This window comes from Miscanthus floridulus, chromosome 5 (assembly GCF_019320115.1).
Source record: "Miscanthus floridulus cultivar M001 chromosome 5, ASM1932011v1, whole genome shotgun sequence".
NCBI lineage: Eukaryota > Viridiplantae > Streptophyta > Magnoliopsida > Poales > Poaceae > Miscanthus > Miscanthus floridulus.
This window is the reverse complement of record NC_089584.1, coordinates 130615131-130676078: the sequence shown is the minus strand read 5'-3', so window position 1 is coordinate 130676078 and position 60948 is coordinate 130615131. Positions and strand designations below refer to the sequence as shown.

Sequence of the window (60948 nt, the reverse complement as noted above, 5' to 3'; positions counted from 1 at the left end):
GTCCAAGTGTCCAGTACGTTGCCCTCGCGCGTCTGTGAATTCTGCTAAGAGGCAAGCGTGCAAATTTCTAAGAGTCGGGGAGAAATGGTCGTCGCACTTTGACGCACGATCAGTAAGGCCTGTTCGCTGGTTCGTTTCTGGGCTGGTTTGAGCTGGCTGGTGCTGGTTTATTGTGAGAGAGAAACACTGTTGGCTGGTTGGTTTGGGCTGCCTGAAACCAACAAGCGAACAGGCCAAGATGCAAGACAGCAAGAGTATAATATTTGACAATGCCCAGCTCTAGATGATAAATCCCAAATCTCGACCACAAATTGCGCCATCTCGCCCAGTCAACTTGTGGCGTCTACCACACCTAACAAATACTGAATGTGAAGGATTTCGTAGTTAGAACAGAACTGCGCCGCTGCTAGTTGCGCACCACATTGCTCAACGGATTCATCATCAGCTATATAAAGACCAGGGATCGACTTTCAAGCACAATTCATACTCACAGTCCATATACCAAGAACTGAAGAACCCGAGAAAAAACAAGATGGCTAGAAGCAACCCCTCTCTGCCAATGCTGCTGGCCACGGCGTTTGCATTGGCCGGGGTAGCCGCGGGAGCGCGCGCCGGCGGCATCGCCATCTACTGGGGCCAGAACGGCAACGAGGGGACGCTGGCGCAGACCTGCGCCACGGGCAACTACAAGTTCGTCAACGTGGCGTTCCTCCCCACGTTCGGCAAGGGCCAGACGCCGGTGCTGAACCTGGCGGGACACTGCGACCCCGCGAGCAACGGGTGCACGGGCGTGGGCGCCGACATCAAGGCGTGCCAGCGCATGGGCATCAAGGTCCTGCTCTCCATCGGCGGCGGTAGCGGCAGCTACGGGCTCTCGTCGCCGGACGATGCGAGGAGCGTCGCGGCGTACCTCTGGAACAACTACCTCGGCGGCAGGTCGTCCAAGGCCAGGCCTCTCGGCGACGCGGTCCTCGACGGCATCGACTTCGACATCGAGAGCGGCGGGAGCCTTTACTGGGACGACCTGGCGAAAGCCCTCAAGTCCTACTCCCGGCGGGTGTACCTGTCGGCGGCGCCGCAGTGCCCGTTCCCGGACGCGTCGCTGGGCACGGCGCTCGGCACGGGGCTGTTCGACTACGTGTGGGTGCAGTTCTACAACAACCCGCCGTGCCAGTACAGCGCGAGCGCCGGCGTGGGCAGCCTGGCGAGCGCGTGGGCGCAGTGGACGTCCATCAGGGCCGGGCGGGTGTTCCTCGGCCTCCCGGCCGCGCCCCAGGCCGCGGGCAGCGGGTTCGTGCCGGCGAGTGACCTTGTGTCGCAGGTGCTGCCGGTGGTGAAGAACTCCACCAAGTACGGGGGCATCATGCTCTGGTCCAGGTACTACGACGGGCTCACGGGGTACAGCGACGCGGTCAAGTCCCAAGTGTGAGCTACGCAGCCTCGTGTCATGTCGGTGGCGTGTCTGTGGGGGTGGGGTGCACATGCGTCCATGTGCCTATAGTGTGCGTGCGGGGCGTTGTACTGACGTCGCTTAAAGAAGCCACGGGGAAAAATGCAAGTTGCAAATAGTGCTTCTTACTTGTTATTAAACCATTTTTCACTTACTCTTTTCGGGTGAACACCCTTTTCATGTTTCAAGCAAAATAAAAAATAGAATATATTCAGAGAAGAGATCGATCACACATGGCTCCTGCGCGTCACATACGCGACATGCAATGCAACATTTCAGGTGCGTGCGTCGTGTAAGATCGAACGCTCTGCAGAGAAACTTTGACACAGCTTGATGGGCGTGCAACGAGCATGCGTCCAGTCCAGAATCCTCTGCATTGTGTTTTGGCTGTATCTCTGGAACCAAGGTCCAAGGGACCAATATTTCTGGTGCGTGCGTCGTGTAAGATCGAACGCTGTGCAGAGAACGTGGACTCAGGCACACAGCTTGATGGGTGTGCAAGGAGCATGTGTCCAGTTCAGAACTCTCTCTATTGTGTTTTGGCTGTATCTCCGGAACCAGCCCGCTGATCATATGATACGAGTATGTGACTACGTGAACGAACTGAAATTTGAAACACCGCAAAGAGGCGGGAAACTTCATCCCTCCCGCCAGTGCGGCGAACGGGGCGAGGTGGAGTCGAAGCGGCGCAGGTATGGCACGGTGGTCGTCATGGCCGGGCCGGCACTCCGGGAGGCCATGGCGGCATGCGGTACGGGGATAGCGCCGTGTGGGAGGACGGCTGCGGTGGACACCCGGGCCCTGCCTCCGCTTCCCCAGATCCGCGCGCAAGTGGCTGCAGAGGAAGGGGAGGAGGAAGAAGGGAAGACGAAGACGTGCGGAGGGAGGAGCCGGCGGAATGGGAGGATCGCGACCGCAACGCCAAGGGCGCCGGGCACGACATGGCAGGGGCGCAGGCGGAGACAGCAGGGCAGAGGACCGGCCTGGGGCGACGGTTGCGGCGACCGCGGGACGGGAGAAGGGAGCGAGGCAAGGCGGGGCTCACGCAGGGTCGCTAGCCGGCACGGGTCGCGCGTGGGTGCCCGGGCCACGGGGCTAGCCTTCGCTAAAGACCATCATCCCTTGACCTTCGCTAAAGTCCAGCATCCCTTGACCATTGATGCCCGATCCGATGGCCTAGCTTTTACTGTAGACGTGGCCCGATGGGAAGCCCGGGAATGGTGCGTGAATCGTTTTAGAGATTTGTTGATCACAAAGCAATATATATTCATGTAATTTTATAGTGAGCCATTGCATAGATGTATATTAGATGTTTCATCTTTTATAAACTTTGCCACACCTTAAGGCCATGTTCATTTCTCTTATAATCCGTCTTTTTCAGCTTCTTTTTTTTCGGTCGAACAATATTTTTTTCTCACAACAAATCAACCGGAACAATGTTTTGGCTTGTTTTTTCAGTGAAGCGGCCAAAATTATTCCAGTCTCCACCACTGGCGGCGGCAGCAGCAGCAGCGGAAGGCCAATATCATACTATCAATCAACCATCGTTTGGTAGGCTAAATTAGCTATGCTGGCACGCTATACACCAGATGATAGCCTGCTGTATGATAACGACATCCACATGATTGACTCCGAAATCAGTACATCTGCTTTTCCCTGGCCCGATCGGTGATCAGACCTGCTGTTCCCGATAAGATGCTGATTGTTTTCCAAGTTCAAACACCAGGGGATGGGAGACAGCCGACTTCTCGCATCGAAACGAGTCAACAAAACCAAGCCATGTGAGATAACCTCGCCATCCACGCTGGTGAAAGCTCTGCCGTCTGAATCCGCCATGTGCATGCATCCCTCTGAAATCCTCACGCGCGGCGGCGGAACAGCGATGGTTCGATCAGGCCGTCAGATTTTACCCGTCGCGCGACTGAGGGTCACATGTTTTCCATTAAGTAGATTTGCTTAATTGCTTTGACCGGCTGACGTGGGGACATCCACCGTTTGGTCAGCCTCTAGTCGTGTGCAGCGTGCGCCCGGGTCCCTTTTCCGACGTGGCGACGATAGGCGTCCTCCTCTCCCGCACGTGTGGATCTGACCGATAGCGGCCACGATCGTTCCACTTTTTTCCACCCATCAATCAAAACTGACGCCGCAGGTGGCGTCGATTGGGGTGATCGAACGCTTGGTTCGCGTCTCGGCAAAATTGCTACATGTTTTTCATCAAGTTCATCTCTTTGGTTGAATATGGGTGTTTATAATCACTATTGTTTTATTTCTGCTCTACTCTAAAAGATTCACGTAGATCTGCTACGGACGGAGATAGGAACGGATCGGGTCGGTAGATAGTAAACCCGATCCACAAAATAACAAAAGTAAGACCAAAATTATAGGGTCGATTTTTAAAATCTAAATGGGTTGATAGTGTGAGAACATATTGACCTAATACAATAGACAACATAAGCTGACCCACTCATCACATAAATTTTTTTATTTAATTTGTTGATCTTCTTTATTTTTTCAAGTAAATATGATTGGTCATAGCTTGTAAGCACGTTTATGCTTAAAAATACATCGATGAATATCATATTTTAGTGAAATTAGATAAAATTAAATTCATAGTTCACTTACATACTTATTTAATTTGACATACTGCTAATAACCTTAATGTGTTATAATGATACTTTTTAATCTTGTATCTCATATTTTCTAGAACTTTATAATTTCCTATATCAAAGGTAACCACATCGCCCCGAGAATACAACTACGACACCCGAGTCCCGTGGCTCAAACCCTGACCCATATGGGGACCCAGACGTAGTGGCCTCCATGGCGAACCCACAACGAAGTGACCTAGGCCGTTGGGCCCATCCGCTGGTTGGGAATGCCCCCGACTGGGCTCCCAAAAGTCAGGAAGGCCCGACGAGGAGAAGGAGCATGTGCCACTTGAGGACTTCCCCAAGGGACCCACCCCGAGGGGGACACGAACAAACTTGGCGAGTTTCCTTTCGTTAGAAGGGTCAAAGCTTGTCGTACGACATAGTAACCCAAACGTGAGGCACTCAGTAACTCGAACGTGACGCTCACGCCGAAGGCTTGGGCATACCACCCGGATGTGGCACAAGGCGCAACATGCCCCGACCTGAGCAAATTAAGCCCGGCCCGAGCCTGATGGGTTTTAGCTCGCCCATTAACCTTATTGGACAGGTCCTGGGCACAGATTCTGCTGTTCAAAAATAATTTTCTTGGCCTGAGCCTAGCCCAAAATACTATTTTTTACTATTTTATACTATAAAATGCGCAGGCAGGGCCCGCCCAGGCCTGGGCTCGGTCCGAACCTGGCTCGAAAAATAGGCCCGACCTGTCCGGTGGGACGGTTATGGACGAGACTTTTTTTGGACCGAAATAACCATGTTTTTTTCGGCCCAGCCCAGCCCGCAAAATGCTCAGGTCTACCCCGCACAACACAGTAAAAAGTGGACAAACCTTACCTATGACTGGGAACATTATTCCCACGATGACGAACGCAACGCACGGGAAGTGAACTGCCAGTCTGCCACACATTCTCCATCCAAGCACAAATGTGACAGCAGACGGGAGGTTGGGGTGGCAGGGTCTCTCTCTCATTTTGTGTGTGGACACAACGCTAGAACAATCAGATCCTCTCGTTTGTAATCACTACCACAAGCTTCGAGGCACTTAAGCTCAGGAACACAAACGCCCTTTCCGAACTAGACGGAGAGCATTTGCCCAAACCAGTATAAATCATGAATCCTAGCGTGCTAAGCCATCTGAACAATATGCACGGTGATACAATTTACTAGGTGACGCCACGAATTGTCAATAAAAACATTAATAGTATTTATGTTCGTAATAAAAAAATATTAAGGCCGATCCATATTATCGGTTGGCCCAATAAATTATACTCGACCATTCGTAGATAGTCACATAAAGACATGCTACTTTTTACCTAGGTGTTCCTATACAGAGATTTGGACTTCCATCATGATCAAAAAGTGGTATAGCTTTTCCAGTGGTTGTCAACATGACGCACCATGCATTGACATCGTGGGGGTAGCAGAAGAAACATCCGTGAACAACAAGGAAAGCAAGATTAAGGTGTGAGCACTTTTGCTTTCTGAACTCTGTATTTTAGGCCTATAGCATGGATGACAGAGATGTGAACAGACTGGGAAATCAAATGAAATGATCCATACCTTATACTAATTGGTAATCAAACGCAGTTTTATCACGGCAGGAGAAGGATTATGTCTGGACGCATATGAATGATGCGCCGTGTGCTGTGTAACGCAGTAGCCAGCCGCAACACGCACCTTCGAAAAATTATGTTATCGTTGTGCTACGGTTGCGTGGTTAGTTGTTCCATATATGCAGGTGGAGCCTGAAGTCTAATGCAGTTTATGAGGATGTGGACCCATCATCCACTGATTGGACAAGTCGGCAACGTTTGGTGATGATTCGCACGGGAAGGGAAGCAGGAGTAATAACACACCATCCCGTGTGGTCCGTTTCCATGCTACCAGACCAGACCTGCTAAATTCGGTAGCCCTGCTACTGCTAGTGGCATCGTTTGGTTATTGGTAATAAGACGCACAGTGCCCCAGTTTTCCTGGCTTCAAGAACATCCAGAACTACTTGCATGTTGTTTTCAGTTCAGTTCAATCATCTGTAGCGACAGCAGCTACTAGTACCATGGCACGCCATCCACGGCATGGCTGGCACGTCTAGCTCCACACGATCTGTCCTATTTGTTTGCTTATTATTAATTGGAAGAGAGACGTAGGATCCGTTGCATTTGAGAAGTGGGGACATGATTGCTGGATACGATGCAGCGCGTTCTTCAGGTTGCTTACAAAGACACGCTTCAGGTTAAAATAAGCAAAGCTGCAAAGGGACGGCCGTTCACCACGCCCGGTTCTCTTCAGAGTTCAGACTGCTCGGGAGAACAGCAGTCGTTCATTCTGTGTCCCCATGCATAACTGACTGGAACAGGAAGAAGGTTTACTTCCTAGGATTCCTCTTCTCGTGTCCCGCCAAGGGATAGGGAGCCAGGGGGCCTCAACAGCACAACTCAATTCAGTCACTTCATCGCCTCGTCAGATCAGACAAGGTGCGGTGACGTGCGACCCCCGAACTGAAGAACAGCCCTCCACCGTGCACGGCAAAAAATAAATAAAAAATCTTATCCATACCCTCAGGAAACAAAAAGAGGGGAAAACATATTCTTCACCAGAGAGAAAAAACAGAGCGTCACACCCTCGTCGCTCGCTTGCTGGAGGCGTGGCCTTCCTACAGCCTACTCATTTATCTTTTCGTTGCATCTCCTACACTAGTATGTTTTGAAGGAGTCTCCTATGCTAGTATATCCTTATGTATGAGCGAAAGCCTAGCACCAATTTATTGTGGCCTACTCATCTTGGAACTCGTTGCGTCTCCTACACTAGTGTCCATATGTGTGGGTGAAAACCTAGCACCAATTCATTTGGTCATGCGACGACGCCATCTATCCCATTCGTTGATTGGTTTTAGCCAGACTTATTCAATCAGCCAATAATGTTTTTCTCTCACAACAAACTAGCACCAGCCAGCTCAAACCAGCTTAGAAACCAACCAACCAACAGTGTTTTTCTCTCACAACAAACCACCATCATTGGATGTGGCAAACCTTTTAAGAGGAGTCATGTTAGGATAAGACTGTTGGTGTTTTGCGCGGTAGTGGTTTGCTGTCTCAGGGTGACCTCTAGCTGCGCCGTCGACTTGACCTGGTGTCATCTCTTATTTCTATCGTCCTGTTCGTTTGGGCTTGTTTGGCTGATAAGCCACGGTTGAAAGTATTGTTGACTGATTTAGTGTGAGAGAAAAATAATGTTCGTTGGCTGAAAAAATACAGTTTATAAGCCAAACAAGCACAAGCGAACATGGTGTACTCGCTAGTTGGGCAGAAGGTCTGAGTGGTCTTGGACACTGGCAGCCTGTTCGGTTGGCTGGTTCGTATCGTTGCTGGTTTGTGAAGAAGTACTGCTGGCTGGTTTGTGCGAGGGAAAAATACTATTCCGATTGAAAATTTACGATCATGGATGGACGGGACATCTCTGGTTAAAAGAGTCTTGGACACTAGATGGTCTTGGACAGCAGAGTTTCTCAAACCGTCGTCGCCAAATCTCACTCAGACTCACACGAAGCTGCACAGGAAACATATTATCGAGAGGCGTGACCAGCCTTGGTGGACACCGAACACGTACGCGGCGACTGTGACTAGTGGAAGCACGGAACGGCCAATTCTGAGTGTGCAGCAGGCGGGCGAAATCACACACGCTCTCGGCGGCGAACGGAAGCAGGGCAGAAGCCAGAATCAGAGGTGGTGGGCAGGCGCAGGAAGCGTAAAGGGAGCTGCCGCGACCGACGCGCGCACGTGCCGGTGAGAGGGTGTTGTGAGTTGTGACGCCGACGCCCCCGGGCCGGCCGACCTGAGATGAACAGACGAGGGAGGGAGAGAGAGATTTTTTTCCTCTTCCCGATCCCTGCATGTAAACGCAACGCATTTATTTTCTGAAAATTTGCTAACGGGCATGGCGCCGTCGCTGGGATGGAGTAGCCGAGTAGGGTATAAAACCGAGGGGGGCGTCACGGCCACTGGTACCGAGGGGAGGAGGCTCTATCGAACGCAACTACCATCTCTGTATCGGCGAGCAACACAACAGACAAGGGAAGGAGGAGGAGGGGAGCCTGGGCGGAAATGGGGCTCCGCGTCCGCGCCTCCTCGCTTCTGCTCTCCCTGGCTCTCGAGCTCGCGGTCGCGCTCGTCTCAGGTAATTCAGTCGCCGGCTTTGGTCGCTCCCTGCTTGCTTCTATTGTATCGCTATGGATTCTCCGTCTTCTTGCTCGTGCTCTGCCTCTTCCCGCCATGGCTCGCATCAGTGTCGCGTCCGTCTGTCCTCGTGTGACGTGAGTTGCTATATCGGTTCTTTTGGGTTCTGGCACGATGCTACGTTCCAGTTTCTTCTCCGTATGGAAAAGGATACAGAGCTCTTTTTCGTCGCCGGTTCTTTCTCCGTATGGACAAGGATACAGGGCAACACTGGAAGCAGTTGCGAACCAAGAACATGGAGACCTGTGGATGAGATCCGGCAAAGCCAGCAAAGCGGACCAGAATTGAGCGAGCCCGGTTGCTAACTCAGCTCTGACGAGCATCCACAGTTCCACTTCCACCAGCAGCTGCAGCTGGTCCATTACACGATTTCTTTCTGAAACCGTACACTTCTAAGTGACCCATGTTCTCTGAATCATGATAATTCTACCGTGCAGTTTGCTGAAAATTCTGGTTTTACATCTCTAGTTGTTTAAATCATAGCATTTTGCCTCTCTCACTCATAGATGATTTCTCGCTCTGCCCCTACTATGAATGATCATTCCGTCTGCTTCCGTATACATTATTGATTGTAGGTGTATAGGTGCTCTCTTCTCTTGCCACCGAACAATTTTTTTATGCTGTTTAATCACGAAAGCGACTTTGCACCTAAAGCATTTCATGGGTCTGTCTGAAAAGGAAATTCAATTCCGTTGAGAGAAAAATACTACTACAAAATAGCGTCAGCACTTTAAGTGCGCCATTACCCAGTGCTAATAATGAGCGTCCCCGCGCGTGTTAATCTGGCAGTGTCGGCGCAGCAGAAGTTCGGGATCAACTATGGGCAGATCGCGAACAACCTGCCGGAGCCGACGCAGGTGGCGGGTCTCCTCCAGTCGATGAACGTGAACAAGGTGAAGCTCTACGACGCGGACCCCCGGGTGCTGACGGCGTTCGCCAACACCGGCGTGGAGTTCATCATCGCCGTGGGCAACGAGAACTTGCAGACGATGGCGGCCAGCCCCGCCGCGGCGCGCCAGTGGGTGGCGACGAACGTGCAGCCCTACATCCCGGCCACGCGCATCACCTGCATCACCGTCGGCAACGAGGTCTTCTCCAGCACCGACACGGCCATGATGGCCAGCCTCCTCCCCGCCATGAAGGCCGTGTACGCCGCGCTCGGCGCGCTGGGCCTCGGCAGCCAGGTCACGGTGTCGTCGGCGCACTCCGTGAACGTGCTCGCCACCAGCTTCCCGCCGTCGTCGGGCGCGTTCCGGGAGGACCTCGCCGAGTACATCCAGCCCATCCTCGACTTCCACGGCCAGACGGGGTCGCCGTTCCTCATCAACGCGTACCCGTTCTTCGCGTACAAGGCGAGCCCGGGCAGCGTGTCGCTGCCGTACGTGCTGTTCGAGCCCAACCCGGGCGTCCGGGACCCCAACACCGGCCTCAACTACGACAACATGCTCTACGCCCAGATCGACGCCGTGTACGCCGCCATGAAGGCCATGGGGCACACGGACGTGGGCGTGAGGATCTCGGAGACCGGGTGGCCGTCCAAGGGCGACGAGGACGAGACCGGCGCCACGGTGCAGAACGCGGCGGCGTACAACGGCAACCTGATGCAGAGGATCGCCATGAACCAGGGGACGCCGCTCAAGCCCAACGTGCCCGTCGACGTGTACGTGTTCGCGCTCTTCAACGAGGACATGAAGCCAGGGCCCACGTCGGAGCGTAACTACGGGCTGTTCTACCCCAACGGCTCGCCGGTGTACACGCTCAACGCCGGCTCCGGCGGCGGTTCGAGTCCGGGCGGGTCGCTCAACCCGTACTACACGTCCATGTTCTCCTCCTCGTCCAGATCGGCGGTGAGCGCAACCTTTTTGACAGAGAGAGTGATACTATTACTGCTTCTGCAAGCAATTGTAATACTCCGACAATCATATTCCTACTGTTAGTCAGTGATACTGATACCTTGTAATCTTGTATACGAAAATATGCATTTCAATTCAACCATAGGGTAGGCCTAGATTCGGAAATTTGGCACGACAGTGTGGCTGCTCCAAAAGCTCTTATCTTTTCTCTTATTCCCCCCCAGCAATGATCTTGAAAAGGTGACCTTTTCTTCTCTGTGCACAAACCTTTCGAGATGTGGAAACACCTAAAGGTGAGGTTGATCGCATCGTCGAAAGCGCGGGCATTCCTGAGCTTTTGACCCAACGGACGAACCAAACATTTAGCCGCGTTTTTCCAAGTTGGCCTGATACCAGTTAACCAGTAGTTAACCTTTGGCGGCGGCAGCCTGAAACTGAAACTGAAACTGAAACGGGGAATGTCAAAACCCAGCAGCAAGAGCAAACACAATCATCTCTGTGTTCTGTTGTCCCTGGTGGCTTGCAATCGCTTGCAGATAACGTATCGGATGGGGTTGGTTGTCCTGCTCGCCGCATTATTCCTCTGATGAGGCTTCCTCCACACGTACCGCCCAGAGAGAAAGGCTCGCAAATCATTGGCAGCTTCCCTTCCGACTGACGCAATCCGGTCTGAGTTGTCGTCGCCACTCATCAGTGCCGGCCGGGGCCGGTGCGCTGCATTGCCCTCACTGACAGCGAGTTAACGTCGGACACAGTGACACTGAAATCATCTCAATTTTCTTTCCCATCTCCTGTTCCTGATGCAGTTTAGTCTAAAAAATGGCTTAGGAAAAAAAACAAATCCCGCATGACAATGAGAATTCAAATTTCCAACCCAACGGTGCGTGAGCGTGAGAGACCAAGGCCTCCTTCAGAACGCGGGAGATTTTTCTGCTGCGTTTTTCCTTTAAAAGCAAACTGATTCCGACGAAATCCATGTAGGATTCCTATAAAATTCTAACGTTCCAAATGACCCTAAGCGTTGCTCTCGGCTGAGCTCGTGTGGTTAGGTAACAGGTCCTGTCGTCCAAGCGGCGACACTTTGGCAATTAGTTTCTGGTGAGCCATGTGATATGATGCATGCGGCAGACGAGTGGCGCCCCGTTTGTTGAGGACTTGAGGCCCGTTCCTGCACTGCAGTGCAGCTGGTCCCTCCGTTCGTCCGGTGAGGGCGCCGCCCGAACGGCCCAGCAGATCACCGAGAGCCGTCGAAACATTTTCGCGTCATCCGCAAGGACCCATCAAAATTCTCGCAGATATGATGCATGCGGCAGACGAGTGGCGCCCCGTTTGTTGAGGACTTGAGGCCCGTTCCTGCAGTGCAGTGCAGCTGGTCCCTCCGTTCGTCCGGTGAGGGCGCCGCCCGAACGGACCAGCAGATCACCGAGAGCCGTCGAAACATTTTCGCGTCATCCGCAAGGACCCATCAAAATTCTCGCATGCGGACGTTTCAGATAGGGCTCAGTCTCGTCGCTGTCCGCACACAGGACGTTCGGTCAGCACGCTGCAGGCTGCTGCTAGCTGTTGACCACTCCTCGTCGCTGTGTTGTTTGGCAGGTTGAATCGAAGCATTGGCCTGTTGTAGCAGTGCAGTGCAGGTATTAGCGGAGTGTTGTGGAGGATGTCCTCTTGAGAGCTCAAACCTAACAAAACAACTCCTCCAAACCGGATGTTTCGTCGCCTTGATCGATCACGAAGGGGCGTGGCGCCGTTTGCACGAAAGAGGACGCACGAGTGGATCGACGAATATCTCAGCGCCTTTTGTCTGGTACACCCTTATTGGAAAGTTATTCCCCATGTAGCATTGTGTGTGATTGAGATTTCAAGGCTAGAGGACCGGGCTTTATTCCTTGGATCACAATGCTTGACCTACTAGCCTAACACTCTCTATTCCTGTCCCACAGTCCCAGTGTCCCTGTAGCGGAACTAGTTATATAGTACGTATCTATTTGCCTATTTGGTCACTCGTCTAGATGCATTATGATGCAAGTGACAGTTCACAGACTCATGCAGGGTTCACTACTTCACAAGATATGAAGATCAGTTGAATTAGCCACCCAGTGCTTATGAATCATTTGCTTATGTTGTGTGTGTCCAAAGAACAGGCTCTTGCTCATTGTGCTTCTCTTTTGTGATGCAAGGATAGACAGTTTGGTGTTTTGTTATGTGCCTGCACTACCGTGGAGGAAGGGTACTAGATAGACGAGTAATAGCTAGCTTGCTCATGTAGGAGTACTTGTTTTTGCTAACGATCAGCTAGTTGAGTCACTTTGAAGCCTGAAAGAACGAGATGAATTGTGAGAAGTGGCTGCGATTGGTGGTTTAGAAGTGTCAATCACACGAGTAATTGTATTTATTCATTTTTATTCTTCCTGTTAATGTTATTGTTTTTTTTTTTGTCTAAGTGCCTCCGCTCTCTATCGTACTCCATTCATCCACAAAAAAAATACAATAATAACACAAAATCAAATTAAAATATCTTGAATTTGGCTGACTATAAACAAATAAGAATTATCAATATCTATAATATCGAATAAGTCGCATTAGATTTGTTATGAGATATATTTTCATACTGTACTTATTTAGTGTCATAAATATTAATATTTTAACCAATGTATTTGGTCAAACTTTAGACACATTAATAATAGCACATTATCAAGTTCAAGAATCTTGAATTTGACTGACTACAAAAAAAAATTATCATTCTTTTGTAAGATTTGATAACTATAGATTTGTCATGAGATATATTTTCGTACTATACTTATTTAGTATCATAAACATTAATTTTCTTACCTATGTATTTCAAATTTTAGACTCGTTACAGTAGGATGTCTTGTTGAATTAGGCCCGCTACCTATGCTGGTTTTTGCGTTTTATTGTTGAAAGCTCGTCTGCAACGCTCTTTTTATAGGTTCCAGATGGCTTAGATGACAACTTGGGCAGTTGGGCACGCGTTCTGTCAGTCACCGAGTTGTCCAAGGCCCAATCATGGCAAACCACCAGAGCTTGATTTTTGTGCTCGTTGTGTTTTCAGTGTGATCATAGATTGAACTTTTGAGCTAATAATGACCAGACCATATGTGCGAAAGAGCAGTTAGCCACCAGGTGCTTTGGTGATTCCATTTGCGTTCTGCATGGCTGCCAGACAGGGTTTTGCCTGGCCTCCTTGCCGAATGAATTTATCTGAAGTCAATATCTTTCGTTGGATCAGCAACCAAGGGAAAAACAACCTGTACTTTGGTTCAACCTTGACCTTCCATACTTTCTCCCAAGGATGATCAGGGAAGGAACCAATGAATTGAACATTATAGGTTGATGTTACAGTGTAGTTTCCATCCACTGTGAAGCACCTAGTGATCTGATGAGGTTGATCATGTAGTTGGATTGGCAGCAATACTTCCCAAAGAGACACGTATTATCTTAATTCTTGATCATTGGACATACATCGTAGGCCGCACATCCATAGATTTTCCGTCAAGGAACTTAAAACACATAGGTGCAATTTGCTTAGGGCGATCTTCCTTCCAGCCATCTGTCGTGCTAGAAATTTGCCTGTAGTCCATCACCTAGTAGTAGAGAGATAGAAGTACATGCCCTGAATAGTTGTGTTTCTGCAGTGGCGCGTTGGCTTTCTTGGAGATGACAGATGAGAAAGCAGCAAGCTCGGCTGGATCCCTAGCCGGCTGCTACTGGTCCATTCAATTATCAGTTTTCATCTTTGTGTTTTCGTGAATTCTCAGAAATGTTTTCCTCATTAGCCTTATCACTCTTTTCTGTACCATGTTTCAGGTCTTGGGAAAACATGTTCCATAAAAAATGGGGAAAAAGGATGGAGGGTCTGTATTTTACTCTCACAACAAAAACAGCTTCAGCCGGCTTATCAGCCGACTTTAATACCAGCCGAACGGGCCCACTTGTATGTAAGCAAGCAACTAGCGCCACACCTGTGCCTACGTACGGGTCGGGTTTCAAGTCTGACAACGAAGCATCCATTCACACGAACCGTGCAAACATGTCATGGTTTCAGACTTCAGAAAGTCTACTATAGGAGGCCGGCCTAGATACCGTAGCAGGCGAAGCCCAAGCGTGGCGCGGCAGCGTCCGTGCGGCGGCTACAACTACACGTACACGTACACGTACAAGGCATCAAGCGGTCAAGCCGTTGCCGTGCCGTACGTCGCCGGCAAGGCAAGGACGCGGACGCTGCTTGCCAAGACTGTATGGGTTTGGGATGACTCTGTCAGCTGGCCTCTGATACAGCCACGATTTCGTGGGGTACGAGACGAGCAGACGATTGAGTCACACGATGACGGAAAAGAACATGGACAGAACCGCATGCAAAGTCTGAAGAACAGTTGCGATGACGATGATGATTGATGAAGAGGAAGACACGCGAATGGCGGAGCCCATTGTGCGCCTGTGTTATTGCTGACTGCTGAGGTATAGTACTACCAGGGGGTGTTTGGTTTACCTTCTAAATTTAGTAGCTTTAGTCTCTTTTAGTAACTTTTTTACTAAACACTTTGACTAAGGGGGTGTTGGTTGTCCCTCCTAAATTTTAGTCGTTGTCCCATCGGATGTTTGGACACATGCATAGAGTATTAAATATAGACTAATTACGAAACTAATTACATAGTTTGCGACTAATTTGCAAGACGAATCTTTTGAGCCAAATTAATCCATGATTTGACAATGTTTGCTGCAGTAAACATGTGCTAATGATGGATTAATTAGGCCTAAAAATTCATCTCGTGAAGTACTGACGGATTATGTAATTTGTTTTTTTATTAGTATCCGAACACCCCATGCAACATCCTTCCGACACACCTCTTCAATTTTAGTAGTCGGATCCAAACACCCAGCTAGACATTTAGCCAACTAGTAACCCAAGGCTTACTAAAAGGAACTAAAAGCCCAGCTGAACAGGTGGTGCCTCTCGTAATTGCCCTGTCCCGTAGGCGTCGCAGACGAAGGCCGAGTCCTGCCCGGCGGCGTAGTCGAGGAGCCGACGGAGCTGGCCGGTCTCGTTGAGCTGTCGTACCTCGTCCGCGCCGCCGACGAGGCGGCCGCTGATGAACAGCTGCGGGAGCGCGAAGGCGCGTCCCCGCGCGGCCAGCAGCGCCTGGAGCTCCCGGCGGATCGCGGCGTCCATGGACACGTCCCGCTTGTCCACGGCGACGCGGAACCCGCGCAGGATGGCGCGCACCGCGGTGCAGTCAGTGAACGTGCGGCGCACCCCGCGCAGCGACGTCGTGTACAACACCACCGCCTGCGGCTGCTGTGCGCGTGGCTCGTCCACGAGCTGCTGCCTCCGCCACCTGGCCGCCGACGCCGCCGGCCAGTGCCCCTGGAGGTGGTGGTACGTCAGCGACCGTGTCAGCTGGAACGGCTTCTTGCCGCCGCCTCCGGCCGCGACGCCGCCGCAATCCTCCATCTCACGCGCCACCAGCACCACCCGCTGGCGCAGCAGCACCGCCCGCCGGCACCGTAGCTAGGTTCTTTGGCTATGGCGGTTACCGGGAGGCGAGGAAAGGGGGAGGAAGACGAAGAGGATCTCGCTGGAGCTCATCTTAACCGGATCTCGCTGGAGCTCACCGGCAGACAGGCACTTCTTCCTCCCCTTCTTCGTCGGTCAGTTCTCCTTCCTCCCCTTCTCCGCCGGCCGATGCTCCTTCCTCCCCTTCCCCGTCGGCCAAATGCCAGGGGCAGGAGCTTAGGGGCGTTTTGATTATCCTAAACATGCACATGTTAAGTTTAGTCATAATTAGTCCACCAAACCAAACGTTGCCCGACTAAAATTTAGAAGATAGTTTAGCTGACTAAATTTAGGAGCCGGAAACCAAAACAGGCCCCTAGTGTGTACACAGCCTACGCCGATGATTGGTTCGAGGTTCAACAAACAAGCTCTTCCAAAGGTGTTGCGAAATTCCATGCAGAAACAATCCACCGAAATCCAAAACTCGCAGTTCTATAGGCCAGTCTACGATCGCTATCGAGCACGGACCAATCAGAGCCGTGCGCGCGACCATCCCTGGCTGACCGACGGACGATACGATCAGCTTGAGACGCCTCGGGCTCACCACCGATCGGCGACCACGGCAGTCACTTACAGCGGGCCCCGGCGGACGCCACCTCCGCGATCCAATCGTTTCCCGCCCTCGCCACAACCTAAATTACCGGCCGCCGGGACCACTGCTCAGCGTCCTGGCTGTCGGGCCTCTCCTTCCCGTCGTCCTCGTCGCCCGCCAGCGCCTCGTCGGCCCACGAAGCGGCTCTTCTCCCGGACTTGAACCTCCTCATTCCCGCGATGCCCGGCTCCTGCTGTCGCTGCTGCTCTCCGTCATCGTCCTCCAGCGCCATCTTCCTGGACGCGTCGCCGGGTACAGGGGCGCAGCCGTCGCACCGGAACATGGCCGCCACGCCGTGCCACCACCCGCGGCGCCCGCGCCGGCGCCGCCCGTGCCGCTCCCGGTCGGACAGGACCTTGCCAATGCAGGACACCTTGGGCGATCGAGGCTCTACCTCGCCGTCGCCCCTGCTGCCGCTGCCGCTACCACCGCCGCCGCCCGCGCGCTTGTCGTGCAAGATCCGGCCCTGCGACGGCCGGTGCCGGGAGAAGGTGGGGCGGATCTTGGCCGGGAGGCCGAAGAAAGTGGTGCCGGCCGCGGGGGGCGGGGCGCCCGCGACGCGCGTGGAGTTGGACCGCGTCTTGGCCGCGATGGGGTTGGCCACGACGGCCGCCGCGAACTTGGGGTTGGTGCTGCCCTTGGTGGAGTCGTCCCGTTCGTATATCGGGTTCAGCTCCGAGAACGCCACGTCGTCGCCGATGGGGATGGTTATCGACTCGGGCGGGAAGTCCGGGTCCGGCGGCGGAGGCGGTGGCATCCGCGGTGGCGAGGCGTCCTCGCTGCCCCCCGCGATGACCGTCTCGCACGACACCTTCCTGTCCCCGGCGCCGGCGCCTGACACGCCGCACACCAGGCTCTCCAGGTCCACCTGGGGCATTGCGCGCGCAGCTCGCTGCCTTGCTACTGCTAGTGCAGGGGGGAGTGCAAGAGTGAAGAAAGAAGCGGAGGCAGGGAGAAGTGGCTGCTAGCAGGCGCTTCCCTTTAAAATTCACATGAGGAAGATGGGGGGAGGCAAAGCACAGCGATGCTGCATCAGCAGTGCTCAGAGGCTGTCCTATACAAATAATAAGTGAGGCAGAAAATGCCACCTCTGAAACGAAACGAACTCCAAAAACGGATCTCGCCTATTTGTCTCCCCAAAAAACCAGTCTCAGTGAGCTGAATGGAGTCTTCACCTACTGCCAATTCGTTAGCTGAGGTTAAAGGAAAAATGGCATTGGCAGCCTAAGAGAGCAGCAATCAAGTGAAATCTCCCTATTAGAGAGCAACTGATCAAGGATATACAGTTCAGTTGGGGTAATTTACCTGGTCAGTCCACGATAACGGTGAAGCCGACAGGAGTGGCCTAGGCGATTTTATGCCGATCTGGAGACCTCCGACAGAACCCATTTTCTGCTTTGGCACTCCCAATTAATAAGCTTAGTCTTTTCATTTCAGATTTCAGCGTGGAACGCCCAGTGATCCCCTGAGACCGATCTGTCTTTACGCAGCAGTGGGCAGTGGCCACAAAAATGTGAAGAATCTGTCGCTGTGCTTTATGATTTTCGCAAATACAGTAATATTAAATAACAGTTGGGCCTGTAGGATCATCAGCCTGTCGACACCTGTCTTCAGTTAAAAACAATTTCACCCTCTAACATAAGGTCAGAGAACACCGTAGGGTAAACATCACTCAGGAGCACCAGCACCTAATTTTACAGAGGTCAGAACCAAGATTTGAAGGGTAAATCAAGAAATCTACTCTGCAGAACTGTTCATGATCACTTGATCAGGACGCAGGGCAAGGCTTGGTAAAAGGAATCAAGGGCAGTTCTGGGCACGAGTGCTGTTTGGCTATCACATGACGATGTCGGACTGGGTAGTGAGCACCAGAAGGCATCAGCGGGGCACCAGGCCCATTTGTACTATTTTGTTGGCTTCCCTGCACAAATATAGCTGCAGTCTTTCATTGGCTGAGATATTGTGAGAGGAGTAATGGCCGTGGCTTAGCTTGCAAACGTGCCGTTTTGCTCAGTGTTCAAGTTCCCTGCTCGCTAAACATACCAACCTGATCTTGTGAAGTGACTGAAGCCTAACGATACTATGAAATAGACAGCTGAATGACCCCTACAAAGCACACTGATGGCTCAGCCTGCAGTGTTCAAAGTTCAAACACAGGAAAACCTCACACATGTCATACGTCCTTTTATCTTAGGGCGTGTTTAGTTTCCAAATTTTTTTTTTCCTCCTACAATAAAAGAGCATGTTTGGACACATGCATGGAGTACTAAATATAGATAAAAAAAAAAACTAATTGTACAGTTCTCGGCAAAATCGCGAGACGAATCTTTTAAGCCTAATTAGTCCATGAAAAGCCTTAAGTGCTACAGTACCCCATATGTGCTAATGCCCGATTAATTAGTATCATTAGATTCGTCTCGCGGTTTTCTGATGGGTTCTGTAATTTGTTTTTTTATTAGTATCCAAAAACCCCTCCCGACATCCTTCCGACATATGCGATGTGACACTAAAAAATTTTCACCTCCCCAACTAGGCCCCTTAGATGCGAAATTTTTTGGTTTTTGGCTACTGTAGCACTTTCGTTTGTATTTGGTAAAAATTGTCCAATTATGGACTATTTAGGCTTAAAAGATTCGTCTCGTCAATTACGGGCAAACTGTGCAATTAGTTATTCTTTTTACCTACATTTAACACTCCATGCATGTGCCGCAAGATTTGATGTGACGAGGAATCTTGGAAATTTTTTGATTTTGGGTGGCATCTAAACGGGGCCTAAACACACCCTTAGTAGTGGTACAAAGAAATGAAAGCTGAGAGTGGGCAGCTCTTTTAAATATGAAAACTCTAGATTTCTGACATGGGAGTGCAAGGCTATATCTAGAGTGTATATCGCTGCATCAGTGTGGAAACCTATGAAGCTATGTAGGCCTTGGACCTTGGTCAACACTCAACAACCCCACAAGCTCCCATGGGGTCGGAATTATTGTACTCTGCGACAGATTCACATTACAGGACAGTGAAGAATGGGACGAGGAACCATATTAAGATCAAGTGTCAGGTATAATAAATTGAAAACAATATCCTCTTAAAGTGGAGATCCAAATGGAATAATTCCTGCAGCCAAGAATGCTTCTTGAACCATAGTAGGTTAATGATATGGGCACAGCATAACAGGCATCTATAAAGGCAGGATTTCTGAATTGAAGAACCTAAGTACTAGGAGTTATTGAGGAGTATCGTTGACGAAGCATGTTAGAGGAAATTGGAATTAGTATAATCTCAACTATACAATAATCACATTGCACAGTTGAATGCAAGTATTTTAGGACTGAGACCAAATGCACAAGCTAAATGGGACTTTTTTTTTTCTGAAAGCTTCTAAATCGAGACTTAGCAATCTTTTTGTTTGAGCTATTTAGCACATGGTAGTGCATGAAAAACACCAAGATGGTTTCTTATAACTTGATCCTGAAATTTGTTTAAGAATGAACTTTGGATGCTAACTATAGGGAAGCTATGGTTTCTTAATGTCTGAGGAATTTGATTTCTGCAACTGAACTTTGTACCAACCTACTTGATAGTTCACAATAGACAAAGTTAGGTTGCAGACTATGGAAATTAGCAGGAACGTTAGGTGTGTTGGTTGAGCTCTCTGTCAATTTAACCAGAGGACTCTGCAACCAAAAGCAACGTCCAACCGCCAAAATTAGACTGCCAGAATGTTGGTTAAGCTTTCTCTATCCATAATCCTTTTATCCATTGTACATAACACCGCATAATATACTCCAATGAAGATAATTCAAGAAGATAAGACGAGATCAGTATAAGGCGCAATACATTACTACAATAAGTGAAGTGGATGGAGAAAACTGCAAACCAGCATCATGGAGTCAAAAGTTACGATGTCACTAAGAAGGGTTTTGGTGACATTAACAGTAAATCCAAATCCTTCGTGGGAATGACCACACGTGATCTACAAAATTTTAAGCTTCCCCCAAATGATTTGATCACGTCTCAGCACTTTGTATTATAGTCCTCCACCACTACTTCTGAACTAGGATCACCAACTAAATAAGTAACAAGGACAGCAGCAAGCTCAAACGATGCCGAAATCGCTCTGTAACTTCACGGGCTTGAGGCGGGCTTTGCGGGCCCAGAAGCCGACTGCTGCGGCGGGGGAGGGGTCGAGGCAGTGGAAGCGGAGCCGGATTCGGGGATGATTCCTCGGCCGCGGAGAGCTTGCGGAGGCGTTCCTGGAGAACGCGGACGCGGTCCTCGGTGCGGCGGAGCTTACGCCAGCGCCAGGCGAGGTAAGCGCCGAGGCCGCCGCAGACGAGGATGTAGGAGCCCCAAACGTACGGGTAGGTCTGCGCGTGCTCATTCGCCTTCCGCCACTCCTCCTCCAGCTTCGCGATCACGCCGCCTCCAGTCGCCGACCCCGCCACTGGTTCCGGCTCCTGGCGCGGCTGCGGCTGTGTCTGCCCGTCCCCGGCGGCCGCCATCGCTGCGCTTGTTGGTGTGCGCGGCGCCTGTGCGGCCGTGCGAGTGGGGGCTCGTGTCGGTTTCTTTAGGGCAAGCGCGAAATGGGCCTGGCCGAGCGACTTGTGATGAACGATGGCCCAAACTACCCTTAGTTGGGCCTTCCTTCTGAATCTTCTTCACGCGGATAGGAAGGAACCTCCGTAATTTTTGGGCCACACTTAGCACTTGAATGAAGCCCAAAATTTTGATACAGTAGAACTGCAAGTATAATATTTGAAGATAAGCTATACTCAGCCATGACAGATAGTACTAGCCCATCCATAAGCTCCAGCATTTAGTGTAGTCTAGCAAAATTTTTTTGACAGAAGTAAATCCGACTTTTATAGAAAGCAATGTTTAATACAGACACGCACAAAACAAAACAAAAAATGGCGTGTGTGCAGGCGCTTACCACAGTTCTAATAGCCCAACAGGAAACTACATCCTAAATGGCAACTGAACCGCTGGAGATAACAACCACGCCAACCAGTAGCAAGCCGTCAAGACAACAAAAGACAGAGCAGGAGCATAGCAACAATACATTAAAGCGCTCCTTCGATATCAAGATCTTCAGTTCGCCTCCAGAAGCCCATCAACCATTTCTTCATTCTTCGTATCTTGTCGTCCAAAAACTTTTCATCTTGTTCCTTCAGAAATATGTGCCAACTCTGAGCAAAACTGAGGATTTTACGGAAAAACTACTCCTCCGTCTAGTTTTTCACCTCATGTGTGGCCATCACGTTAATGCAATCGATTCAGGTCTGGACGTTAGGTTCGTCAGGATCCCAGTGAGAGCGCACGTCGAAGCCCGTGCCTCGACGACGACGCAACGCAACAGCCAGCGTCCAGCGGGAGGGAGCCGTGTGCCCGTGTCCCATGTGAGATGAGACGAGAGATGAGTGGGTGAACGGCGCAGACCGGGGCGGCCGGCCGGGGGAATTCATGACCAGCCGTGTACCGTGCCGCCGGGGCTGCTCGACACGCGGATTGGCTACGACCGGCGGCCACGGCCCACGGGACGGCTAGTCCCCACTCCCTACCCACTGTTGCATCGTCGTCAGAGTGACACTTGACCATGTTTGGGCAGGTCCGAGTCTGACGTCTGGGCCGAGCCTGGCCTGTCAGTGCCAAAACGGTTGCTGAATCAGTCTTGGGGGCTACTCGACCACTAGGACTGCTATAGCTAGGCAGCTAGCAGCTTGCTTTCGCTTGTGTTCCATTTGGCTTTGTCCGCAAGGTAATCGGTAAGCATCGATGGCACCACCTTTTGTTCACTTCCGGCCGAAGGGCTTGTTGTTTAAGTCCAGTAATCGCTCGACGCAGCACTACAAAGTGGTTGGCAAATCTGATCCTGCAGCCCCAGGTCCGGACATCTGATTACAATCGAGTATATGCCGATTCAGTAACCATCCAGCTACAAGTCCTGCCAACGATACTCGCTGCAATAATCAGGTCCCGTTTGTGTACCACTTTGATGTCTTGATTGTGATTATTATGCGATAAGAGCCTGTCAACGAACATAAACGTTCCATCTCCAAAATACTCTTATGTATCATTATTGCAGCGTTGGAAGGTAGTACTGGATGCCTTTTGAATAAGAAGCTAGTGATCACCACCAGCAGCACGGTTCTCGCTTTTAACTCTTCTCGTTGATTTCTGGCCGCTAAAGCCTAAGACCTGCACTCACTTGCCACCGTCTTATAGGGGACTGTAGATTGTTTATCTGAGCTTTGTCTTTGGCCTTTGGGGGATTTGGACTATGGCATTGGAAGTGTTGACTGTATATTGCATTCCTGTCAGTGACCGAAGTGTACAAACATGTAACACCCTCTCCAGTAGCGCTCTTGGAACATTATGATCTCCTAGAATCTACAAAGATACAAGTATAGTAGTGAAGGCATTTTATGATCCCGAGTCCATCATCACAAACTAGGATATTCAGCGGCTGTTTGAGGTTTTTGACCTTTTCAGAACTAGAGTGGTGGAGCGGGAGTGAATGATTTAAAGAGAAAACCGTTGTATCAACTGTCGGCAATTAGATGCAAGCTGTCAAACAAGATTAGCTTTCCAGCGCAGCATGGCAATTATCTATAGACTGTGTATTAAAATAATCTCCAAACTAGCAGCACAATTATTATGCATGCGTGCACATCGCAATCAAATATATCCAAGCTAGATGCCACATCCAAAATTATGAACTACTCCTGCTAGACTGAAGTTGTCTCCAACAAAGAGTTGGTCCTGGAAAACCAACACTTCAAGTGTTCAACTGTACGTCTGTACCTGACAATATAATTTCCATCTTTCGGTGTTAAGTTAGCCAAATTATAGGTTATAGTTTTATCAAGAGGCTACAATAGCTAGTCCCTCTGGTCCAAAACATTATAAGCCGTCTTGATATTTTTAGACACATAAACATAATATATATCTAGATATAGAGCAAAATTTATGTATCTATAAAAATCAGAACGACCTACAATTTTAAATAAAAGGAGCACTACAAGACAGCAAATCAAGTTTTCAGTAAATACAAAAAACCATCAACACTTCATCCGCACATTATCCGATATCACAAATATAGGTTTGTCAACATCTAGGTCTATTATTATGAGTCATTTCTCTAAATGCTTGGGCCATAAATACTTCAAAGTTTATATAGATTGACAACACAAGGTTACAGTAATAAAACATTTCTATAATAATATATAACTTGTTCTAGATAGAATTATATATTTTTGTAATATTTTTAGTGATAGAGTTACATACTTACGTTAAAATCCGTATTGGTATCTCATAGGCTTATCTACTGGAGCATGCTTTGATTCGATAAAGCATGTTACTTCCTTGGTCCTAAAATAATGCAATTATCACCTTTCTACGTTCGAGAAGTCAAATAAATTCAAGTTGACATAACTATCAATACTATTTTCTATAAATTTGATCAAACTTGATAACGTTTGACTCATTCCAAACCTAAAACTCTATTTTTTTAGGATTTATTTTATTTGAGGCATAAATGAGAACATTTGCATTGATCGATGCGTTTCAAAGTATTGGTAGCCATGTTTTTGTTGATACCCTTTCTCTTTGGCCTTTGCGGATTCATTTTTATGCTTATTCCAAGACTATGGAGTATTTGGCAGGCATGTTTGTTGACACCCTTTCTTAAGAGATGATGATACATTTAAAAATTTGGGCTATTTGAATCCGCGAAAGTTGATCTCACATATTTTCCTGTCGTAGTTACAATTTGTGCGTATCTGAAAAAGTTATTTAATGTGATCCAAAGCGTTAGCACGGGTAATATACTAGTATATATAACTCGTTCTAGATAGAATTATATATTTTTTGTAATATTTTTAGTGATAGAGTTACATACCTTACGTTAAAAACCCTATTGATATCGCATAGGCTTATCTACTGGAGCATGCTTTGATTCGATAAAGCATGTTACCTCATTGGTCCCAAAATAATGCAATTCTCACCTTTCTACTTTTGAGAAGTCAAATAAAATAAAGTTGATATAAATATCAATACTATTTTCTATAAATTTGATCGAACTTGATAAAATTGGACTCATTCTAAACCTAAAACTCTATTCTTTTTTAGGGCGGAGGAACTACTCTCTCCATCTATGCAATTCTCGTTTTTTCAAAAATTATGATATAAAATAAGTACCATTAAATTGATCATGAAATATATTTTCACAATAAATCTAGTTGGTGACATAAATGTTAATATTACTCACTATAAATTTGGTCAAAGTTAAACTAATTTAACTTACACACAGAGGTAACATTTTTCTAAAAAAGACATGTTTGGCTGGACTTCTCCCCGGCTCCGGCTCCTCCGGAGTTAAAAAAAATAGAGAAGCCGGAGCCGTGTTCCAGGAACCACCAAAACTGTTCTCCTCTGAATGAACCTCCAGGAGGAGCAGTGCCAAACAACCCAAAATCTGCTGGTCTCCATGGTCAGACGTCAACACGATAGTAATAAATACTACTATAGTTAAATAAATATTCCGGATAAGCTTGTTTGGCTGGTATTAAAGTCGACTGAAACTGTTTTATTATAAAAGAAAAATACTGTAGCTCGAGCTGATAAGCCGGCTTATACGAAGCCGACAGACAATGAACATCCTTAACAAAATCCACGCATAAAAGAGCATAAAGGCCAGCCGGCCCGGCCCCACCATCTCTTCCGCCAACCTCGCCCGCACCCCAACGCCCGCCCCTCTCACACTTCCACCTCCTCTGCCTCCCACGCAAGCTCCACCGCGCTCCCACTCGTTCGTCGCACCGCACCGCACCGCACGCCGCGCCTCCCCACCTCGCACGTATAGGCTCCCAAGTCCCACCCACAAACACTCCCCCCAAACCCTTCTCCCCGCGCGCTCCCACTCACTCCGCATGGGCAATTGCTCTCCGTCCCCGCGCCGCCGCCGCCCGACGGAGCCGGGCTCGCCGCCGCTCGGCAGCAACGTGTCCGCGCCCACCGTGACGGTCAACTCCGTCTCCGTCTCCCCCTACGCGCTCGCCAGATCCCCCTCCGTCTCCGCCGCCGCGGTGGACGCCGAGGACGCCGGCGTCGTGCGCGTCTACGGCTCCGACGGGTGCCCCGTCGCGTGGCGCCTCCGCGTCTCGCTCCTCTACAAGGCGGCGGCGCCCCTCCACTTCACGCCCTCCGAGGCGGCCCCGCTCGGCCGCCCCGTGCTCCGCCTCTCCGCCGCCGACCCGGAGGTCTGCGGCACCGCCGACGAGCTGCTGCGCCTGGTGGACGCGCGGTTCGAGGGCAAGCCGCGCGTCGCGCCGCCGGAGAGGCCCCGCGCGGCGTCGCCGTCGGCCGCGGCCGCCGCGGAGGTCGCCGAGCTGGTGCGGCTGCAGCACTGCAGCGCCGAGCGGCACCTCGAGGGCGTGGCGGCGAAGGTGGCGGAGATGGTTAAGAAGGGGAAGAAGTCGGGCAAGGGGAGGAGCGTTGTGGAGGCTGCTGAGGTCAGGAGGCTCGGCAAGTGGTACGGGGACGCAATGGAGGTGATGCTGGAACACGCAAGGATGGAGGAGACCCTCATCTTCCCTGACATACAGAGGGCATCGTTTCCAGGTCGATTTGAGTTTGATCTATTTTATTTGTGCCGCATTGCATTATGCTCTTAATTTCCCTTGATGCTCATAGAGGTTTAGGGCATTTGTCTCTCGTTTTTTTTTTTTGAAGTAGGGCATTTGTCTCTCGTTTCTAATGTGCATTGGCGTTTTTGAGGATTTATATTATAGGCCTGCTTTCCTTTCTGCACTGACTGTTTCCTGTCGCAAAAAAAGCAGTGCGTCTGCGTCTAGACAATTGGAGCTCTGCTTCAATTCGTAGTTCTCATTCTATTTTGGGTGCGTTGGTTAAGGAGTCGTTCACTAAATATAGACTAATTAGAGGGTGTTTGGTTGCCCCCTCCTAAATTTTAGTCGCTGTCACATCGGATGTTTGGACATATACATAGGGTATTAAATATAGACTAATTACGAAACTAATTGCATAGTTTGGGACTAATTTGCAAGATGAATATTTTGAATCTAATTAGTCTATGATTTGACAATGTGGCGCTACAGTAAATATGTGTTAATGATAAATTAATTAGGCTTAATAAATTCATCTCGTGGAGTACTGACGGATTATGTAATTTGTTTTTTTATTAGTATCTGAATACGCCATACAACACCCTCCCGACATACCTCTTAATTTTTAGTCAATGGATCAAAACACCTCCTTATTCTAATTAGTAAAAGCAGCTAACATCTATTCTAACAAAATATTGCAATGTACTCAAGCATCTACATTGCTAGTACATTAAGAAAATATACATTGTGGAGTAATGTACTAGAGCAAAGCCAAATATTTGGCTGTTTCCAAGTGAAAGACAAGCGGGCTTTGCGAGAAGTGGGAACCAACCGTCACACTCACACCAACTTGACGTCTTCGATCCAAGTTATTAATTGAACATTTATTTAAGCACCAACTGCTTGCATACTGATATGATTAGGATCTAATCTAATCTGACACCAATATTTTGTGTGACAAGGGGTCTGCGATAAGGTTAACGAGCAGCATGGGAGGCACCTGCCAATGATGAATGGAATCAAGGAGGATATAAAAACACTGCTGACGTTGGAATTAGGGAGCCCCCTATTCCATGAAGTGGTGGTCAACCTCTCGGTTCGCCTCAAAGCGTTGCAGGTACAGTCCCTGTGGTATCCAATAAATGCATTGGTTGTTCTTTATCTGCCAACTGTTCATTGCTTGCGAAACCTTTCTACTTCAGAATATACACTAGTTTAGGCTTTCTGGTGGTAGAAGCTTGTATTTAGTTATGAACGCCATGCTTGAAAGAATAGGCAAAGCACTATCTTAGGTGTCTTCAGAAGACATTCAACTGCTTAGGAGGTTTTGCAAACTTCACCTTTTGTAACTTTCAAGGGTTCTATACTACCTTCATGCAAAAGCGATAATTTGTTGGTGTGGATGTTACCCTGTCCTAATCTGTATCCCCTTTAGCAAATAACCTACTATGAGATATTCTCTTGGAAAGGAGTAACCGAAAGTGATATAGAACAGAGAATGATTAGGGGACCATTCACCATGTTACCAAAGGATAAAATTGATTCCTTTCGTCCTCAAGTGGAAAAGTTTGTTATATTGCACTATTTTATACTTGCACTTTTCATTGAATTGGATTGGAAGATCATGTAGGTCCTGGATAAGGACCACTTCCAACCTATTGTCTCTAAAACTTGCGTGGCTTGTCAATTTGGATCTGGATTCACCACCATATGCTTAGCGCATAATGCTATCTTCACGGTTCTACTGCATTGGTATTGTGCATGCTGCCATACTGGGAAAAGTTGCAAAGGAAAAAGTAAAGTAGGCTGCAGTCTGTTTATTCTCAGCCTGTTTGATCTGTAAAACTGGTATTGTTTGAGCAAAAGATAGCACGGGAAGTTGTTTTGAGATTGATAGGAATCCACCACCATGGCGTTAGCATACAACTCTCCTTTTTATTGGAAACTTGGAAGGTGTGTATTGTGTAATGTAAGTTGAGGGAAGAAAGTAGGGTGCAGCCTGGCCCAAGCAATTAAGAAATGATTGCTTTGCATGACAATAAAGGTTTCAACATTTTATGCTCATTACAGCTGGCCCTATTCCACATGTTCCTACCAAGCTTTTGAAAAGAATTTGACATAGGTCTGGAGGCCATTTGACAATGGTGCAATCATCATGGGCACTCCCATTCCATGGATGCTTCATCTCTGTGGACATTGGGCAGTCATTGTTGCAAACTGGAAATTTGGTGATTGCATTCAGTGTGTGGCTTATCTTGCTTTGAGCTAGTTACTGATAGCATGGGTTGACAAATTGTCAGGCAAAATTAGCCAGCAATTTGTCTCTGAACCAGCTAAGAAACTTTAGGCTCTTAGCGGCCTTTGAAGTTTGTTTTGATATTTTTTTCATAATATAATATTGTGGACTGATGCATACTTGCATGGATAATGAGAAACTTGTCTATAGAATATCCTATGAACTATTTAGAAACGAGCTCATTGCAGTATGATTAGTTACAGGTCTGACTTTTATAAATCACAATTGATTATGGTACTTGGCTCATTACCAAAAGTTTGCTGATAATACCAAACATTCCGTATCTGGACTCATCCTATAATAAACTCAATGAGACATTACAACTCCTAGGCAGTAAGCTTGTAAATTCATCTCTCTCTCTCTCTTCGTGTTTGGTGTATTTCTGATGTCTATCAAACATTGGCAGGACCACACCAAAGAGCACTTCAAGGAAGAAGAGAATGACCTTCTCCCACGGCTAGAACAAGTACGACGGATGCAGCGGGAGGAGGGGAAGGTTTCTGACAAGTCCAGTTCCGCATGGGCTTCTGAGGCGGTAGCTACAATGGAGATGACACACTCGAAGCTCTTCCCCTTCTTCATGACTGGTCTCCTTCCTCAGGAGGCCATGCAATACTTGGACCTAGTGTGCCGATGCACGAAGAACACGCGCCATCTGGTCTCCATGCTCAAATCTCTTGCAGAACGCCTTGAAGACGCGAACCCGTCAATTATACACAACAACCCTACCAAATTGTATGAGCACCTACTTGTAAAGTCCCCATAAGCCTGAAACCCCTCCGTGCAGCCATGCGGTATGTGTTAAATTGTGAATGCTAACTTTTTTTTCTTTTCTGTAGTGCAGCTAATGTATTTCGGGTTATTTGAACGATTGTGAAAGCGTGGCGTGTATAGCTTATTGTGTTATCTCAGCGTGAGTAACTACACAGAAAAAATGGAAGTGATTGAAATGGGCATGGATTGTTTCTGAACTACAGTCTAAGATCATTTCTGGCTGTTCTGAGTGCTAATCTGATTCACAATGAAGCATGTTGCTATATTCACTTTGTGATGTACTTCTTTAGATCTGTTTTCGGCTTCACGTGCACAGATGTGATCTGGTTTGCCATATATGTATCCTGTAGATCTGTAGAGATTCTTCATTTTGTCCTTGCTTACGGAGAGCACCCAGATTGTAATCACGGTAAGCACTCTAATACCTCTGCAGTACTCTGCAGAGAAGACTCATCCGTAACAGGGACCCATCGTGATTCTTCATCAGTATCGTGACTATTTCATTTCATTGTTATATGCGGACGTTGTAACAAGTACGTAATTCAAAGCTGCTGAATCAACAAAACCATGAGGACATTGTAACAAGCAATTCAAAACTGAGGACATTGCAACAAGCAATTCAAAACTGCCGAATCAATGAAACTACGAAAAACAATGCCCTTCACGGTCCCTTGATACAAAAACTAATTCAGAAACCAGGCTAATCATTTGACCAATAACCTCAGCGCAGCATCATGGCCACCAAGCCAGCGGCGGACAAGAAGGTGGCGCCGCACGCGGAAGACACGGCCGGCGCGGCGCCGCTGCTATGCGCTATATCGGGAACGACCACCGGGAGAGTCGACGACGCCGTGCTAGGCGGGGTGGCATCGGACGACGGCGGGATCGAAGCTTCATCGCTAGGTGATGATGGCGCCAAGGTGGCCGGCCCCTCCGATGGGACCGGGACCGGGGACCGAGCCGTAGAGACCGGGGCATGCGCGGCGGGCGTCTTGGGCCGTTGCACGGGTGGCGGCGTGGCGGACGAGCGCCCCGCAGGCGCTGGTGCCGGAGCAAGGTGGTGGCGCCTGGTGCCAGTCCACGTCGCGTCTGCCATCGACGCAGTAGGCGCCACAAGGACGGCACCCACGAGAGCCATGAGAATACAGAGCCTTCGTCCTCGCGAAGCCATGGGAGCACGTACCCTGCACGGCGATCGCCTACGAAATCGAAGCGTGATGCTAAGAAAGGGGTGATGATCGAGGAGAAGACGACAATCGAGAATTCGAGATATGGACGTTTGATCATATGGGCATGGGGCGTATATAGAGGCGTTCAATGTGCATTGCATGGAATGCCAAGATTCTATATGTTGTATGCAATGTAAAAATGGTAGCAGTGAAAAATGACCGCGTTCTTGGTGCCGCGTTCTTGGTGCGCGTACATGGCAATGCCATTGGGTGAGTTGGCGAGGCGAGGGATTTCGGAGTCATGCTGGGCATGGCCAAAAAGATATCACAGGTTCAGGGCGTACGAAGGTTCGTATTGCCCTCCACAGATGATTTTAGGGTGTTTGTTATATGGCGATCGATATCGTTATCGTATTTGTTTCTTTACCTTAAACTCGACGTAAGAGCATCTCCAACAGTGTCCTATATTTTTCTCCCAAAAATTCCATGTTTGTCAACTCAAAAAGGTATTAGAAGAAGAAAAGAATGCCATCTCCAAAAGTACCCTATATTTGACTTCCAAAAAAAAAAAAAATCAAATTTTGGTCCCACAATGATTTTTTTGGCAGCTTCTTTTTTTTTTTTGCGTGACCTCTTCCACCGCACCGTGAAACCCTTTGCGCCGCCGCCGATTTGCACGTATAGTGCCAGCCTTTGGCTTGAGATTGGCTGTAGATGTGTATAGAGCATCTCCAAGAGTATCCAATATTTTCTTCCTAAAAACATGAAGTTTATAACTCCTAAGAAAATATTGGAAGAAATAAAAAATAACATCTCCAAGAGTTTCTAATAATCCACTTCTAAAATATAAAAGACAATTTTACATCAGGAATCATATACTATCTCTAAATTATCCTAACCACCTTTATATATTCTTTCTCTCTTGTACATTTGTATTAGGAACCATTTTCTCTTCTTTATTCTTCCCACGCCCTTCCACCTTTAAATTGCCTGACAACGCACGGGAGAGAGAAGATACGCGCGACTCGGAAGCGCGTAACTTTACGTGGAACATAGTGACTTTTCCTAAGTTCTAAAAGATTAGGATGATAGATTAGGAGTTGTTGAAGAGTGGGTTTTTCTCATCTTACTAGAAACCAAGGATTAGGAAGGGATTTAGGGAACTCTCGGAGATGCTCTTATGCCTTGATGATCAATTGTGAACTACGGTGTGTGAACTACGCTAGCTAGCTAGCTTCGGCCAAGCCAGCAGCGGTGGCGGCGGCAACCATCGAGACCGAGAGCAGCATGAGCCACGCATGTTAGAGAATTTAGAATCAACTAGGAGTAGATCTAGTGGGTTGACTTCATTAGTTTAGCATAAACATCATATAGTTCATCGATATGAAACCTAGAGAGAGAGAGAGGCCCATACCTTCGGCTTGGCAGAGGAGGTAGAGGAGGAGGAAGTCGCCATGGCAGTTGCGACGCAATGTGGAGCGGTGGAATCCAAAGGACGGCGACACGGCCGGCGGTGCTTCCCATCACTGTAGCGTGCCCGCGATCGGATATGGCCTTCTAGGGTTTGTCAGTGGGTTAGTGGCATCAGCCAACCTCGTTCCCCACCTTTCTATTTTATAGCTGAAAGCTCTAGTTTGGTTTTGGTAAATTGATGAAATCCTAAGTGCTAACCTAATTTATTAAAGTGATTATAAGATAGGTAGCACTACTCCAAGTGGTGAAGCAAATGAAGATTATGACTTGATGATGGTGATACCATCATGATGATTAAGTGCTTGGACTTGGAAAAGAAGTAAGAGAAAAACAAAAAGCTCAAGGCAAAGGTGAAATTATTAGGAGTGATGAGGACATAACACCCACACATATGACCATGTTTGGCACATGGTATGAAGGGGTAGGAGGCCAGCAAGGGTGTCCAAGTCAAGAAGGAGGTCCGAGGCTAATTCGGTTCGCATCCCCGAGGTGGAGGCTCGAATCAATTCAAGTTCGAGTCTGTCTCAGGTTCTAGGACCAGTCTATCTTAAACTGGTCACCCAGGACGCATCCGGACTCCGTTTTCGATGATCCACATATGGATGGAAAGCTAATTGGATAAGAAAGCCAACCCAATTGGTTTCACGTCAAAAGACCTTCGAAATCAACAGGAATCGTCGAAACAAGTCAGCGTCCAAAATCTATCAGGGTGCTGCGACACCGTCTTTGGTCCGTTGGACCGTGTATCGTATTTGGGCCCATTAGGGGGCGCGTCTAGGGGGAGGTGACGCCCAAGACTCTATAAATAGCAGCTGACGCTCTCCTTAGGGTTTAAGTTTTGTTTAGTTCTTGATTTCCTCGTAAAACAGACGTCGTTTTGCTGCAACTGTCGCCGCCAAGGCCGCTTGCTGTGAACCAGGGCCCCAGTTCTTGATCTTGTTCACCTGTGGCGATTAGTCCTTTCGAATAAAGACTTGAACTCTTTCTTATTATCATAAGCCTCATATTTATTTGTAATTTCAGATTGCATTTATCTTGTTCTTGCTTGTGTTCTCGATTCGCTTGCAGGAAAGCCTTCTCGGCGAGGTCAATCGCGTTCGCGTGGTTGATAACCAACGAAGCAGTGGTGTAACGGTTGCGGGGGTCCGAATCAGTCTTGGTTCGAAGCCTAGATCATAAACGTCGAGTCTCCACCAATCAACGCTATCATACCTTTTGGAAGATCGGGCCTAGTCTACATCAAGTGGTATCAGAGACCTTGTTGCCCGTTAGGTATAACTTTATTTTCCCCTTTAGATTGCTACTATTTTTGTTTTACCTATAGTCCATAAAAAGCCCAAAAAATATACACTATCACATATCTCTAGTCCAATAGCCCCGCTGTGCCTTTGCAATTTTTTTAATTTCAGTTTGCTTTATTGAACTATCGTCCCTCGCCACGTCTTAGTGTTCGTTGTGTTCTGATCTTGTTCTTGGTCTAGTGTCAAGTCTTGTTTCCTAGTGTGGCTTGCATCAGATTGATCTCTAGTTTTTCTTTGGATCTAAAATAGTCACGAAGTGGGTTGCGTGATTGAGTTTGGTTTGTCTAGCAACTCCTTCTACGGCTTCCTCGGTTAAGTATTTTTCTTCCACGGTGGAAATATCTAAAGTCTAATCTCTTATGTGCGACACTTTTGTGAGATAAAAAACATAAAACAAAGAAAAAGGCAAAGAGGTGCAAAAACCAAAAGAAGGAAAAAAGCCGCACCTAAAAAAAGAGAGAAAAAATAAAAAGAAAAAAAAGTTCAGAAGTGCTTGCATCCTTTTGAGTCCTTGTGTTGAGTTGTATTATATTACTTGCTTAACTAGGTTCAGGATGAGTTTAGGCTAGCGACATAGACTAGCTTGGGACTACTTTTTAATCTTGTTAATTCTGAATTCAATTATTGCTATTCCTTGCTACTATATTATGCCTGTCCAAGCTCCACTTTCTTCTAATCAAGTACAGGTTCGCTTTGCAACTGTTACACTCAAGCTACAACGGTATCACAGTCACCGACCGATTGCACCGCCTGTTGCTTTGGTAAGAATACTTGTAAGACCGTGGTAAGACGCTTGAGAGTTGAGTGCCTTGTTTTTCCTTGTCCACATCCTATAGTAGTTCATAGGAAAATACATACGTGTGTATTTTCTTGTTTGATTCTAACAATGACAGGTTGTTCATATCCACCGACTTATGATGATATATGTGCTGATAAATACATGGAGTGGGAAATTGCCATAGATAACATATTTGCTACTCGCTTTATGTGTCCAAGGAGGAAGGTAAAAATGCATCTAGTATTTTGCAACATTCTGCTTTATCTTGGTGGGAGTCTTTAGATCCTTCTGATAAACCTCAAACTTAGAATGATATGAAAGATCTTATGAGAGAAAATTTTGTTAATCCATCTCTTGTAATTAATTCAAATGATGAGGTGCATCAACTAGATCAATCTCTTGTTATTCCTCCTACTATGCCTAACCTTTTGCAGGACAATGTACAAAAGAGCGAGGATGACGTGACAGAAAATGAGATGCTCACAGTCTTATGTGACAATTCAGAACCATCAACTATTACTCCTGCTGAACATGAGAGCAAAGGTAAAACCCACAATGCTAAACTCACGAAAGGTGAGAGTTCTCTTGATGTTCTGAATTTTTCCACCAATCATGCTATGATAGAGCAAATTTTAGTGGAGCCTTCGCTTGATTTATCTTTGTCCCATAATAATTTGCTTGATGTTTCTTGTGATAAAGATAAATTGGTTGATGATGCTTCAGTTTTACATGTTTTGGAACCAACCACTTGCGCTAAAAATAAACATGTTATTCATATTGCTACTAAAACTGATGAGTTCAAACTATTATCTTCTTTACATACTTTGGGTTACATTAAATTTGATGTTTTGTGTAACCTAGATTGTTTGGAGGAGAGCCTATTTAAATATGTTGATTTGCCTTGGTTTTCTAAACATACATATCATGTTATTGGCAAATATAACAACAAGGGACAATATATGATACATCGAGTATACATTCGCAGCAATATGAATTCTTCTTTTGTTGTACAAGATTATGATCGTTTAGAGGTCAGCCATAATAATACAAACATTTTCTCATGTTCCTCAAAGAAACAAGTTCACTTCCAAGAAGGGGAGCATTGTTGGTTGCTACCTATGTCTGCTAGATCATCTATTCCTACATTATCTTTGGTTAGTTCTAATCTTTTGTAGGATAGTGTTGACATACATCATATGCATTCGGATCATGGAGTCTACATGCTTGCTGAAATTTTTATGCGAGATGACATGCTACAAACTTAGAAATATGGTCACGTTCCTTCTCACAATTATTTTAGTTCTCTTTGTTTTCGCAACCACGTTCTCCTTTATGTTGTGCAGGATCAGTTTCAAGCACAATCGATGCCGAGGACGGCTTTTCGTCAAGAAGGGGAGGATGATGAGGACATGACACCCACATATATGACCATGTTTGACACATGGTATGGAGGGGTAGGAGGCCAGCAAGGGTGTCCAAGTCAAGAAGTAGGTCCGAGGCTAATTCGGTTCGAGTCCCCGAGGTGGAGGCCCAAAGCAATTCAAGTTCGAATCTGTCTCGGGTTTCAGGATCAGTCTGCCTTAAACTGGTCACTCAGGACGCATCCGGACTCCATTTTCAATGATCCATATATGGATAGAAAGCTAATTGGATAAGGAAGCCAACCCAATTGGTTTCACGTCAAAAGACCTTCGAAATCAATGGAAATTGTCAAAACAAGTCAGCATCCAAAATCTGCCAGGGTGCTACGACACCGTCTTTGGTCCGTTGGACCGTGTATCGTATTTGGGCCCATTAGGGGGCGCGTCTAGGGGGGGTGACGCCCAAGACTCTATAAATAGCAGCCGACACTCTCCTTAGGGTTTGGGTTTTGTTTAGTTCTTGATTTTCTCGTGAAACAGACGTCGTTTTGCTGCAACTGTCGCCGCCAAGGCTGCTTGCTGTGAACCAGGGCCCCAGTTCTTGATCTTGTTCGCCTGTGGTGATTAGTCCTTTCGAATAAAGACTTAAACTCTTTCTCATTATCATAAGCCTCATATTTATTTACAATTTTAGATTGCATTTATCTCATTCTTGCTTGTGTTCTCGATTCGCTTGCAGGAAAGCCTTCTCGACGAGGTCAATCGTGTTCGCGTGGTTAATAACCAACAGAGCAGTGGTGTAATGGTTGCGGGGGTCCAAATTAGTCTTGGTTCGAAGCCTAGATCATGAACATCGAGTCTCTACCAATCGACGCTATCATACCTTTTGGAAGATTGGGCTAGTCTACATCAAGGAGCTTTTTGGTTTAGTGATCGAGACACTTAGAGAGTGTGATTACATTTAGGATCGATAGCCATACTATTAAGAGGGGTGAAACTCGTATCGAAATGCGGTTATCAAAGTGCCATTAGATGCTCTAACTCATTGCATATGCATTTAGGATCTAGTGGAAAGCTAACACCCTTGAAAATATTTGTGAAAATATGCTAACACACATGCACAAAGGTGATACACATTGTGTTTAACACTTGGGAGCAAGGGTTCAAAACTTTACCGGTGGATAGTCCAACGATGCCACCAGCGCCCTGTACAAAAAAGACAGGGTTTCTGAAAGCTCTAGTTTGGTTTTGGTGAATTGATGAAACCCTAAGTGCTAACCTAGTTTATCAAAGTGATTGTGAGATAGGTAACACTACTCTAAGTGATTAAGCATATGAAGATCATGACATGATGATGGTGATGACATAATGATGATTAAATGCCTAGACTTGGAAAAGAAGAAAGAAAAAACTCAAGGCAAAAGTGAAATTGTTAGGAGCTTTTTGGTTTAGTGATCAAGACACTTAGAGAGTGTGATCACATTTAGGATCGATAGCCATACTATTAAGAGGGGTGAAACTCGTATCGAAATGCGGTTATCAAAGTGCCACTAGATGCTCTAACTCATTGCATATGCATTTAGGATCTAGTGGAGTGCTAACACCCTTAAAAATATTTGTGAAAATATGCTAACACACATACACAAAGGTGATGCACATTGTGTTTAGCACTTGGGAGCAAGGGTTCAAAACTTCACCGATAGAGTGTCCACCCGTAGAGTACGGACAGTCCGATGGTGCCACCGGCGCCCTGTACAGAAAAGATAGGGTTTCATAGAGTGCACCGGACGCTGGAGTCCTGCGTCCAGTCAGTGGCACGCAGTGAAGGCTACCCTCAGTCGCTTGATCAAATGTAGGCGACCGAACTCTGGCTAAACACTATTTAGTGTCCGGTCATGCTGATGTGGCAGTGCACAGAGGAGACAGTGAGTGACCGGACACTGGGTGAGTCCGGTCAGGCGTGACCGGACGCATTCGGTCATGAGTGGAACCTTATTGGAAATGACCGGACGTTGGGGTCCTGCGTCTAGTCACTTTGAGCAGTACGTCGGGTCATGACTTAAATGTACTAATGACCATTGAGATCAGACGATTAGCATTTGAAGCAGAGGCCACGTGGCATGCATCGCGTGGCCGGATGCTGGGGTCCTACGTCTGATCACCCTAAATTTTCAAAAAATAGAGAGCCAATGACTCTATTCATGGGGGCTTTCTATTTAAGCCCCATGGCCATTTCAAGCTTACTCTCTTGGCCATTTGCATTGACATAGCAACCATGTGAGCTTAGCCAAAGCCCTCTACTCATCTCCATCATTGATTCTTCATCTTTGTGAGATTGGAAGAGAATCTAAGTACATTGCTTGAGTGATTGCTAAAGAGGATCGTGACGCCTAAGAGGGGGGGGGTGAATTAGGCAACTTAAAATTCTAACTCTAAACTATGGCCTCTTTTTCTAACCTTAGCAAAACCTATGCAAAAGACAATCTATCTAAATATGCAACTATGGTTTTGCTAATGTGTTGCTATCTCTACCGCAAAAGGAGTAATGCAATCTATGTAAATATGGAAGCTAAAGAGCAAGGTAGAGATATGCAAACTCTCATCGATGACTCTGGTATTTTTACCGAGGTATCGAGAAGCGCGCAAGCTTCTCCCTAGTCATCGTTGGAGCCCCTCGCAAGGAATCCCTCGCAAGGGCCAAGCTCCCGGTCGGGTAACTCCGTGGATAGCCTCGGGCCTTCCCCATGCACAAGTGGGTCTCCGACGTGCCTTTCGACAAGCCTCTCCTGGATGCTCTCGGCCGTCTTCACTATCAAGCTTTCGGCCAAAACACCGTGGGCCTTGTTCCCTCCGATACACGGTGGCGGCCACACCACAAACACGATTGGTGTGATGTCGCAAGACTACAAGCCCCTCCGATGTACAACAATGGTGCACACAAGCACCGAGTGGTAAGAGGTATGCAAACATCACTAAACACTAGGCCTAAACCTAGAGCAAGTGCATAAGCAGTGGTCTAATCAATCTAAGCACTTCGCAAAGCACCTACGCTAATCACCTAATAAAACACTAAGCACTATGCAAGTAAAGATCACTAAAATGGTGTATCAACACCCTTGGTATGTTTTCTTAGCTCCACCCATCTCAAATGGTCGGTTGGAGATTGTATTTATAAGCTCCACTAAGAAAGTAGCTATTGGGGACGAAGTCCCATTTTTCTGCTACTAACCGGACGCTGGAGTCATCCTGATCGGACACGTCCGGTCGTCCAGACCGTTGGAGCCGTGATCCACTGATTGGACGCTGTCAGCGTCCGGTCACATGCCACCGAACGCGTCTGGTTGCATTTTTGCCGCTCTGGAACTTATCTATACTCGACCAAACTCTGTTGTCCTGTGTTTGGTCACGCCTGTTGCCAAGCCTCTTGATCGGAGCATCCAATCACTTTCCTCCAGCGTCCGATCACCTCTGTGAGCTCGTTTCTTCACGATCTTGCGTACGGCTTGGTTCCTATCTTCGTGCTTGGACTTTGCTTGATATTTTGAGTCTTCTCTTGTGCTTCTAAGGTCTTGCTTATGGTGTTGATCATTGAATCATCACGTTGCCTTCGTCCAAGTCATGTCTTGCATCCTATTGAACTATAAAACAATCACTTGCAAATTCATTAGTCCAATTTGATTGTGTTGGTCATCAAACACCAAAATCCAAAGTAAATGGGCCAAGTGTCCATTTTCCTTATAATTGCATCTAGAGGCACTTAGTGTTCGTGTTTCGCTGCTGGATTCGCTTATTGCTCTTGGTGGTTACCACCACCTAGATGCTTGGTGCAGCAGAGGATTGGCATGAGTTGGTGATTGTTCATGGCCATCTCCCGGTGATTATGAGGGAACTTGTACCTTCTCCGGCGGAGCGCCAAAAGGTAACTCTAGTGGATTGCTCGTGTCATTGAGTTACCTCACTTGTGGCTAGGTTCTTGTGGTGTCCAATTATGCGGATGAGGTTCGTGCAACACCTCTTAGCCGCCGAACCACCAAGTGTTGGTCGACACAACGGGGACGTAGCGTATTGGCAAGTATGTGAACCTCAGGAGAAAATTGGTTGTCTCTTGCCCTTTGGTATTCTCCTGGTTTTTGAGTTAGTAGTCATCTTGTGATTGGTTCACTCCTCTACGTGGAGGTATAATCACCTTACTTACTCATTTACATACCCGCAAACTAGTTGTAGTAAGCTAGAATTAAGAGCTTGCTTTGCAGCTTAAGTTCACTTAGCGGAGCTCTTTAGTGTAACAAGTGTGAGAGCTCTTAGTGAGTAGTGACTTAGTAAGTTGTGTGTCTAGTGATCATAGTAACTAGAATTGTTGGATAGGTGGCTTGCAACCCTTGTAGAGCTAGAGCAAGTTTGTCTTTCTCTATTTGTTATACAAATCAAATTGCTCTAGTTGGTTTATAGATTTTTAAATAGGCTATTGACCCCCCTCTAGCCATATTAGGATCTTTCAGTTTCACAAAGTGCACCGGACGCTGTCCTCATGGGATCGGACATGTCCGGTGGCTAAACCTAGGCGTCGGTTAGTCAGCAGGGACTGACCGGACTCATAACTAGACTCTAGAGAGCAGCACCTGGTCAATTATAAAAGAAAGTGGTACTCTCGGCCTATAACCAGACGTAGGCGATTGGACTCTGGCTAAACACTGTTTAGCGTTTGGTCCTTCTGATGTTGCGATGCATAGAGAAGAGGGTAAGTGATCGGACACTGGGTGAGTCTAGTCAAGCATGACCAGACGCGTCCGGTCTCTACTGGAACCTTACTAGAAGTGACCAGACGCTGGGGTCCTATGTCCGGTCCTACATTGTAGAGCGTCCAATCACAACTTAAGTGCAATGATGACCGTTGAGATTGCGCGATCAACATTTGAAGTAGGGGCCACGTGGCGTGCATCGTGCGACCGAACGTTGGGGTCCTACGTCTGGTCGATCTAACTGGCATGTCCGATCGCCTCGATATTTCAGTGAACAGAGAGCCAACGGCTCTATTCGTGGGGGCTCTGTATTTAAGCCCCATGGCCGGCTCAAGCCCCATGGTCGATTGTTGGATCAAGTCGGATGAGATCAATTCTAACATTCTCTCCCTTGATCTCATATTATACTTTAAGCTTAGTCTTAAACTTAAAATACTTAACTTGGCACCCATTTCATTATAGATTAGTGTATAGAGCATGCCTCGTCATAATAGTCAGCACTATTAGATTAACATGCTACAATACACCTTTCTATTTTGAAACATATCTTTAACTTATTTTAGGCCCTAAGTATCTAGAAATCATAGGCTTTTCCATAAACGCATATCGACTATGTGTTCTCTGAATGCACTAGGTGGTAAGCATTTGATAAGCGGATCTGCAAGTACTTTCTCGGTACTTATATGCTCAATGCTTTTAAAATGACTCTGGATTTTCTCCTTTACAACATATAACTTAATGTCAATATGTTTAGCAGCACACTTGACCAGTTGTCATTGGAGTGAACTACTTTAAATGGTTATTGTTGTTGTCTACCATTGTTAATTCTGGGTACAAATTCCCTTAACCACTTTTGCCTATCCCTGAAGCCTCAAAACAAGCTATACTATGGGTATGCATCATTGATGATACCACAATGGTTTCTTTAGAGCTTTTCCACAATAAAACTGTAACTGCGAGTGTTAGCAACTACTATGTATTTCACTACACATCTCGTCGAAGTTTAACATTTATACCCACAACTATTTGAAATTACTTATTCTGTCTTACTCAACATGGGGCCTATAATACTTCACAAAGTTGCAAGACATTCTTAACTCTATTCCATTGATCTATATCTGGACTGGACTTCTGCCAAAACATCCCGAATACATGAGCTACATCAGAGTAAGTTCTTACTTGTACACTCATTAAGCTTCCAATAGCTGAAGCATATGGAACCATGTTCATTTGATCGATCTCATATTGGTTCCTAGAACACTGAAGGTTCACAAATCTATTACCCTTGACTATAGGAGCAGACATAGGTTTACTCGCATGCATACTTTATTTCTTTAGAATCTTTTCTAAGTATGTCTTTGTGATAGTCCTAATACCCCTTTTCTTCTATCTTGATGAATTTCAATTCCCAAAACCAATGATGCTTCACCAAGATCATCTATATTGAAACTTGAGGACAAGAACTTCTTCTCCAATGGCAGATTAACATCATTACTAGTGAGTAGGATGTCATCTATACACAGGATGTGGAAAATGAATTTTTCATTCTTGAACTTTGCATAAATGTTATTGTCTTTCTCATTCTCTTAAAACCTAAACTTTCTTATTGTTTCATCAACTTCAAATACTACTGTCTAGAGGCTTGTTTTAACCCATAAATAGATTTCTGCAGGTGGCATCCCATACGTTCTTTTACTTCCACGACAAAACCTTTAGGTTGTGCCATGTAAATATTTTCATACAAATCCCCATTGAGGAATGCCGTCTTTATATCCATCTGATGTAACTCTAAATCGTAATGTGCCACTAACACTATTATGATTCTAAAACAATTCTTCCATGAGACTGGAGAAAAAACTCTCATTGTAATCTATTCATTCTCTTTGCGTAAAGCCTTTTGCTATAAGTCATGCTTTATATCTTTCCACATTCCCTTTGTAGTCACATTTTATCTTGTAGACCCATTTACAGCCTACTGTTTTGGCTTCATTAGAATTTTTTTCTAAGTCCCAAACATCGTTGGTATTCATCGAATTCATTTTAGCTTCCATAGCTTCTTGCCATTTAGACGAGTGAGCGCTTCTCATAGCTTCTTCAAATGAGGTGGGATCTCCCTCTATTTGAATTTTTTCACTAACATATACTTCATAGTCATTAGAAAAAGCTAATTTTCTAATTCTTTTAGACATTCTAGGGCCTCAGCTACTGGCACTTTTGTATGGGCTGTTGTTGCTCTTCATTGCCAAGAGACAATTAATTCTATAGGCTCCTGTATTACAAGATCCTTATTTACATTATTCATCTTCTTCGAAGAGCTTAAGTCATACAACATCAATATGTATTGTGAAATTTGTTATTTTTGAATCACTGGAGTGGGCACGTAGTCCCGCTTCTCTTTAAGTCTTAGGTCTCTACATACCATGCTCCCCCAGATTATCCAATCTTTCGTAAAGATAGTGTATCTTTAAATTTTTTATTTGGGTTTAATCTGTTAAAATCTCATATGGCGCTTTAAGCACTGCCTTAATATCTCTGAGGCTCTTCTAGTATGAATTTTGGCTGACTACGCTATCTTCCTATCTGAACTGTAAAATGTTTAGAAATTTAGCTATTTCTCTACTTAGGGGTATCGTTATTATGACCGTTGTACTCCTCTAACGATCACATTCATCTTAATTGATCTTTATCTCACTCTTAATGAAGAGTATTTTCTTAATTGATCTTTATCTTATCTTTCTTAATTGATCTTACAATTCTCCCCCTCGAAATATGACATAAACTTTACTGTCATAATTTTGAGAACTATTCAGAACTCCTGTGAACGAGGAGACACTTATGACTTACTTCATCTAAATAATTATGTCATGCAAACAAAGTTATTTCTTAATTCATATAGGAGTACATTTTCCTTATTCCACTTCAAGAACTAAATAATGTATTTTATTAGCAGTACTTCTACAAGTCACGCTGGCATGTTTTTCTTATCTTTTGGTTAGTGTTGACCATGACGGTGCATTTCTATTGTGCCATGGTCAATACTAGGATAGCATAAGAGCTACCCAAACTTCTCTCGCTATACGTGATACATAAAAACACATGAGTCGTCACAAAACTTCTCCCACCATGCAGGATTAACTAGCATAGGTACTATGCCAAACTTCTCCCCATATGGGATAATTCCCTAAATGGGACGTAAATGCCAGAATTAGCTCTCAAGACATAAGAAGTGTTTGAACATTCAAGACATTAAATTCATAAATAAATCAGAATACTCTATAACACACATGTTTAATCTTACAACTCTTATCATAATGATGAAATAAAATATACTATTTACTATAATAAAAACTTAGTCATGATGACTAAAACATTCACTTATACTTTATTTTCCAACTAAATCTTCCCCCGGGTTCTAATTTAATCAAAAAATTAATAAACTAAGCAACAAGAGAAAACTTAAGTGAGAGAATTGCTAAAGTCATTTTGACCCCCAACAACCCTAAATTGGCTCAACTCATTTTGGGCCAGCTGAGTTATCTTTTCACATTTGTCATACCTCCCAAAAAGCAGAACGGTGCAAAAACTTTTCCTTCACATAGCCTAGCAGAGTAGTCCATTCGCTTGCAGCTGAGTGATCTCGTCGGTTAAAATAAAAACTTACAAGGTGCTTCTGCATTAATTTTACATCACCATTGGGTTGAAAATAGAATTAATGCATAAAACTCATAAATAAAAAATTATAATATTGCTATCATCAACTTTGCTATCATCAACTTTGGTCAGAAAAAGAGCAATATCATAAATACAATATTCTTCTACATTAATTCCACATCATCGTTGGGCGAAAATAGAATTAATGCAAGGAAAAAACCCATGAATAAACTTATAATATTGTTCTTAATTTGAAAAATGTATAACTACTCTTTAAAATTAAATTCTCCCGTTGGTTCGAATTTAATTAGAAGATAATCAACATCATTGCAGCAAAAACATAAAAAATAACCTTAAAATTAATATTATCAAAAGCATTTCTATGTACTTAACTACTCTATGTGAAAGCATCTAGGCCCCTAGTTGGGTTTCGGTGATTAATGACAATACATGATTACTGTGACTAACGTGTGTTTTGCAGAAACAATTGAGTTAGGTCACGGTAATGGAGATCGATTAGGCAATCAAGGTTCTCATGCCCCTACGATGGAAATAGTTTCAGTTTTCAAAGAATGGACGACAAGGTTAAGGATGGACTAGTTCTAAGTGTTGATCGGAGTTGGAGAGACACTTAGAGTAGTTTAGGACTTTGTTTTTCCTTTGGCCGTACTATTAAGGGGGGTATGAATGGGTTGCTTGACCTATGTGAGTCTAGTGAGTTAGGTATGGTGCACACTTGTTAAAACTAGCACTAGGTAGCTCCATAACAGCCCTTTGATCTAATGGAGCAAACTTCATTCACATATGTTCGAGAGTTGGAAGTGAATGGAGGGTCAAATACTAACCGGACACTAGCTTCGGTGTGACCGAACGCTAGCTCAGGGTCCGGTCAGTTCATTTGACCAAGGTGAAAGCATCTGGAAGTGACCGGATGCTATGAGGTCATGTCACCGGACACTGAGGACCAGCGTCCGGTCAACTCCAGTAAGGTCCCAGAGAGAGAGAATCCTGATCGGATGTGTCTGATCAATACTGATCGGACGCTGATCAGGTTTTGGCTACTGACTGGACGCTGCTCAGCAAGTGACCGGACGCTGGTGGTCCAGAGTCCGATCGACATCAGTAAGGTTCCAGTGAGGGGAAAACATGACCGGACATGTCCGATCAGTGTTGATCGGACACTACCAGCGTCCGGTCAACTCTTAACCACTAGAGTTTAGGGTGTACTGACCGGTGCATCCGGTCAACATGACCAGAACGTTCGGTCACCCCGTAGTGGCATATAACGATTCATTTTTCAGCCGGTGTTATAAATACAACCTCCGCTCATGTGTGGGGGTACTTTTGCTCATTCCAACAGTTGAGAAATACCTTAGAGAGTGCCAAGAAGAGCAAGGTCCTAGTGAGGTTATTGAGATTTGTGAATCCCAAAGAGAGCCCTCATTAGTGAAGATCAAGAGTAGCAAAGTGTGCATCCACCTTCTCATTAGGCTTGTTGTGGTCAAGTGAGAGTTCATGCTTGTTATTCTTAGTGATCGCCATCACCTAGATGGCTTGGTGGTGATTGGGAGCTTGGTGATCATCCGGAGAGCTTGTGGATGACCCAACTCAAGTTGTGAGCAGTTGTGGTTAATTTACTATGATGGAGTGTCGAAGAATCAACCCATAAAGAGCACTTGATCCTTGCGCAGATCAAGGGGGAGCTACATCCTTGCGCGGGTGCTCCAACGAGGACTAGTGGGGAGTGATGACTCTCTGATACATCGACAAAACATTGTCGCGTTCCTCCCTCTCTATTTACTTTGAGCATTTACATTGAATAATTCAATTCTTATCTTTACATTCATAGAATTTCCATGCTAGAGTAGGATTGAAACTTAGGTTGCAAGTCTTTTATACGGTAGAATAATTAGAAATACTTTCTAGGCACAAGGGGTTAATTGGGCTAACCATAGGATTTAATTATTGCAAAGAAATTTAGAATTAGCCCAAATCACCCCCCTCTTGGGCATCTTGATCCTTTCTATTGGTATCGGAGCCTCGTGCTCATGTATTTAGGCTTAACCGCCTAGAGCAAGATGTCTCACAGGGACGGACCTCCTCCTATCTTTGAGGGAGATGATTTTCCTTATTGGAAAATTCGCATGGAGGCGTATCTAGAAGCTCTAGATGTTGGTATACTTAGATCCACCTCACAAGGCTTTCCAAAACCTCAGGATGCTACTAACCTACAATGCGATGAGGTGAATTATGAGAAGTGGAATGCAAAGGCTCGAAACACCATCTTTAGAGGCCTTTGCAAAGATGTGTTCAATCGGGTGAGGAACCATAAAGACGCTCATGCACTATGGTCGGACGTTTGTGCGCTCCATGAGGAAACTAAGAGTGAGCGTGAGGAACGCTATTATCTTGTCATGAAAAAGCTCAACTCTTTTGAAATGCTTCCTAAAGAATGTGCTAATGAAATGTATTCATATTTGAATGTTCTTGTAGAGGAAGTCAATGGGCTTAGACTCACTCAAATGCAACCATCCGATGTTATAAGAAAGATCTTGAGTGTCCTCCCTATTGACAAATATGGGCATATTGTGACCATGCTACATCAAGGTGATTTTCCACTGCTACACCAACACAAATCTTGAGAAAGATCAATGCTCATGAGATGTACATGCACATCACACCACAAGATGGCTCATCCTCTACCAAGAAGAAAGATAAGGACTTAGCATTCAAAGCTAGCCAAGAAAAGGGCAAAGCAAGACTTGAGTATAAGAGTTCAAGTGATGATGAAGTTGATGAAAGTCTTGCTCTCATGGTGAAGAAGACCGCCAAGATGCTAAAGAAGCTCAACAAGAGTGGCATCAAGTTTGATGGCAAGAAGAAGTTCTTCACTAGTTCTAGAAGGAAGCCAATCTCCGAGATGGATTGCTACAATTGTGGAGAACTTGGTCATCTAGCTCACCAATGTACAAAGCCCAAGAAAGACAAGTTCAAGAACAAGAACAAGGGCAAGAAAGATGACTCAAGCAATGAAGATGAAGATGAGAAGAAAAAGAACAAGCCATATAAGAAGAGATATGGCAAGAAGGACTTCCACAAGAAGAAGAAGAGTGGAAAGGCTTACATCGTCGGTGATTGGCTCACAGACATTGATTCATCTAGTGGATCATCCGATGATGATAGTGACAACGAAAAGGTGGCCCCTATTGCTATTGACTCATCATCTTCACTGCCACCACCTCCATCATCCTCTACGCACCTATGCCTTATGGCCAAGGGTGAACGCAAGGTATCAAATGATGATGATAGTAGTAGTGATGAACATGCTAGTAATGATGATAGTGATAGTGATGATGATGAATATGAGTCACCTACTTATGATGATCTTGCTAGATTGCTTAAACAATACACTAAGATCATTATAAAGACTAGAGCTAAGAATGAAAAGCTATAAGCTAAGAATGATGCACTTTTAGAAAAATGTGATATAGCCGAAAAGGCTAGTGTTGAGGTTAGAGAAGCAAATGATGCTATATCATCCAAACTCAAGGAGCTCAAATCTTCTAAGAAAGAGCTTAAAGATAAATATGATAAACTTGAGAGGACACATAATGAGCTCATCACTAGCCACAACAAGCTAAGAAAAGAATATACCACTCTTAAGGTTAATCATGATACTCTTGTTATTGCTCAAGAATTCTTATCCAATGAGCCATATGATGCTACTAACGATGTTGTTAAGATTGATATAGCTACATCATATGATGACTTGATTGTTGAGAGCATTGAGCAAAGTTCTAGTAGCAAGGGCAAGCAAGTGGTTGAAGCCAATGATTATGATGAGTTTGTCAAGCTCAAGAATGATAATGAAAAGCTCAAGAAAGATCTTGAAGAACTCAAAGCCACCAAGTCTATTGTGCTAGAAACCATTGTTCATGATGATGGCTTAATCCTTGAGAATGAGAAGCTCAAATATGAGAACAAGAAGCTCAAGGAAGAGAAGAACAATAATGCTCTCAAGGAAGAAAATAAGAAGCTCAAGTTGGAGAAAGAGCATCTTAAGATTGAATTGAGCAAGTTCACTAGAGGCAAGCATCGTCAAAGTGAGCTACTAATGAACACCATCATGAAGATGGATAGAAGTGGCATTGGGTACTTGGCAAATCAAGAGAAGAAGGCTCAAGCTCAACAACAACATAAGTCCAAGCCAAAGCCAAAGAGATGTTTTGAGTGTGGACAAGAAGGCCATTTTGCTCGTAAGTGCCAAACTCCACCACCACAACCATTGCCCAAGCATGCTAGACCTTTTGCCTTCAATGCTCACTACATGCTTAGAAAGGATTCTAGTGGAAAGATGAAAGTGATGCAAGAATAGTCCTAAGAAAATTTGGGTTGCAAAGTCACTTGTTGAAAAGGTGAAGGGCCCTCAACAAGTTTGGGTTCCTAAAGCTTGATCTCTTGTGTGTAGGTGAACTACAAGACCGGTGGAAGTCATTGGGTTATTGATAGTGATTGCACACAACATATGATCGGTGATCCTCGTATGTTCACCTCACTAGATGAAGAAGTAGATGGGCAAGAAAGAATCACATTTGGAGATAACTCAAAGGGCAAGGTCAAAGGATTGGGCAAAGTGGCAATATCAAATGATCATTCCATCTCCAATGTGCTATATGTTGCTTTATTGAGTTTCAACTTGCTATCTATTGGATAATTGTGTGATCTTGGCTTCTAATGCTTGTTTACCGAGAAGGAGGTTGTTGTATCCAAGAAGGATGATGATCATGTGATATTCAAAGGATTTAGATACAACAACCTATATCTAGTGGACTTCACCTCCAAAGATGTAAACTTGAAGACTTGCCTATTCACCAAAACAACACTTGGGTGGCTATAGCATAGAAGACTTGCTCATGTTGGGATGAGCTCATTCAAGAAGTTAATGAAGAATGATTTGATGAGAGGGTTGAAGGATGTGAAGTTTGAGAAGGACAAGCTTTGTAGTGCATGTCAAGCCGACAAGTAAGTTGCAAATACCCATCCAACAAAAGCTTTTATGTCAACCGCAAGAGTGCTATAACTCCTTCACATGGATTTATTTAGACCAACAACATACAAGAGTTTGGGAGAAAATCTTTATTGTCTTGTGATTGTTGATGAATATTCAAGGTATACATGTGTATTCTTCCTTCATGACAAATCTAAAGTTGCATATTGCTTCAAGAAGTTTGCCAAGAGAGCTCAAAATATTTTTGAAGTGAAGCTCAAGAAGATAAGAAGTGACAATGGGAAGGAATTTAACAACACAAATATAGAAGCTTATTGTGATGAAGTTAGAATCAAACATGAAGTCTCCGCAACATTTACTCCTCAATAAAATAGTGTAGTTGAGAGGAAGAACCGAACATTGATCACTCTTGCAAGAACAATGATTGATAAGTACAACACCTCTAAAGCTCTATGGGCGGAAGCAATCAACACCGCATGCTATGCATCAAACCACCTATTCCTTTAAAAGTTCCTTGGCAAGACACCTTATGAGTTACTCAATGGGAAGAAGCCGGATGTCTCCTTCTTTAGGGTGTTTGATTGCAAATGCTACATCTACAAGAAGTGGCAACACCTAGGGAAGTTTCAAAGACGTTGTGATATTGGTTTTCTTATTGGTTACTCATCAAAGTCCAAAGCATATAGAGTATTTAATCATGCCATCAGTTTAGTTGAAGAAACATATGATGTGGAATTTGATGAATCTAACGGCTCCCAAGGAGCACTTGAGAATCTTGATGATGTAGGTGATGAACCATTGAAGGAGGCTATGAAGAACATTTCAGTTGGAGACATCAAGCCTGAAGATGATGAAGATGATGTACAAGTGATTGATCTACCTTCTTCATCAAGTATGCCACAAGATGGTGAAAAAGATGGGAGAGTGAAAGGTCCTAATATGGCTAGAGGGGGGTGAATAACCTATTTAAAAATCTACAAATTAACTAGAGCAATTTGATTAGTATGACAAATAGCGTAATGCAAACTTGCTCTAGCTCTACAAGGGTTGCAAGCCACCTATCCAACAATTATAGTTGCAACGATTACTTAGGCACACAAACTTGCTACTCTAAAGAGCTCAACTAGATGAATGTAAACAATAAAGCAAGCTCTCAATTCTAATTATACTAAAGAGCTTGTATCAACTAGTTTGCAAGAATGTAATCAAGTAAGTAGGGTGATTATACCGCCGTGTAGGGGATGAACCAATCACAAGATAAAGATCAAGCCAATCACCGGGAGAAAGCAAATGACAAGAGACAATCGATTTTCTCCTGAGGTTCACGTGCTTGCCAACACGCTATGTCTCTGTTGTGTCGACCAACACTTGGTGGTTCGGTGGCTAAGAGGTGTTTCACAAACCTCGTCCACACGATAGGACACCGCAAGAACCGACCCACAAGTGAGGTAACTCAATGACACGAGCAATTTACTAGAGTTACCTTTCAGCACTCCGTCGGGGAAGGTACAACTCCCCTTACAATCACCAGAGATGGCCACGAACAATCACCAACTCATGCCAATCCTCCACCGCTACACCAACCGTCTAGGTGGTGACAACCACCAAGAGAAACAAGCGAAATCCGCAGCGCAACACGAATACCAAGTGCCACTAGATGCAATCACTCAAGCAATGCACTTGGATTCTCTCCCAATCTCACAATGATGATGGATCAATGATGAAGATGAGTGGGAGTACTTTGGCTAAGCTCACAAGGTTGCTATGTCAATGAAAATGTGTAAGAGTTATCCCTTGAGCCAGCCATGGGGCTATAAATAGAGCCCCCATCAAATAGAGCTGTTATACCCCTTCACTGGGCAAATCACGGGCCGACCGGACGCTGTAGTCCAACTGACCCGACGCAGCACCAGACGCTCTGATCATGAATACCGGACACATTCGGTCGGCATATCGGACATGTCCGGTAGCCCTAGACTACCACATGTCCGGTTCAAATCATCATAGCCGTTGCCACGCGTACTGCCGATGACCGGACGCTCACATCGGACGTAGACACTTAATTGACCGGACGCTCCACCATCGAGTCCGGTCGAGTCCAGTAAGCCACCAGGGCCGTCCGGACGCATCAGGTAGAGACTAACCGGACACTGAGCCTCAGCGTCCGGTCGAGTATAGTAAGCACCCATGGTCGACCGGACGCATCTGGTCACACCGGACCAGACGCTGCCAGCATCCGATCGACTTCACTGCGGAACACTATTTTTCTAAGTCATACAAGACGTGTCTAGTGTGGTGACCGGACGCGTCCGGTCGCTGAGTCTGACGTTGAATACCGGACGTGTCCGGTCATCATACTAGACGTGTCCGGTCACTCTGTAACTAGCGCGACTAACTCCTCTTCGACTCTATCTTTTTTTCACCCTTGCTCAAATGTGCCAACCACCAAGTGTATCACCATGTGCACATGTGTGAGTATATTTTCACAAACATTTTCAAGGGTGTTAGCACTCCACTAGATCCTAAATGCATATGCAATGAATTAGAGCATCTAGTGGCACTTTGATAACTGCATTTTGATACGAGTTTCACCCCTCTTAATAGTATGGTTATCAATCCTAAATGTGATCACACTCACTAAGTGTCTTGATCACTAAAACAAAATGGCTCCTACATTTTATACCTTTGCCTTGAGCCTTTTGTTTTTCTCTTTCTTCTTTTCCAAATTTAAGCATTTGACCATCACCATGCCATCACCATTGTCATGATCTTCACCATTGCTTCATCACTTGGAGTAGTGTTACCTATCTCATAATCATCTTGATAAACTAGGTTAGCACTTAGGGTTTCATCAATTAACCAAAACCAAACTAGAGCTTTCAATCTCCCCTTTTTGGTAATTAATGACAACCCTTATACAAATATATGAATTAAAGTTTATTTGAATCCATGTTGCTTGCCCAAGCATATTTACCATGTGTAAAGGATATGGACAAATTTCATGAACTCCAAATGGTGGCAATTGCTCTTCCTATATATGTGCTAAGAGTTTGGATTATAGCTTGCATATATGCTTAGATAGAAAATATAGGAGACAATTTCTACCAAATGATGCTAAGGTGTAAGAGATGGACCTTTGAAGCGTGATACCAATTGGAGTGCACCAATATATCATCCTTAGCACCATTAGTAACTAGACATATACAAGAACTAGAATACCCCATGAGATCAACAGTACATGCAAGGGTCTAGTTTCCATAGAATGAACATAAGTCTAGTTACTTAGCCTATGCATGCTAATTTTTCATTTCAACATTCAAACCTACAACTAGCATACACCACACAAGCATGGATATTTGAAATTAAAACTTATGTCATGCAAGCAAACATATGTAATGCTCATTCAAATGCACCATACAAATTTATGAGCTTGCTCCCCCTATTTGTATGCTCAAAATTTTAATTGATCCCCTTCTTTTGTTTTGTCATATATTATCTCTCCCTCTTTGTTTCACTATCTTTGTACACTATTTCTCCCCCTTTGTCATCAATGACCACAAAGACTTAAAGTATAGATAGGGGTGACCTCAAATTATAGATATGTTGGGGTGAAACCATGTGAAATGAGGATCATTTTCCCAATTTGTTCAAACTAGAGTACTTGCAAAAGTTATTTAACTCGGTTTGATCTAAGGACAAGCTTCTTCACACCTCCAAATAAGGGTTATCTTGTACCATGTTGAGTTAAACACTTATAGCTCATTTTCTAAATCAAACACTAGATTTACAAGCCCACAAATATGTCATATGCTACCACTAGATCATTTCAAACATACAAGCAATAGTGGTACCATACAAGCATCAAGTTCATTTAATCTTCATGAATGAGCCTATTCAAATGTGAAATTTGCCTAGATGCACTAATCATGTCCTTAGCAAGGATGTATGTCATGCCAATCAACTATTACCTTGGATTGCTTGAAGGAGAGGCATATCAAATAATGGGGGTGCATCAACACATATTGGAGAAGTCAAGTATATTCAATTCATTTCTTAGCTTGCAAAACCTCTTCTCATCAAGTGGCTTGGTGAATATGTTGGCAAGTTGATCTTTGGTGCCCACACTCTCTATGCAAATGTCCCATTTTTGTTGGTGATCTCTTATGAAATGATGGCAGACATCTATATGCTTTGTTCTTGAGTGTTGAACCGGGTTGTCGGTGAGCTTTACGGCACTTTCATTGTCACATAGTAATGGCACTTGCTTGAACTTGATTCCAAAGTCACTCAAGGTAGCCTTCATCCAAAGTAATTGAGCACAACAACTACTGGTCGAAATGTACTCCGCTTCGGCGGTTGAAAGTGCTACACTATTTTGCTTCTTTGATGACCAAGATATAAGTGATCTTCCCAATAGTTGACATATGCCCGATGTGCTCTTTCTCTCAACTTTGCATCCCGCATAATCGGAATCCAAATATCCAATCAACTCAAATCTTGCTCCTTTGGGATACCATAATCCAACATGTTGTGTATGCTTCAAGTACCTCAATATTCTCTTTGTTGCTTTCAAATGACTTTCTCTTGGTGAGGCTTGAAATCTAGCACACATGCATACACTAAACATCACATCCGGTCTTGATGCGGTCACATAGAGTAGACTTCCAATCATAGACCGATACATCTTTTGATCCACCATGTTGCCACTAGCGTCACTATCCAAGCTTCCACTTGTCCCCATTAGTGTACTAATAGCTTTACTATCATCCATTCCAAACTTTTTGAGCGTGTCCTTGATATACTTGCCTTGACTTACAAATGTGTCATTCTTAATTTGCTTGATTTGAAGACCAAGGAAGTAACTAAGCTCTCCAATCATGGACATCTCAAACTCAGTTGCCATCATCTTGCCAAACTCCTCACAAAATTCTTGATTTATTGACCTAAGGTGAAGAGAGTGGTGTCAACCTTTCCCATCTTGAATCCCTTAGAGAGTAGAAAATCCCTCAATCTCTCATACCATGCTCTAGGTGCTTGTTTCAATCCATACAAAGCTTTTCTCAACTTGTAGACACGGTTGGGTTTCTTCTCATCTTCAAAACCGGGAGGTTGCTCAATATACACAAGCTCATTGATGTACCCATTTAGAAATACACTTTTCACATCCATTTGGTACAACTTGATGTTGTGGACACAAGCATAAGCTAGCAAGATCCTAATTGCTTTCAATCTTGTAACCGGGGCATATGTTTCTCCAAAGTCAAGACCTTCAACTTGAGGTAACCTTAAGCCACTAATCTTGCTTTGTTCCTTATTACTATCCTATCTTGATCTTACTTGTTCTAAAAGACCCACTTAGTTCCAATCACATTATGATCCTTAGGCCTCTCAACTAAATCCCATACTTAGTTTCTTGTGAAGTTGTTTAGCTCTTCATGCATAGCATTGATTCAATCAACATCCCTCAAAGCTTCATCTATCTTCTTAGGTTCAATGGATGACACAAACGAGAAATGCTCACAAAATGAAGCCAATCTTGATATTGTTTGCACACCTCTTGAAATATCACCAATGATAGTGTCCAATGGATGATTTCTTGTAACATTGGTTGGTTAAAGCACTTGCACTTGATAGCTAGCATTTGATTGATCACTTGGTTGAGATGATGAACTAGCCATTTGTTGATCTTGCACATTGCCATTACTAGTGCTTGCTTGGATTTGATCATGAGAACCACTAGATTGCATATTTGAGTTAAAGAGCACTTGATTCTTGTCATCTTCAACATCAATCACCTCTCTAGGCCTTAACTCATCAATGTCCATGTTCTTCATTGCATTGACCAATTGAGTGCCTTTTATATCATCTAGGTTCTCATCTTCCTCTTGGGAACCATTTGTTTCATCAAATTCCACATCATGAACCTCCTCAAGAGTACCACTAGCCAAATTCCAAACTCTATATGCCTTACTAGTAGTGGAGTAACCAAGCAAGAAACCTTCATCGCATTTCTTTTCAAACTTGCTTAATCTAGTGCCTTTCTTCAATATATAGCATTTACAACCAAAAACCTAGAAGTATGCTATGTTGGGCTTTCTTCCATTCAATAGCTCATAAGGTGTCTTTTCCATCATGGGGTGACAATAGAGTCGGTTGCTATAGTAGCAAGCCATGTTGATTGCTTCGGCCCAAAATGAATGACTCACATTGTACTCATTCAACATTGATCTTACCATGTCAATCAAAGTTCTATTCTTCCTTTCAACTAAGCCATTTGATTGAGAAGTGTACTTGGCCAAGAATTGATGTCTAATTCCAAATTCATCACACAACTCATCAATTCTAGTGTTCTTGAATTCACTACCATTGTCACTTCTAACTTTCTTGATGGTTGTTTCAAACTCATTGTGAATACCCTTGACAAATGATTTGAATATTGCAAACACATCACTCTTATCAACAAGAAAGAATACCCATGTGTATCTAGTGAAATCATCCACAATCACAAATCCATATTTGTTTCCACCAATGCTAGTGTATGTGGTTGGTCCAAACAAGTCCATGTGCATCAACTCAAATACCTTAGATGTGCTCATCATGCTCTTCTTAGGATGTGTGTTACCAACTTGCTTTCCGGCTTGACATGCACTACATAGTTTATCTTTCTCAAAAGTGACATCTTTCAAGCCTCTAACTAAGTCATGCTTGATTAACTTGTTTAATTGTTTCATTCCAACATGACCAAGCCTTCTATGCCATAACCAACCCATGCTAGACTTAGTGATCAAACATGTTGACAATTGAGCTTCTCTAGCATTGAAATCAACTAAGTATAGATTCTCATATCTAAATCCTTTGAATATCAAGTTAGAGCCATCTACACTTATGATCTCTATATCATCCATATCAAATATGCACTTGAAACCAAGATCACACAATTGAGCTACTGACAATAGGTTGAAGTTCAAGCTCTCTACTAGTAGCATATTGGAAATGCTCAAATCATTGGATATTGCAATCTTACCAAGCCCTTTGACCTTACCTTTGCTATTGTCACCAAAAGTGATACTATCAATCCCATTGCTTTTGCTTTCATTGATTGAATTGAACATCCTTGGATCACCGGTCATGTGTTATGTGCACCCACTATCAAGCACCTAATGCCTTCCTCCGGCTTTATAATTTACCTACAAAAGAAGATCAAATCCTTTTAGGTACCCAAACTTGCTTGGGTCCTTGTAGGTTAGTCACCAAGGTCTTTGGTACCCAAATGGCCTTCTTCTTTGGACCCACAAGTGGTGTACCAATGAACTTAGCCTTCACACTATTGGCACCCTTATAAAGCATGTAACAAGAATCAAATTTGATTGAGGATACATTAGGTAGCTTGTTCTTGTTAGTCTTGTAATTTTGCTCAATATGCCCAACTTGCTTGCATCTATTGTAAAACCGACCATTGCTCTTCACAAAGCTAGCTTTGGGAGTGATAAAGGCCACCTTGCCTTTCTTGGGGGTATAGCCTAATCCCTCTTTGTTGAGAGAAAATCTTTGGCTACCCAAGCACTTTAGCAAATGGGCTTCTCCACCATAGGCATTGCCTAAGGCATGAGTGAGCTTATTTACCTCCTTCTTGAGGTTCTCATTTTCCACCATTAGTGATGTATCATTCATAGGTGGAGTAGAGGTGGTAGTGCTACAAGAAGTGTTAGTAGGAGCAACAAAAATAGATTCATTAATAAGATCGCATGTTAGTCCCACATCACATGTTATGATCATTTGCTCCTTCTTGGCTTTCTCCACTTTGACTTGCTCAATGAGAGAGGAGTGAGCCTTTTCAAGCTTAGAGTGAGCTTTGCCAAGCTTCTCATGGGCTTCCATTAGCCTCTCATGAGTGGCATTTAGCTCATCAAAGGATTGCTCAAGAAATTTTACTTTCTTACGTAATTCTTTGCACTCCTTTCTCTTCATCTCATTGCAAGCATGCACTTGCTCACACATGTCCAAGAGCTCCTCCTTGGAGTACTTCTCATCATCATCATCACTCCTACAAGCATCACTTTTGCATTCATCATCATCACTCACATCATATTTTACCTTGGTAGGTTTTGCCATGAGGCACATCGATGGAGTGTTGAAGATGGAGGGCTTGTTGTTGATGGCGATGCTTGCTAGTGCTCTCTTGATAGATTTCTTGTCATCATCACTAGAGCTATCACTATCCAAAGAGCCATCACTATCCCATGTGACTACATAGCCTCCACCCTTCTTCTTCTTTTGGAAGGTCATTCTCTTTTCCTTCTTCTCCTTCTTTTCTTTCTTATCCTCCTTGTGCTTCTTCTTTTCATCCTCATCATTGTCACTATTGTATGGACAATTTTCTACTACATGATTGAGGCTCTTGCAATTATAGCATCTTCTCACATACTCTTTCTTTTTGGTGTGATCTCTTCTCTTTCTTGCACCATAGCCCTTCTTCTTCATGAACTTGCCCATCTTGCGCACAAAGAGAGCCATAGCCTCATCATCAATATCACTTGGATCTTCATCATCACTTGATTCTTTCTTGGACTTGCCCTTATTTTTGTATGATCATGAACTAGCATTGAATGCTATGCTTTTCTTCTTCTTATCCTCTTCTTCCTTCTTGTCCTCCTTGTCATCCCCCTCCCTTTCCATGCGGTATGTCTCTTGTGTCATGACATCACCTAGTACTTGGTTGAGGGTAATGTCCTTCAATCCTCCTCTTATGATGAGCAATCTTAACATCTCAAATCTTGGAGGTAAGCACATCAAGAATTGATGGGAGACATCATCATCCTTGATCTTCTCTCCCGATACCTTCAAGTCATTGACAATGACTTGCAATCGATGGAACATCTCCGGAATGCTCTCATCTTCCTTCATCTTGAAGCTTGTCAATTTATCCTTAAGGATATACAACTTGGCACTCTTTACCGCCGGTGTGCCCTCATATGTTTCCTCCAATCTCTTCCACACCTCATTAGCTCTATCACAATCCTTGATTTGCTCAAACACCTTGAAATCAATGGCATTATATATGGTGTTGAGAGACATTGTATTGCATTGCTTGTTGATCTTATCTTGATTGGTTGGATCATCAGGATCAATGATAGCATAGTTATTCTCGGTCACTTCCCATACTTGATCATTGATTGAACCAAGATACATTCTCATCTTTCTCTTCCAATAACCATAGCATGTGCCATCAAAGAACGGTGGTTTGCCCCCCACATGGTTAAACACAACTTGAGCCATAATTTAACACTAAGGTTGTTAAGCCTTTAATTAAATGGTGACCACTGCTCTGATACCACTTGAAAGGTCCTAATATGGCTAGAAGGGGGGTGAATAGTCTATTTAAAAATCTATAAATCAACTAGAGCAATTTAATTAGTATGACAAATAGCGTAACGCAAACTTGCTCTAGCTCTACAAGGGTTGCAAGCCACCTATCCAACAATTCTAGTTGCAATGATTACTTAGGCACACAAACTTGCTACTCTAAAGAGCTCAACTAGATGAATGTAAACAATAAAGCAAGCTCTCAATTCTAATTACACTAAAGAGCTTGTATCAACTAGTTTGCAAGAATGTAATCAAGTAAGTAGGGTGATTATACCGCCGTGTAGGGGATGAACCAATCACAAGATGAAGATCAAGCCAATCACTGGGAGAAAGCAAATGACAAGAGACAATCGATTTTCTCCCGAGGTTCATGTGCTTGCCAACACGCTACGTCCCCGTTGTATCGACCAACACTTGGTGGTTCGGTGGCTAAGAGGTGTTTCACAAACCTCATCCACATGATAGGACACCACAAGAACCGACCCACAAGTGAGGTAACTCAATGACATGAGCAATTTACTAGAGTTACCTTTCGGCACTCCACCGGGGAAGGTACAACTCCCCTTACAATCACCGGAGATGGCCACGAACAATCACCAACTCGTGCCGATCCTCCACCGCTGCACCAACCGTCTAGGTGGTGACAACCACCAAGAGAAACAAGCAAAATCCGTAGCGCAACACGAATACCAAGTGCCACTAGATGCAATCACTCAAGCAATACACTTGGATTCTCCCCCAATCTCACAATAATGATGGATCAATGATAGAGATGAGTGGGAGTACTTTGGCTAAGCTCACAAGGTTGCTATGTCAATGAAAATATGCAAGAGTTGTCCCTTGAGCCGGCCATGGGGCTATAGATAGAGCCCCCATCAAATAGAGCTGTTATACCCCTTCACTAGGCAAATCGCGGGCCGACCGAACGCTGCAGTCCAACTGACCGGACGTAGCACAGGACGCTCCGGTCGTGAATACTAGACGTGTCCGGTTGGCATATCGGATGTGTCCAGTAGCCCTAGACTGCCACGTGTCCGGTTCAAATCATCATAGCCATTGCCACGTGTACTGCCGATGATCGGACGCAGACACTTAATTGACCGGACGCTCCACCGTCGAGTCCGGTCGAGTCTAGTAAGCCACTAGGGCTGTCCGGACGTGTTAGGTAGAGACTAACCGGACGCTGAGCCTCAGCGTCTGGTCAAGTACAGTAAGCACCCATGGTCGACCGGACGCGTCCGGTCACACCGGACCGGACGCTGCCAGCGTCCGATCGACTTCACTGTGGAACACTATTTTTCTGAGTCATACCAGATGTGTCCGGTGTGGCAACCAGACGCGTCCGGTCGCTAAGTCTGACGCCAAATACCAGACGTGTCTGGTCATCATACCAGACGCGTCCGATCACTCTGTAACCAGCGCAACTAACTCTTTGACTTATCTTTTTTTTCACCCTTGCTCAAATGTGCCAACCACCAAGTGTATCACCATGTGCACATGTGTTAGCATATTTTCACAAACATTTTCAAGGGTGTTAGCACTCCACTAGATCCTAAATGCATATGCAATGAATTAGAGAATCTAGTGGCACTTTGATAACCGTATTTCGATACGAGTTTCACCCCTCTTAATAGTATGGTTATCAATCCTAAATGTGATCACACTCGCTAAGTGTCTTGATCACCAAAACAAAATGGCTCCTACATTTTATACCTTTGCCTTGAGCCTTTTGTTTTTCTCTTTCTTCTTTTCCAAGTTTAAGCATTTGACCATCACCATGCCATCACCATTGTCATGATCTTCACTATTGCTTCATCACTTGGAGTAGTGCTACCTATCTCATAATCATCTTGATAAACTAGGTTAGCACTTAGGGTTTCATCAATTAACCAAAACCAAACTAGAGCTTTCAGAGAGTAGAAAATGAAGATACTCATGTCTCCCATGAACAAATGATGGTACAAGCATAAGATGTTGATGCTCCACAACCTCCCCCTCAAGTGGTCAATAGAAGAAATACACCTCTACTTCAAGACCATGCACAAGATCTCATCATAGGGAGTCCATCAAAGGGTGTAATGACTCGATCTCAAAAACTTGCTTCATTTATTGCTCATCACTCTTTTGTCTCTTGCTTTGAGCCTACTAAGGTAGAAGAAACTCTTCAACATCTGGATTAGATAAATACCATGCATGAAGAGTTGAACAACTTCACTCGCAATGAAGTTTGGACTCTTGAAGAGCGGCCAAAAGGTGCAAGAGTCATTGGAACAAAGTGGGTGTTCTGAAACAAGCAAGATGATCAAGGTGTTGTTGTGAGGAACAAGGCAAGACTAGTTGCAAAGGGGTTCTCTCAAGTTGTAGGTTTGGATTTTGGAGAGACCTCTGCTCCGGTTGTAAGATTAGAAGCCATTTGTATCCTCCTTGCATATGCATCATATCATAAAATAAAACTTTATCAAATGGATGTGAAAAGTGCATTTTTAAATAGATTTATTAATGAACTAGTCTATGTTGATCAACCTCCCGGGTTTGAAGACCCTAGATATCCTAATCATGTTTATAGGTTGTCCAAGGCATTATATGGGCTTAAGCAAGCCCCAAGAGCTTGGTATGAGCACCTTCGAGACTTCCTCATTGAGAAGGCTTCATCATTGGGAAGGTCGATACCACACTATTCACGAAGAAGCTTGATGGGCGTATCTTCATTTGTCAAGTGTATATTAATGATATCATCTTTGGATCATCAAATGAAGATTCATGCAAAGAGTTTATTGAATTGATGTCGAAGGAGTTTGAGATGTCAATGATTGGAGAGCTTATATTCTTTCTTGGTTTTCAAGTCAAGCAAATGAGAGAAGGGATTTTTATCTCTCAAGAGAAATATACTAATGATCTTCTCAAGAGATTCAAGATGGATGAATGTAAGCCAATCAAGACACCAATGCCAACCAATGAATATCTTGACCTAGATGAGGGAGGTAATCCGGTTGATCAAACTCTCTACCGCTCTATGATTGGTAGCTTGTTATATTTGACCGCATCTAGGCCTGACA

The 60948-nt window shown here is 45.1% G+C and overlaps 5 protein-coding genes and 1 pseudogene across 5 annotated transcripts; 3 read left to right on the top strand and 3 right to left on the bottom strand.

Moving 5' to 3' along the window:
- The first annotated feature begins 308 nt into the window (after positions 1–308).
- Positions 309–1644, top strand: LOC136450791 (acidic endochitinase-like). The gene has a single exon (XM_066451407.1). The coding sequence runs from the start codon at positions 533–535 to the stop codon at positions 1427–1429; it is 897 nt and encodes a 298-aa protein (XP_066307504.1). The 5' UTR covers positions 309–532; the 3' UTR covers positions 1430–1644.
- Positions 1645–7758: 6114 nt separating this feature from the next.
- LOC136453605 (glucan endo-1,3-beta-glucosidase 14-like) lies at positions 7759–10418 on the top strand. The gene is made up of 2 exons (XM_066454160.1): positions 7759–8271; positions 9120–10418. Exons 1-2 carry the CDS (start codon positions 8199–8201, stop codon positions 10265–10267), a joined length of 1221 nt encoding a protein of 406 aa, XP_066310257.1. The 5' UTR covers positions 7759–8198; the 3' UTR covers positions 10268–10418.
- Positions 10419–15010: 4592 nt separating this feature from the next.
- On the bottom strand, positions 15011–15676 carry LOC136453604 (uncharacterized protein At5g39865-like). Its single transcript, XM_066454159.1, has one exon. The coding sequence runs from the start codon at positions 15654–15656 to the stop codon at positions 15129–15131; it is 528 nt and encodes a 175-aa protein (XP_066310256.1). The 5' UTR covers positions 15657–15676; the 3' UTR covers positions 15011–15128.
- A 19-nt stretch (positions 15677–15695) lies between these two features.
- Positions 15696–17547, bottom strand: LOC136453603 (uncharacterized). The gene is made up of 2 exons (XM_066454158.1): positions 16333–17547; positions 15696–15955 (listed from the first exon to the last, which is right to left on the bottom strand). Exon 1 carries the CDS (start codon positions 17225–17227, stop codon positions 16391–16393), a length of 837 nt encoding a protein of 278 aa, XP_066310255.1. The 5' UTR covers positions 17228–17547; the 3' UTR covers positions 15696–15955; positions 16333–16390.
- A 2623-nt stretch (positions 17548–20170) lies between these two features.
- LOC136453602 (uncharacterized) lies at positions 20171–20906 on the bottom strand (annotated as a pseudogene).
- Positions 20907–25073: 4167 nt separating this feature from the next.
- Positions 25074–29243, top strand: LOC136453601 (uncharacterized). The gene is made up of 3 exons (XM_066454157.1): positions 25074–25971; positions 26939–27093; positions 28679–29243. Exons 1-3 carry the CDS (start codon positions 25281–25283, stop codon positions 29036–29038), a joined length of 1206 nt encoding a protein of 401 aa, XP_066310254.1. The 5' UTR covers positions 25074–25280; the 3' UTR covers positions 29039–29243.
- The last annotated feature ends 31705 nt before the right edge of the window (positions 29244–60948 follow it).

Excerpts from the sequence above, each read along its gene's own strand:
- LOC136453603 (XM_066454158.1), bottom strand. The coding sequence starts at position 17,227 with ATGCCCCAGGTGGACCTGGAGAGCCTGGTGTGCGGCGTGTCAGGCGCC.
- LOC136453604 (XM_066454159.1), bottom strand. The coding sequence starts at position 15,656 with ATGGAGGATTGCGGCGGCGTCGCGGCCGGAGGCGGCGGCAAGAAGCCG.
- LOC136453601 (XM_066454157.1), top strand. The coding sequence starts at position 25,281 with ATGGGCAATTGCTCTCCGTCCCCGCGCCGCCGCCGCCCGACGGAGCCG. Across the intron at positions 25,972-26,938 it reads ACAGAGGGCATCGTTTCCAG|GGGTCTGCGATAAGGTTAAC; the intron begins GTCGATTTGAGT and ends TTGTGTGACAAG. Across the intron at positions 27,094-28,678 it reads TTCGCCTCAAAGCGTTGCAG|GACCACACCAAAGAGCACTT; the intron begins GTACAGTCCCTG and ends AAACATTGGCAG.
- LOC136453605 (XM_066454160.1), top strand. The coding sequence starts at position 8,199 with ATGGGGCTCCGCGTCCGCGCCTCCTCGCTTCTGCTCTCCCTGGCTCTC. Across the intron at positions 8,272-9,119 it reads CGCGGTCGCGCTCGTCTCAG|TGTCGGCGCAGCAGAAGTTC; the intron begins GTAATTCAGTCG and ends TTAATCTGGCAG.
- LOC136450791 (XM_066451407.1), top strand. The coding sequence starts at position 533 with ATGGCTAGAAGCAACCCCTCTCTGCCAATGCTGCTGGCCACGGCGTTT.